Source organism: Tamandua tetradactyla, chromosome 1 (assembly GCF_023851605.1).
Source record: "Tamandua tetradactyla isolate mTamTet1 chromosome 1, mTamTet1.pri, whole genome shotgun sequence".
Taxonomy (NCBI): domain Eukaryota; kingdom Metazoa; phylum Chordata; class Mammalia; order Pilosa; family Myrmecophagidae; genus Tamandua; species Tamandua tetradactyla.
In genome coordinates this window covers 89,893,713-89,961,203 of record NC_135327.1, presented here as the reverse complement: position 1 = coordinate 89,961,203, position 67,491 = coordinate 89,893,713, and the positions used below count along the sequence as shown (strand labels likewise).

At 38.3% G+C, this 67,491-nt stretch overlaps 1 protein-coding gene and 1 pseudogene across 3 annotated transcripts; both read right to left on the bottom strand.

Moving 5' to 3' along the window:
- Nucleotides 1–2,541: 2,541 nt before the first annotated feature.
- LOC143681019 (ubiquitin carboxyl-terminal hydrolase 10 pseudogene) lies at nt 2,542–8,439 on the bottom strand (annotated as a pseudogene).
- Nucleotides 8,440–25,940: 17,501 nt separating this feature from the next.
- On the bottom strand, nt 25,941–56,625 carry KBTBD2 (kelch repeat and BTB domain containing 2). Of its 3 annotated transcripts, XR_013159318.1 has the most exons (5): nt 56,331–56,625; nt 42,954–43,457; nt 37,616–37,781; nt 31,406–35,334; nt 25,941–26,579 (listed from the first exon to the last, which is right to left on the bottom strand). XR_013159318.1 is itself a non-coding variant. In XM_077120240.1 (4 exons), the coding sequence occupies exons 3-4, from the start codon at nt 37,775–37,777 to the stop codon at nt 33,799–33,801; spliced, it is 1,698 nt and encodes a 565-aa protein (XP_076976355.1). In that variant the 5' UTR covers nt 37,778–37,781; nt 40,022–40,152; nt 42,954–43,066; the 3' UTR covers nt 28,219–33,798. The 3 variants fall into 3 exon arrangements, 2 of the variants coding, with proteins under 2 accessions (XP_076976355.1, XP_076976340.1); XM_077120240.1 differs by lacking the exons at nt 25,941–26,579; nt 56,331–56,625 and adding an exon at nt 40,022–40,152 and having other exon boundaries at nt 28,219–35,334; nt 42,954–43,066; XM_077120225.1 differs by lacking the exon at nt 25,941–26,579 and having other exon boundaries at nt 28,222–35,334.
- Nucleotides 56,626–67,491: the final 10,866 nt, after the last annotated feature.

The window sequence follows — 67,491 nt, the reverse complement described above, 5'->3', positions numbered from 1 at the left end:
TAAGACTATGTGTAGATTTCTCAGCAGAAACCATGGAAGCTAGAAGACAGTGGGATGATATATTTAAATTACTAAAAGAGAAAACCTGCCAACCAAGACTCCTATATCCAGCAAAATTGTCCTTCAAAAATGAAGGAGAAATTAAAACATTTATAGACAAAAAGTCACTGAGAGAATTTGTGACCAAGAGACCAGCTCTGCAAGAAATACTAAAGGGAGCACTAGAGTCAGATACGAAAAGACAGAAGAGAGAGGTATGGAGTAAAGTGTAGAAAGAAGGAAAATCAGATATGATATATATAATACAAAAGCCAAAATGGTAGAGGAAGATATTATCCAAACAGTAATAATACTAAAAGTTAATGGACTGAATTTCCCAATCAAAAGACATAGAATGGCAGAATGGATTACGACCCAGCAATACCACTGCTAGGTATCTACTCAAGGGACTTAAGAGCAAAGACATAGACGGACATTTGCACACCAGTGTTTATAGCAGCATTATCTACAATTGCAAAGAGATGGAAACAGCCAAAATGTTCATCAACAGACGAGTGGCTAAACTGTGGCGTATACCTATGATGGAATATTATGCAGCTTTAAGACAGACTAAACTTATGAAGCATGTAATAACATGGATGGACCTAGAGAACATTATGCTGAGTGAGTCTAGCCCAAAACTAAAGAACAAATACTGTAAGGTCCCACTGATGTGAACCGACATTCGAGAATCAGCTTGGAATATATCATTGGTAACAGAGACCAGCAGGAGTTAGAAACAGGGTAAGATAATGGGTAATTGGAGCTGAAGGGATACAGACTGTGCAACAGGACTAGATACAAAAACTCAAAAATGGACAGCACAATAATACCTAAGTGTAATGTAACTAGGTTGGAACACTGAATGAAGCTGCACCTGAAATATGGTCTTTTGTTTGTTTGTTTGTGTGTTTGTATCTTTTGTTTTTGTTTTTTTCTTTTTCCTTTATATATATATATATATTATTAGTATTATTATTTTAATTCTCTTCTCTATATTAACATTCTATATCTTTTTCTGCTGTTTTGCTAGTTCTTTTCCTAAATCGATGCAAATGTACTAAGAAATGATGATCATACATCTATGTGATGATACTAAGAATTACTGAGTGCATTTGTAGAATGGAATGATTTCTAAATGTTGTGTTAATTTCTTTTCTTTTTTCTGATTAATAAAAAAATTAAAAAAAAAAGTTTATTCCTTTTTTTTACAACCAAATAATGAAAGATTGTATGTATATACCACATTTCGTTTATCATTCAGCCATTGATGAACATTTGAATCACATCCACCTTTTAGCTATTGTGAATACTGCTGCTAAGAACATTGTTATACAAATATCTCAAATATGTTTGGGTCCCTGCATGCAATTCTTTTGGGCATATATCAAGAAGTAGAATTGCTGGATCACATGGTAATTCTATATGCAACTTTCTGGGCACACGCCAAACTGATTCCCACAATAGCTGCACACTTTAACAATTCCACTAACAAAGTTTAAGGGTTCCAATATCTCTGCATCCTCATCAATACTTGTTATTTTCTGCTTTTTGATAATAGCCATTCTAGTGGTCGTGAAGTGATGGCTCACTGTAGCTTGTATTTACTTTTCCCTAATGGCTAATGATGTTAATTAAGCTGCTTATTGGACATTTATATATCTTATTTGGAGAGATGTTTATTCAGGTCCTTGGCCTAATTTTTAATTAGACAGTTGTCCTTTTGTCATTGCATTATAAAAATTCCATGCATATTCTGGCTATTAAACCCACATGAGATGTATGGTTAGCAGTTATTTTCACCCATTCTGTAGGTTGTATTTTCACTTTCTAGATAATGTCTTCTTTTTTTTTAATCCAACGTTATGTTTTTATTGTGAATTGGTCATATTTTAGAGCCTTATCACTTTAAGATAAAATATTAATTTAGGTGGAACACTTCCATAATTTTTCTTTTTCTGTCAGGAGTTGAACTCAGGGTGCTAAAACTCTAAATAAAGTTTATCTACTCGATCCAAAACAGGCATTAAAAAGTAAAAACCTATGTCATTCACAGAATTCTTTCCTATATCTTAAGAAAAGAAAGAAAGGAACAGTACAAAGCGACCACAAATCAGGGATTACCACTCCAAAAGTATGAAACAGCTGTAGCACAGAGGGGACAAATTCATTACACATTCACACGATCAAAAGCAAGTCAAGGAAATATAAGCTGTTCATAGAAAAGGACTGGTAAGACACATGGCCTTTTCACTTAACATCAAAGGGATGCCCCCCTTCCCAGCTCCCTCCCACTTTTTGCTTATTGTTTTAGGTAATATTAAAGACAAAAGCATTCTTCAGAAATTTCCATCAAAAAGTAGCTTTGTGTTGTGGATAACAATATGTCAATACAATTAATAATCCCAGACTCTGCTGAAATTCTCATTCAATAGTAGATGGATTTTTACTTATCTTCACTGTACCTCTATATCTTTTTAACTATATCTACAGTCTTTATGACTACTTTGGAACAAGTCCTTCTTTGACTTCACCCTGCTTTTCAAAGACTAGGGGAGATGTGGCAGAAGGGAAATACTTAGCTTCCGCCTAAGTCACAGATGAGGAAAAAGAAGGCTTGGAATCATGAAAAAGACTAGCCTATGACTTAGCAGCTGGCTGAGAGGTCATGGGGTCAGCAGGTGGTGAAGCACTCTTCTGTTTAGCTGGGCCTGAGTCCATGCTCTCCAGTAAATGCAGTTCCACTCATCCAAGGATTCAAGTATTTGTCCATTAGTAATGTCAAGGGTTTCAATAGTATCAGTACCAACACAAAGCTGAACCACAGCTGTCCTTACAGGCTATCTCTGCCATCCTCTGCAGGGAGGCATGACTGCTTGAAGTCACTCAGGTGGCAAGCCTTGGGCAGCCCTGCAGTGCTGACATTGCTGTCAAGTGCTCTGGGAAAAGAGTAATCAAGCACAGTGTTATTGATGAAGTCCATGGAGCTCTTAGGGCTGCTACAAGTCTTGGGTGTGGCCGATGGTGATATGAGTACCCATATACCCATAAATTCAGCATCCTTTGGGCTTGTGCTGTTCAGTACTGCTGACCCGGCATGCCCATTGACCAGGGCTTCTGTGGGGATACCTCCATCACTGCCATCCTTCAAGTAACTGTAATAGCCAGGTGACTATTGTCCAGACCACCTGGGATGCCATCACTTTCCAAAACTTTAGCTTCCTTATGAGAACAGCTATCCAAGGCAAGGATAGAGTCTAGATACTAGCATTTAGTGGAGCTGTAGTTTGCTTCTTTATGTATGTCATCAGGGGTCTTCTTGGAGAGTGTTCAACCAAGAATAAATTCAGGGAACTGAGGACTCAGTGTGTCTGAAATATTGTAGTTGAGCGTTTTTGACAGCATGTCATTGGACTCTATTACTTGATAACGCCAAACTCAATTCTCAGATATTCTCTTTCAACCTATGTTTATCTTTAGGTCTAAGATGCGTTTCCTGTAGACAGCATATAGATGGGTCCTGTTTTTAATCCATTCTGCCAGTCTATGTCTTTTGATTGGGGAGTTTAATCCATTAACATTTAGTGTTATTACTGTATGTGTAGTACTTTCTTCTACCATTTTGCCTTTTGGATTTTAAATGTCATATCTAATTTTCCTTCTTTTTACCTTTACTTATAGTCTTCCTTTCTACACTCTTCTCCACACCTCTCTCTTCTGTCTTTTCATATCTGTCTCTAGTGCTCCCTTTAGTATTTCTTGCAGAGCTGGTCTCTTGGTCACAAATTCTCTCAGTGATATTTTTGTCTGAAAACGTTTTAATTTCTCCCTCATTTTTGAAGGACAGTTTTGCTGGATATAGAATTCTTGGTTGGCAGTTTTTCTCTTTTAGTAATTTAAATATATCATCCCACTGTCTTCTCGCCGCCATGGTTTCTGCTGAGAAATCTACGCATAGTCTTATTGGGTTTCCCTTGTATGTGATGGATTGCTTTTTTCTTGCTGCTTTCAAGAGTCTCTCTTTCTCTCTGACATCTGATATTCTGATTAGGAAGTGTCTTGGAGTATGTCTATTTGGATCTATTCTCTTTGGGGTATGCTGCACTTCTTCTATCTATAATTTTAAGTCTTTCATAAGAGTTGGGAAATTTTCAGTGATAATTTCCTTCATTAGTTTTTCTCCTTCTTTTCCCTTTTCTTCTTCTTCTGGGACACCCACAACACGTATATTCGTGCACTTCATGTTGTCATTCAATTCCCTGAGTCCCTGCTCATATTTTTCCATTCTTTTCCTTGCATTTTCTTTTGCTTGTCAGATTTCAGATTTCTGTCCTCCAGTTCACTGATCCTATCTTCTGCCTCTCGAAATCTACCATTGTAGGTTTCCATTGTTTTTTTTATCTCTTCTACTGTGCCTTTCATTCCCATAAGTACTGTGATTTGTTTTTTCAGACTTTCGATTTCTTCTTTTTATTCATTCCTTGCCTTCTTCATATCCTCCCTCAATTCATTGATTTGATTTTTGATGAGGTTCTCCATGTCTGTTCATATATTCTGAATTAATTGTTTCAGCTCCTGTATCTCATTTGAATTGTTGGTTTGTTCCTTTGACTGGGCCATATCTTCAGTTTTCCTGGTGTGATTTGTTATTTTTTGCTGGTATCTAGACATTTAATTACCTTAATTAGTTTATTCTGGAGAGTGCTTTCACTTCTTTTACCTAGGGTATTCTTGCTGGATGAATTTGTTGTCTATGTGTTCTTTGACATTCAGTTCAGTTTTATCTGGACCTCTAGCTTAAGTCTTGTTTAACAGAGAATTTTTCAGTTCTTGTTTTCTTGTTTATTGCCCTGCTTGTATGGTGCCTTTTCTGCCCCACCCCCCACCCCCCACTCCCCTGCTCCCCCACTGTTAGGAGGGTCTATTTAGGCATTATAGACCCCGGCCGGATTTTCCCAGACCAAACTGGTCTCCTATCAGGGGGAAAGAGTCACCTGCGTCAGTTTCCCCTGAGGGTGAGACCCAACAGGTTGAAAGACTTTCCCATGAAGTCTCTGGACTCTGTTTTTCTTATCCTGCCCTGTGTGTGGTGCTTGTCTGCCTGTGGGTCCCACCAGCATAAGATGATACTGTACCTCTAACTTTGGCAGACTCTCCCTGCTGGGGGCATGGTAGAGATGGAGGAGAGGTTGTAGGCTGGTTTTAATGACTTCAAATTACCAAGCCCTGGTGTCTGAATTCCTTGAGGGAGGGATTCCACCTGAGTTGGGCTTCACCCCTTCCCTGGGGAAGGCACAGGCTCCAGACAAGCCCTCAAAAGGGCTTGTTTCTGCCTATGCCTGGGGCAGTTGCAGCCTGAGAAGCCTTGCCGTTGTATCCAAAGGCAGTCAAGCCTTTCTAGAAACACAGCCAAAAAAACCTCTGTTTCTTTGCTTTTTTTCTTTTTCTGTCAGCTCAATGAGCGACCTCCATTTTTACCAGGTTCACCTGAGCTGGGGGCCTATTTTTAGTAGTCAAAATTTGTGAATTAATTCCACAATTGGTGTTTGGTTGGGCTCAGCCCCTGCTGCTGTTAAAGTCTCTTTCCTTTCCCCTCTGGGAAACAGCCTGTGGGGGAGGGGCGGCAGCCGCCGCAGCTTGGGGAACTCACAGTTCTGGGGAGGCTTGCAGCTGGTCCAGCTTGTCCAAACTGGGGTATGCTGTGTGTCTGGTCACTGATGTGGCCCCAGGAGCTGTTCTGTACTGTTTCTGATTATTTAGTAGTTGTTCTGGAGGACGAACTAAAATGCACACATTGCTAAGCCACCATCTTGGCCCCTCCTTTCGAGAATATCAATTCTTAGATATTCTTATCCATCAAGTAGTTCATCTGTAGCTTGTATACCACCCAAAACTGTTCCATTGTATGGAGGAAGCTCAACTCAGGAGCAAGGAGTCACAAAGAACTGATTGAGCTCATCAGGGCTAAAATCCAATTTGGATGCCTTTATTTCTTCTTTTCTTGCCTAATTGTTCTAGCTAGAATTTCCAGTACAATGTTGAATAGCAGTGGTGAATACCAGTGAATGTTCCTGATTTCAGAAGGAAAGTTTTCAGTCTTTTGCCATTGAGTATAATGTTAGCTGTGGATTTTTCATATATACTTTGTTTCATATTGAGGGAGTACCTCTCTATTCTTATTTTTTTTGAAATATTATCATGAAAGTATGCTAGATTTTGTCAAATGCCTTTTCTCCATTAATTGAGTTGATCATGTGATTTTCCTCCTTCATTTGTTAATGTGGTATATTAATTACATTGATTGATTTTATGTTGGCTCACTCTCACATTCCTGGGATAAATCCCATTTGGTCATGGTATTTAATCCTTCTAATATACTGTGGGATTTGACTTTCTAGCAATTTACTGAAAATTTCTGCACCTATATTTATAGAGGCAATTGGTCTATAGTTTTATTTTATTGTGATATCTTTAACTGGTTTTGACATCAGAGAATGACTAAGTTTGTAAGCAAAATTATCTTTTACTTTATTGCTTCTAGAATATGAATCATAGTTAGGAAAGTTTCCCCACTTCTAGGCTATAGAGGAATTCACTGTGTTTCTTCCTGTACTTCTGTGCGTGTGTGGACATGCATAGATAGAGTTGTTCCAACACCATTGAATTACCTTGGCATTTTCCAAAAATCGAAGTTATATATGTGAGGATCAGTTTTTGGACTCTATTCCATTGAACTATATGTCTTTCACCAGTCCTGCACTGTTTCTTGATTTTATCAAAGTTTTGAAATTGTTTGATGTCAGTCCTCCAACTTTGAACTTTAAAAACAAATGTTTTGGGCTATTCTGTATCTTTTGCTTTTCCATATAAATTTTGCATTCAGCTCATCAGTTTCCACAAAGTAGCCTGCTGCTTTTGTGATAGGGATTGCATTGAATCTATAGCTCATTTTGGAGAAAATTTCTATCTTAACAATATTGAGTCTCTAAAATGCACACATGGTATATCTCTTAATTTCTTTAGCTCTTTAGTCTCTCAACAGTGTTGTATAGTTATCAGTGTATCTTTTAATTTATTCCCAAGTGTCTTAAAAATGTTATTGTTAATGAGTTTTAATTTCATTTTTGAATGGTTCATTGACGCAGTTGTTTATCTTTAAGCAGTTTTACTGAGATATACTCGTACACCATATAATTCATCCAAAGTGTACAGTCAATGGCTCTTAGAGTGGTACATTTATCACTACAATCAATTTTAGAATATTTTCATTACTCCAAAAAGATAAAAAAACATAACCTTATAGTCCCATTATTTTTTTATTAATTAAAAAATTTTTTTAAATACCAAAAACACCAAACTCAAACATTCATAGCTTTTTTCCCCACTTCTTTTTTTAATTTTTTTATTTATTAATTAAAAAGTTAACAACAAACAAAAATATTAACATATCATTCCATTCTACATATACAATCAGCAATTCTCAATATCATTACATAGTTGCATATTCATCATTTCTTAGAACATTTGCATCGATTTAGAAAAACATTCATAACTTTTGATCATTCCGTTCTACATATATAATCAGTAATTCACAATATCATCACACAGTGATGCAGTTGTTTTTTAATGTAATTTTATTGAGATATATTCACATACCATATAATTATCCAAAGTATACAATGAAGACTCACAGTATCATCAAATAGTTGTGCATTTATCACCACAATTAATTTTAGAATATTTTCATTACTTTGAAAAAATAAAATTAGAATTAAAAAGAGACTTCCTAGAAGATAGTGGAATAGAATAGATCGGGTTCACCCATGCTCCAGAGAACAGCTAGAGAAGGGACAGAAAGAAAAACAGGGAGAGTGATTCCAGGGTATAAGTGACTTGGGGTGGGGTGGGGGGGTCTTCTACACCACATAGGGAGGCCCTAGCTGAAAAAGCAGAAGAACTGTGACGCAGAGAACTGGAGACAGGACAGCTGGTGCAGCCTAGAACATCCATATTCAGATGGAGGCCCTGAGCTGTTAGGAGTGCATGGATGGGAGACTGGGACAGGGACATAAGCCAAGCTGCGTTCCTTGAATGTCCTACCCTTACATGCACCGCCCCTGCCCCGTGACTCCCCCCACACCCCAGGCACCTGAACCCCCATCACCCCACCCATTGCACTCCAAGCACCCCCACCCCAAGCCCTCTCCCCTATGCATCCCTGCCCCACCTATATGCACAAGGCTATTCCAGCCGGACCATCTCACCTACTCAAGTGCATAGCCTCACCTGACCATTTCTGAGACCCACGTACCCATGGCCAGCCCCTCGACCCCCATCTTTCCCTCCCTGCCCTCTGTAGGCAGTCACCTGCATATCCAGGCTGCAGGTGCTCACCTTCATACCCAGGCTACACCTGCACCCAGTCCATACAGTAGCTCAACCCTGCTCGGCCTGCCCTGAGCTCTGCACACACTCACATCAATATCTGGCCCCCAAGATGCAAGCACACCAGGGCCCTTCCCCCCCAAACCCGCACACACTAGGGCTCTGCCCCAAGATCTACACACTGGCACAGCCACATCCTCCCTGCTGGGTATGCACATATCCGTCCATGGAACTCTTGACCCCTGCACTCCACATCCCCTGCCCTGCACATGTGCACACCCTTCACCACCCCATGGCACAAATGGGCACCCTTTTCCCACACCTGGCAGGTACACTCAGGCACATCTGTGCCACATAGCCTGTGCCCTGCACAAGCGGGCACCCCTATCCCACCCTACTCCTGTACCTGCGGACCTGCGCCAGGACCCTGCCCACCCATCATCACCCTAACACACATCCCACAATCTCTGTGACCTGTGCCCTACACACTCACGCATCCACATCCCATCCCTTCTGGGCCCCTCCCTGTGAGTAAGGACACACCCACACCCCAACCTCCCTGTGCCCCGATTACTCTGCCCTGTACCCCACACCCTGTCCCCACAACCCACAAAGGTTTATGTGCCCACCCATATTCTGCTCATATACCAGCCACCGCACAGCTGCTCAGCACCTCCATCTGCCTCCTGCTGTGGTCTACCTCTGTGTCCCCCACACAGCACCCTGCTCCTGCATTCCAAGACCTGCCTGAACTGCACCTCACCCTCACAGTCCCTGCCCTGCACCTCCACAGCCCCGTGACCCCCACCCCACACTCACGGGCACCAGTATAGAGTCCCCAATTCATGCATATACCTGTACCACAACCCATCACCACACTGTTGTGACCCTCCCTACACCCCACATCCTACTCCATACCCGTCCTTCAAATACAAAGCTTTAGGAAGCTACTGAAGGAAATCAACATCGAAAATAACCGTATCAAGATAGTTACATGCCATGAAGACAACAGAATATCACTAACCATATGAAGATGCACACAGATACAGTCCAGTCTAATGACCAAATTAAAACACCAGAGAAGAAACAGACTTTGGAACAACTAACCAAACATGTTCACATAAAATCAGTGGGATGGTTAATGACATAAAGGAGATCAAAAGACACTAGAAGAAGAAGTAGACTGGTAAACGCTGGTATATACATATGTTTGAATACCATGCTGCTACAAAAAGGAATGAAGCTTTGAGTCATGCTATTGTGAATGAACCTGTGGGACATTTGGTGAGGCAAAATAAGTCAGAATCAAAGGAGCAATTATTTATGATCTCCTTTAGAAAATGTCTATAAGAAAACAAGGGCTTATGTTGTAAACTCTTATAGCAGTCACATTTAGTCCAGAGTGGTAATTATTATTTCTGGATTTTGAGAGGCTTTTTAATATATGTTTAACCGGGTATATAGAGATAAGAATGAAGTGATCAGGTAGGGATTAAGGTAATTCAGAGCACAGAAGTAAGGAAGACATTGTCTATATTTTAAAACCTAACTTTCCCTTTAAGACCAAAGGAAGAAAAGTTTATTTTGTCTAGAAACTAAATTTCTTGTAGCGCATAATCTAACTCAACCTGTCTGGATAGCTCATTAAATAATTGAAACAGGAGCCCAAAATAAGAATGAGGTTCTTTAATATTGTATAGCTCAATATAATCCCTGGATACATCCTAGAATATATTAAGCAGGTAATCAGAAAGTACTGGTAAAGTCCCTTGAGGGATGGGAGAAAAAATATGGAACTATTAAACCTTACCACTGGTGAAACCCCTGATACTGAGTCAAACATTAGGGACACCCAAATCAATAGGCCAAGCCCTAGATCTTCAGGTTTGCTCTTGTAAAGTTTATTTATGTAGAGGAGAAGCATAGTCTACCTAGAGGTATGCATAAGAGCTACTTCTGGAGGACCTCTTTGGTTGTTTAGATGAGGCTTCACTATCTCTAAGCTCAAATCTTCAAGTAAAACCATTGCCCTCCCCCTGCATGGGACATGACATCTGGGATGAATATCTCCCTGGCAGTGTAGGAGATGACCACCAGGGATGAGTCTGGCCCTGGCACTATGGGATCAACAATTCCATCCTGACTAAAAGGAGGAAAACAAGTGTAACTAATAAGGTATCAGTGGCTGAGAGGTTCAAGTAAAGTCGAGAGGCTACTCTGGAGGTCACTCTTACACAAGCTTCCGTTAGACATTGCTACCTATCTTACTTGACAAACCCCAACCAAAACCACTCCAGCCAATTTTAAAGAACACCTGGGGCAATATATAAGATTCTGCAAAGTTTCCATGCACTAGGGTAACTTTCCAGAAACCTACAACCTCCATATGGATCCCTGGACAAGGCAAATACTGAAACTTGGAGGGGCCAGCCTCTTCAGAACATCAGCTAGGTCTATCTCCCTCCCCCATATTACTGGCAGCCCCTTCCAACATGAAAAAGTTAGAATGGGCATAGCCCAATTATCCCTAAAGAGTGGGAGAAAGATCAAAGATGATGATGGAGTTATACAAAGAAAATAGGGTTTAACAAATGAACATGATTGCTGAATCATTAAATTGATATTTCTTTTGGTTCCCAGTATCTTAGAGCAGCTAGAAGTAAAAACCTAAAATTGTGGAATTGTAACCCATACTAAACTCTGAAATCTGTTCTACAACTAATTCTTGCAATGTACTTTGAAATTTATTGCTTTTTTGTATATATGTTATTTCTACAAAAGGGAAAAAAAAGTTGATTGTGATGGTAAAAATATATATATATATTTATTTATTTATTCCTTCTAGCCTCCAGTGTTCTGGAGCAGCTAAAAGGAAAAATCTATGATGATGGTATGGTAGCCCATGACAGACTCTGGGATCTGTCCTATAACTACTTGTTGAAGAGTGCTTTCAAAAAGTGTTTTATTTATTTATTTATTTATTTTGCTTTATATATCTGTTATATTATACAACAAAAAAGTTTAAAAAGACGACAATAGAGCATAAAGAGGAATTTGAAAGAATAAATAGAAAAATAGCAGATATCACAGAGATTAAAGATGCTGTACTCCAAATAAAAAATATACTAGAGGGTGCACAGGTGGTTCAGGGGTAGAATGCTCACCTTCCATGTGGGAGACCTGGGTTCAATTTCTGGACCATGCACCCAAAAAAATAGAATTAAAAATATATATGCTAGAGACACACAACAGCAGATTTGAAGAGGCAGAAGAAAGAATAAGTGAATTAGGGAACAGGACAGCTAATTTTGAATGGACAAGAGAGCAAATGGCAAAAAAGATGGAAAAATTTTAATTGGATCTCAGGGAAATGATGGGCAAAACAAAGTGCACAAATATAAGAATCATTGGTTTCCCAGAGAGAAAAGAGAAGAGTAAAGGACTAGGAAGATTAGTGGAGGAAATAATGTGGGAAAACATCCCAACCTTTCTAAAAAACATAAATATGCAAATCAAAGAATCCCAACAAACTCCAAATAGAATAAATCCAAATAGGACTACCTCAAGACACATACTAATCAGTCTGTCAAATGTTGAAGAGAAGCAGAAAATCCTGAAAGCAGCAAGAGAAAAACAATCTACTATATGCAAGGGAAACCATATAAGACTATTCAGCTAGCACTATGGAGGTGAGGAGGCAGTGGTATGATATATTTAAGATCCTGAAAGACAAAGATTTCCAGCCAAGAATTCTGTACCTAGTGAAACTGTCTTTGAAAATTTGAGGCAGGGATTAAAATTTTCACAGACAAACAAAGGTTGAGGGAATACATCAACAAGAGACCAGTTCTACAAGAAATACTAATGGTAGTTCTGCTCCCTGAAAAAAAAAAAAGACAGGGAGGGAGGTCTGGAGAAGGGCACAGAATTGAAGAGTACCAGTAAGGGTAACAGAAAGGATAAAAAGAGAAAGAGGAAAAGAACATATAGATCTGACAAATAAAATCCAAAGGACAAGATGATGGATTCAAGAAATTCCTTTGCAGTAATAAATTTGAATGTTAATGGAATAAACTTAACAATTAAAAGATACAGATTGCCAGAATGGATTAAGAAATATAATCCAGATATATGCTGCTTACAAGAGATCATCTTAGACACAGGGATACAAATAATTGAAAGTAAAAGGATAGAAAAAGATGTTCCATTCAAGCTGTACTCAAAAGATAGCAGGAATAGCTATACTAACACCAGACAGATAGACTCTGAATATAAAAACATCATAAGAGGCAAAAAAGGACACCATATATATTAGTAAAAGGGACAATTAACCAAAGCAGAAATAACAATCATACATGTCTGTGCTCCCAATCAAGGAGCTCCAGAGTACATGAGATAGACATTGGCAAAACTGAAGGGAGTGATAGATGTTTCAACAATAAGTAGGAGACTTCAATACACCACTTTCCTCTATAGACAGAACAACAAGACAGAGGCTCAACAAAGAAATAGAGAACTTAAAAAATTTGATAAGTGAATTAGACCTAACAGATATATATAGGTTATCACACCCCAAAACACCAGGATATACATTCTTCTCTGGTGCTCATGGAGCATTCTCCAGGATAGATCATATGCTGAGGTACAAAATAGGTCTTTATACATTTAAAAACATTGAAATTATTCAAAGCACTTTCTCTGATCACAATGGTGTGAAGCTGGAAATCAATAACCACCAAAGAACAAGAACTTCACAAATACATGGAGGTTAAATAACACACTCTTATACAATAGTGGTTCAAATAAGAAACTGCTAGAGAGATCAGTAGCTCTCTGTACACTAATGAAAACAAGAATACAATATATCAGAGCTTATGGGATATGGCAAAGGCTGTTTTAGAGGGAGAATTATTGCCCTAAATACCTATTTTTCAAAAGAAGAAAGAGCAAAAATTAAGGGCTTAACTGCTCAGCTGAAGGAACTTGAGAAAGAACCAAAACTAACCCCAAAGCAAATAGAAGAAGAGAAATAAAGATTAAAGCAGAGTTAAATGAATGGGAAAACAAAAAAGCAATAGAAAGAATTAATAAAACCAGAAGTTGCTTCTTTGAGAAAATCAATAAAATTGATGGGCTGCTAGCAAGGCTGGCAAAGAAAAAAAGAGGAGGATGAAAATAAATAAGATCAGAATGAGAGGGGGCTCATTACCACAGACCCTGATGAAAAAAAATCATAAGAGGATACTATGAACAACTATATGCCAAGAAACTGAATAACTTGGATGAAATGGACAATTTCCTGGAAACACACAAACAAGTTACTTAAGAAGAAATAGAAGGTCTCAACAAACCAATCACAAATAAAGAGATTTAAACAGTCTTCAAAAATCTTCCTACATGAAGGGATACAGACTGTGCAACAGGACTGGATACAAAAACTCAAAAATGGACAGCACAATACTACCTAATTGTAATGTAATTATGTTAAAACACTGAATGAAGCTGCATCTGAGCTATAAAAAAAAAAATCTTCCTACAGGGCAGTGCAATGGCAGCTCAGTGGCAGAATTATTTGCATGCTGGAGACTTGGGTTCAATTCTCAGTGCCTGCCAATGCAAAAAAACAACAACAACTTAATACAAAGAAAAGCCCAGGGCCAGATGACTTCACAGGGAATTCTATCAAACATTCCAAATGGAACTAATATCAATCCTGCTCAACTTTTTCTAAAAAATGAGGAAAAAGGAATATTGCCTAACTCATTTTGTGAAGCTATCACGTTGATACCATAACCAGATTAAGAGGCTACAAGAAAGGCAAACTACAGGCCAATCTCTCTCAGGTGTCCCAGAGAGAAAAGAGAAGAGTAAAGGACTAGGAAGATTAGTGGAGGAAATAATGTGGGAAAACATCCCAACCTTTCTAAAAAACATAAATGAACAGTCTTATATGGTTTCCCTTGCATATAGTAGATTGTTTTTCTCTTGCTGCTTTCAGGATTTTCTGCTTCTCTTCAACATTTGACAGACTGATTAGTATGTGTCTTGAGGTAGTCCTATTTGGATTTATTCTATTGGGAGTTTGTTGCCCAGATGTGGACTTTCTGTCTCTAAGCCCAACTCTGCAAGTGAAACCATTGCCCTCCCCACTATGTGGGACATGACATCCAGGGGTGAAAGTCTCCCTAGCATCATAGGAGACAATCCCAAGGGATGATCCTGGTCCTGGCACTGTGGGATCAACAGTGCCATTCTGATCAAAACTGGGAAAAGAAGTGTAACTAATAAAGCATCAGTAGCAGAGAGAGTTCAAATAGAGTCAAGAGGCTACACTGGAGGTCACTCTTACACATGCCTCAGTTAGAAATTGCTCCCTATCAAAACTTGTCAAACCTCAACCAAAACCATCCCTGCCAATCCTAAAGAATATTATATAAGAATCTACTAAGGTTCCAAGCACTAGGATAAGTCTCCAACACCTACAAACTCCAGATGTTTCCTGGACTAGATAAGTCCTGAAATGCAGAGGGACCAGCCTTTCCAGGACATCAATTAGTTCTATCCCCCATCCCATATTATCAACAGCCCCTTCCAACATGAAAAAGTTAAAATGGGAAAAACCCAAATACCCCTAAAGAGTGGGAGAAAGATTAAAGGTAATGGTAGATTATACAGAGTCAGTTAGGTTTAATAAATGAGTACGAATGCTGAGTCATTATACTAATATCCCTTTTAGCCTCCAGTAACTTAGAGTAGCTAGAAATAAAAACCTAAAATTGTGGAATTGTAACCCATACCAAACTCTGAAATCTGTTCTACAGCTAATTGTTGTGATATACTTTGAAATTCAATGCTTTTATGTATATATGTTATTTAAAGAGAAGGAGGAATATAACTGAGAAGACAGGATTTAACAAATATCATTATGGTGATATTTCTGTTGGTCTCCAGTGTCTTGAAGCAGCTAGGAGAAAAAACAAAAAGTCATGGAATCTATAACCCATAACAAACTTTAAAGTCTTTTCTATAACTACTTGTTAAAATGTACTTGGAAATTTATTGCTTTTTTGTATATATGTTATATTTCACAATAAAAAGGTAATAAAAAAAGCTAGCAAAAAAACAATAGCTTTCCTATGATTAAATAAAAACCAGATTAAAAAAATAAAAAAGAACACCCCAAACATCCCAAATCCCTTATCCCCCCCATTATTTATTTATTTATTTGTGTCTTTATTTTCTTACTCATCTGCCCATATGCTGGATAGTGTCAGTCACAAGGTTTTCACAATCACACAGTCACACTGTACATAAAAGCTATATAGTTATACAACCATCATCGGAATGAAGGTTTATACAACCATCATCGGAATGACGGCTACTGGATTACAGTTGAACAGTTTCAGGTATTTTCTTCTAGGTATTCTAACATACTAGAAACTCTTTGCAGAGCTTGACTGTATTTGAAATCTCTTAGCCACTGAAACTGTATTTTGTTTCATTTCTTTCCCCCCTTTTTGGTCAAGAAATCTTTCTCAATCCCATAATGCCAGGGCCAGGTTCATCCCTGGGAGTCATGTCCCACATAGGAGGAAGGATAGTGAGTTTATTTGGAGAGTTGACTTAGAGAGAGATGCCACATCTGACAACAGAAGGGATTCTCTGGGGGTGCTTTTAGGTGTCATTATTAAGTAGGCTTAGCTTCTTCTTTGCAGGAATAAGTTTCTTAAGGGCAAGCCCTGAGATCAGGGGCTTGGCTTATTAAATTGGGATTCTCTAATGCTTCAGAGAATATCAGAAATTCTCCAGGTGGGGAAGTTTAATATTTCAGCGTTTTTTTCCCAGCCCCTTAAGGGGACTTTGTAAATACTTTTTCATTTTCTACCCAAATTTTCCTGGAATGTATTGGGTTATATTATCCTGTACAAAATAACAAGATTACATTCTCTACTCAAGGTTCCATTTAATTATGTCATTTAAATAAACTGACCATACAGATTAAATTAGATAGTGTGCTACAGAAAATAAATTTTGTACCAAATAAATATCTCTTCCTTTGGTCCCACACAGAAGTTGAAGTTTTAAAATAGTCAATATCATCCTTTATCATGTATTCTGATTTACCTTAATCCTAACCAGTTCAACTTCATTCATATCTCTAATTGAAGTCTGATCTCTTTTCCATCTTCTTTAACAGTTGCTATATGAGGTAATGCTGACATACAGAGTGGGAGAATTCTTAACTCTGAGTCTCAGGTGTCACCCAGATACCCAAAGTTCCAGGGAACTACCAGGTTATACACAAAGAGCCAAGCATCTCAGAATTTAGAAATAACAGTTAAAACTCAGGAATAGATGTGACTGCTATAAGAGATTACAATCTATGGTAAGCCTTATTGAATATTCTGTACTCTGTAATAATCGATTGTCCAATCTCCAGCCTCCTTCTATCTCCTGATAGCCTGTATTCTCAGTTTTAACTCTCGGAGTTTACACATTATAGTTAGTTTATATTAGTGAGGCCTTACAATATTTCTTTTCATTTCTGGCTTATTTCACTCAATGTCCTCAAGGTTCATTCACCTAGTTGCATGCCTCACAACTTCATTCCTTATTGCAACCACTCAATATTCCATTGTTCTGTGCAAACTACAGTTTACCCCCCCATTCATCCTTCAGTGTGCCCTTAGTACACCTCCATACATTGCAAATTATGAATACTGCCACCAGTGTGCAAATGTTTGTTTACACATAAACACCAGTGTGCAAATGTCTGTTCATGTCCCTGCTTTCTATTCTTCCAAGTATATACCAAATAACAGGGTTGCAGAATTATATGGCAACCCTATACTTAGCCTCCTGGGAAGCCACCACACTGCCCTCCAGAGGGCTGCTCTGTTCTACTTCCCTATCAACAGTGAGTTACTATCTCTCTCTCTCTCTCCCCCCACATCTTCTCCAACACTTGTATCTTTCCATTTATTTTATTATTATTATTATTTGCATGGGCAAGCACTGGGAATCAAATCTGGGTCTCTGGCATCGCAAGTGAGAACTCTTCCACTGGGCCACCATGGCCCACCCTCAATTTATTTTTAAACAGTTTTATTCACATACCATACAATCCACCCTGAATGAACAATCAATGGCTCCCAGTATAATCACATAATTATGCATTCATCACCACAATCTATATGAGAATATTTCCATATCTTATGCAAAGAAAAGGAAAATAATAAAAAATTAATTTTAAAAAATTAAAAAAGAAGAAACAATAACAAGAATCCCTCATACTCCACCCTTACATCCCCCTCTTATTGACATTTAGTTTTGGTATATTGCCTTTCTTATAATTAATGGAAGAATATTACAGTGTTACTGTTAACTATAGATCCTAATTTACATTGACCTTTTTTTCCATTACATTTCAACAACATGCAACAGTGACATGCATTTTTTCTCCTTTATGTAAAAACTTTCTCGTATTTGTACATTTTACTACCAAAATCGTTCACTCTAGGCATTGCTAAGTTACAGCATCAGTTTTTATCCTCTGTCTTTCCTTCTGGTGTCATACATGCCACTAACCTTCCTCTTTCAGTTGTGTTCATTACACTTAAAGTATTGTGCTACCATCAGATACTATTGAGCTCCCAATTTCTGGATCTTTATGATCAATCCTGTTGAATATTATGTACTTCTTTAGCATTAAATGCCCAATCTCTACTCTCTTTTATCTCCTGATAACCTGTGTCCTTAACGTATAGTTAGTTCATATCAGTGAGCCCATAAAATATTTGTCCTTTTGTTTCTGACTAACTTCACTCAACATAATGTCCTGAAACTTCATCCACATGATTACATGCATCATTACTTTATTCTGTCTTACAGTTGTATAATATTCCATCATATGTGTATTTCACAGTTTGTTTAGCCACGCATCTGTGATGGACATTTGAACTTTTTTAATCTCTTGGCAATCGTGAATAATGCTGTGAAATAAACATCAGTGTACAAATGTCCATTTGTGTCCTTCAGTTCCTCTGAATATATACTTAGTAATGGGATTGTTGAAGCATATGGCAATTCTAGACTTAGGGTCCTGAGAAATGGCCAAAATTCCAGCATGTGGCACAATTCTATATTTCCACCAACATGAGTAAGTGTGCCTCTTTATCCATTTTTTCTATCCTCTCCAGCACTTGTAGTTTTCTGTTGTTTTAATCATGTCCATTGTGAGGTATCTCATTGTGGTTTTGATTTTCATTTCCCTAATAGCTACTGAAGTTGAGCATCTTTTTGAGCCATTTGTATTTCCTCTTGGGAAAAGTGTCTTTCCATGATTTTTGCCCATTTTAAAATTGTGTTGTTTTTTTTTGTGTTGAGTTGTAGTATCTCTTTATATATTCTGGATGTTAAACCATTATCTGATATGTAGTGTGCTGGTTTGAAAGACTGTATGTCCCCTAGAAAAGCCAAGTTTTAATCTAAATCCCATTTCATAAAGGCAGAATAATCCCTACTCAATACTGTATATTTGAAACTGTAATCAGATCATCTCTCTGGAGAAGTGATTTAATCAAGAGTGGTTGTTAAGATGGATTAGGTGACAACACATCTCCACCCATTTGGGTGGATCTTGATAAGTTTCTGGAGTCCTATAAAAGAGGAAACATTTTGGAGAATGAGAGATATTCAGAGAGAGCAGAGCAGAATGACATAGACACAAGCAGAGTCCACCAGCAGCGAACTTTGGAGATGAAGAAGGAACATGCCTCCCAGGGAGCTTCATGAAACAGGAAGCCAGGAGAGTAAGCTAGCAGATGATGCCATGTTCACCATGTGCCCTTCCAGATGAGACAGAAGCTCTGACTATGTTTGCCATGTGCCCTTCCACTTGAGCGAGAAACCCTGAACTTCACTGGCCTTCTTGAACCACGGTATTTTTCCCTGGATGCCTTAGATTGGACATTTCTATAGACTTGCTTTAATTGGGACAATTTCTTGGCCTTAGAACTATAAACTAGCAACTTATTAAATTCCCCTTTTTAAAAGCCATTCCATTTCTGGTATATTGCATTCCAGCAGCTAGCAAACTAGAACATGTAGTTTCCAAATATTGTCTCCCACTGTGTAGGCTGCCTTTTCACTTTCCTGACAAAGTCCTTTGATGCACAAACATGTTCAATTTGGGGGGGGATCCCATTTATCTATTTCTTCTTTCATTGCTCACACTTTGGGTGTAAAGTCTAGGAAACCACATTCTATCACAAGATGTTTAAGATACATTCCCAAATTTTATTCTAAAAGTTTTATGGTTTTAGCACTAATGTTTAGAGTCTTTGATATATTTTTAGATAATTTTTGTATAAGATGTTAGAAATGCTCCTCTTCCATCTTTTGAGTTTGGATATCCAGTTATCCAAGCACCATTTGATGAAGAGGCTGCTTTATCCCAACTAAGTTGACTTGATCACCTTAGCAAAAATCAGTTGTCCATAGATGAGATGTGGTCTATTTATGAAGACTCAGTTAGATTCCAATGTCAGTTTAACTTACCTTGTGCCTATATCATGTTGTTTTAACCATTGTAGGTTTGTAATAGCCTTTAAGGTCAGGAAGTGTGAGACATCCCATTTCATTTTTATTTCTTAAGATATTTTTTAGCTATTTGGGGCATTCTCCCCTTCCAAAACTCTTTGATTATTGGTTTTTCTATTACTGTAAAGTAAGTTGTTGGGATTTTAATTGGTATTGCATTGAATCAATACATCAATTTGGGTAGAATTGGCATCTTAACTATATTTAGTCTTCCAATCTATGAACACGGTATGTCCTTCCATTTCTTTAGGACTTCCTAGATTTATTTTATTTTTAACTTGATTTGTTTTAGCATTTTTTGACATTTTCTGTGTATAAGTCTTTTATGTCCTTGGTTAAATTTATTCCTAAATATCTGATTCTTTTGATTGCTATTGTAAATAGAGTTTTTTCCTTGATTTCTTCCTCAGATTCCTTATTACTGTTCTATAGAAACAGTGCCGATTTGGGAGATTGATCTTGTACCCTGCCGTTTTGCTGTCCTCATTTATTAGCACTAGTAGCTTTGATGTTGAATTTTTGGGATTTTCCACATTTAGGACCATGTTATCTGTAAACAGTGAGAGTTCTACTACTTTCTTTCCAATTTGAGTGCCTTTTATTTCTTTTTCTTTTCTAATTGCTCTGGCTGGAACTTTCAGCAAAATGTTGAATAATAATGGTGACAGAGGGTATTCTTTTCTTGTTCCTGATCTTAGAGGGAGAGCTTTCAGTCTTTCCCCATTTATGTTAGCTGTGGGGTTTTCATATATTCCCTTTATCATGTTGAAGAAGTTTCCCTCTGTTCCTATCCTTTGAAGTGTTTTCATCAAGAAAGGATTTGAATTTTGTCAGATGCCTTTAATGCATCAGTCGAGATGATCATGTGGTTTTCACCCTTTGATTTAATGATTTGGTATATTACATTAACTGATTCTTATATTGAATCAGCCTTGCACAGCTGGAATAAAATCCACTGGGTCATGATGTATAATTCTTTTAATGTGGTGCTGGATTCAGTTTACAAGTTATATTGCTGGGGATTTTTGCATCTATAGCCATTAAAGATATTGGTCTGTAATTTTCTTTTCATGTAGTGTCTTTGTCTGGCTTTCATATCAAGGTGATGATGGCTTCACAGAATGAGTTAGGTAGCTTTCCCTCCTATTCCATTTTTTTTAAGAGTTAGAGTGGGATTGGTACTAATTCTTTCTTGAATCCTTGGTAGAATTCACATGAGAAGCCATCTGGTCCTGGGCTTTTATTTGTTGGGAGTTTTTTTTTTGTTGTTGTTGCTGTTGGTGGTGGTGGGTTTTTTGGCTTTTAAAAAGGGGAATTTAATAAGTTACAAGTTTACAGTTCTAAGGCCATGAAAATGTCCCAATTAAAACAAGCCTATAGAAATGTTCAATCTAAGGCATCCAGGGAAAGATATCATAATTTAAGAAGGCCGATGAAATTCAGGGTTTCTTTCTTAAGTGGAAAGGTACATGGCAAACACAGTCAGGGTTTCTCTCTCATCTGAAAGGGCACATGGCGAACCTGGTGGCATCTACTGGCTTTTTCTCCAGGCCCCTTGTTTCATGAGGCTCCCCGGGAGGCATTTTCCTTCTTCATTTCCAAAGGTCACTGGCTGGTGGACTCTGCTTCTTGTGGCTATATTGTTCTGTCATCATTCTCCATTCCTCATAATCTCAAGTCTTTTCCAAAAATGTTTCCTCTTTTAAAGGATTCCAGTAAACTAATCAAGATCCACCTGGAATGGGTGGAGACATATCTCCACCTAGTCAAGTTTAATATCCACACTTGATTGAGCCACATCTCCATGGAGATAATCTAAAGTTTCCAGCATACAGTATTGAAAAGGAATTAGAAGAAACAGCTGTCTTTACAAAATGGGATTAGGATTAAAACATGGCTTTTCTAGGGTACATAAATCCTTTCAAACAAGCACATTCCACCTTCTAGACCCTAAAAATAACATGTCTTTCCCATATACAAAATACACTCATGCCATCACAATATCAGAAATCCTTAAACCATTTCAGTTAGAATACAAATACAACACAAAGTTAAAACCCGTAAAAAGTCTCATCAAAGCCAGTTACAGGCATGGTCTGTTCTGAGACAAAATTCTCCTCTGGCTGGACCTGTGAAACTCAAACAAGTTATTTGCTGCCAACATACAAAGGAGAAACAGTCATAGGATACATATTCCCATTTCCACAGGGAGAAAGTGGAAGGAAAACAGGGGTCACTGGACACAAGAAGTTTAAAAAACCTGCAGGGCAAACGCCATTATATTTCGAAGTCTGAAAGTCACTTATCCTTAGGGCTTTAGAAAGTGGCAGTCCCACCCTTTTCCAAGGGCCTACACAGCAGTTTGCCTCTCTCCAAACACAACCTTGGGGGACACTGGAGAGACCATCTTTTTCTCAGCTCCACCCTCTCCAAGGACTGGGGCTGGCCCTGGGCTCTCTGCCATCTCTGGGGCACACACTGAACCCCAACAAGTGGTGGCAACCAGGCTCTCCCCAAACCTCAGAGGATGTGCTTCACCTTCTCCAAGACCTAAGGCAGCATGGCTCTTCCACTGCAATGAGGTGGAAGGCCCATCCTCTGCCTGTGGGCAAACTCACCCCTCTCCACATTCTTGAGTAAGTCTACTCTCCTGGCCTGAGAATTCTTTCTTTAATTTAAAAATTTTTTTTTATTTTTTTAAATACCATAAAAACACCAAACAGATGCAAACATTCCTATTTTGATCATTCCGTTCCACATATATAATCAGTAGTTCACAATATCATCACATAGTTGCATATTCATTATCATGATCATTTCTTGGAACATTTGCATCTATTCAGAAAAAGAAATAAAATGAAAACAGAAAAAAAAATTTATACATACCATACCCCTTACCCTTCCCTTTCATTGATCACTAGCATTTCAAACTAAATTTATTTTACATTTGTTCCCCCTATTATTTATTTTTATTCCATGTGTTCTACTCATCTGTTGACAAGGTAGATAAAAGGAGCATCAGACACAAGGTTTTCACAATCACACAGTCACACTGTGAAAGCTATATCACTATACAATCATCTTCAAGAAACATGGCTACTGGAACACAGCTCTACAATTTTCAGGCAGTTCCCTCCAGCCTCTCCATTACATCTTGAATAACAAGGTGATATTTACTTAAGCGTAAGACTAACCTCTCGACTCTGGAATCTCTCAGCCATTGACACTTTGTCTCATTTCACTCTTCCCCCTTTTGGTTGAGAAGGTTTTCTCAATCCCTTGATGCTGAATCTCAGCTCATTCTAGGGTTTTCTCAATCCCTTGATGCTGAGTCTCAGCTCATTCCAGGATTTCTGTCCCACGTTGCCAGGAAGGTCCACACTCCAGGAAGTCATGTCCCACGTAGACAGGGGGAGTGTGGTGAATTTGCTTGTTGTGTTGGCTGGAGAGAGATGGCCTGAGAATTCTTGACCTCAGACCTAAACCTCCATGGTTCTACCTCTGAAGTTATTTTTCCTCGGTTCCTCTCAGTCCTGACTGGCAGTGGTTCTCTTTATACAGATCCCACAACACTCTCATTGGCTTTCTATACAGTAGCCTTAGATCATGCCCATCAGACATAAGGAGTTTCCACAAATCCTTCCTGGATAATTCCATGTCCAATCCTGGCTTTCTCTGAAATGGGTGACTGGTTCCACAATGGCTAAATCCTCATGTGGGTCACCACTCTGGGTGAAGCCCAGAATTTTCCAGAACATCAATTACTGGATTCTTTGTACCCAGGAGGTTTTTAATGACTGATTCAATCATATTACTTGTGATTGGTTTGTTGAGGTCATCTATTTCTTCTCAAGTCCAGGCTAGTTGTAAATGCTTACAAGATGTCCATTTCATCTGGTTGTCTAGTTTGTTAGTATATAGTTGCTCATAGTATCCTCTCATCTCCTTTATTTCTGCAGGGTCAATAGTTATGTCCCTTGTGGTAGTTAGATTCAGTTGTCAACTTGGCCAGGTGAAGGCACCTAGTTCTGTTGCTGTGGACATGAGCCAGCGGTACATAAACCTCATCTGTTGCTGATTTACATCTGCAGTCGGCTAAGAGGCGTGCCTGCTTCAATGACTGATGTTTGAGTTAACTGGCTGATGCTTAAATGAGAGCGCTCAATGTAGCACAGCCCAAGCAGCTCAGCATACCTCATCTCAGCACTTGCAGCTCAGCCCAGGCCTTTGGAGATGCAGAAAGGAATCGCCCCGGGGAAAGTTGTTGGAACCTAGAGGCCTGGAGAGAAGGCCAGCAGAGATCACCCTGTGCCTTCTCACGTAAGAACCTCAGTTGAAAGTTAGCTGCCTTTCCTCTAAAGAACTAATGAAATAAATCCCCTTTTATTAAAAGCCAATCCGTCTCTGGTGTGTTGCATTCTGGCAGATAGCAAACTAGAACATCCCCCCTCCTATTTTTTATTTGCATTCTCTCTCTCTCTCTCTCTCTCTCTCCCCCCCCCCCTCCCTCCCTCCCTGCTCTCTCTCTGTCAGCCTAGCTAAGGGCCCATCAACTTTATTGACTTTTTTTTTTTCAAAGAACCAACTTCTAGTTTGTTGATTTTGTTTTCATTTTCTCAATTTCATCTATTTTTGTTCTAATCTTTGTTACTTCTTTCCTTCTGTTTGATTTGGGGTTAGTTTTCTGTTCTTTCTGTTTCTTCCAGGTGAGCAGTTAATTCCTCTATTTTTAAAACAATTTTTATTATGAAATATAACATCTATCCAGAAAAGCAATAAATGTCAAAGTACATTGTTACAAGTAATTGTAGAGGTCAAGAGTAGCAGGGGAAGATGACAGAATAGGATAGGCTATGATCACCCTTGCTCCAAGGAACAGCTAGAGGAGTGACAGAAAAAATGACCGAGACAGTAGTTCCAGGGTGCAAGTGACCTGAGAGGGTCTTCTATGCAATGTAGGGAGGTCCTGGATGAAAAAGCTGAGAAATTGAGATTCAGAGAACTCAGTGAATGGGCTCCATCAGGAATCCATGGGAACAAGAGGCCACATCCAGGAAAGTGCCTGCCACCACAGCTAGCTTGGGATATCAGCTCTCTTAGCTCTGCAACCCAGAGCTCCTGGAACCCAGGAACCCAGAAGCCAGTAAACACGCTTTCCCTGCTCATAGAGAGCATCCAGCTAGTGCACAGAGCCTACCATGCACTTTTCCGTATGGAGGCCTGGAGCCCTGGGAGTGCATGGACAGGGAGGCAGGGATGAGGAATCAAGCCAAGCCATGCCCCTTGACCACCCCATGCTCATGTGCCAATGCATGCTGCCCCCACAGCGACCTACCCCAACAAACCTGACCCTCATACCCTACACACCTGAGCTAAGCTCCCTACACCCCAGGCACCTGTGTCCTACCCTCCCTGTTCTCCAAGCACCCACACACTGCCCCCCTGACCCTCACCACCATGACCCACCCACCCCCACTCCTGTACCCCACCCCATGCATGCAAATGCACCACACCCTGCCCTCTGTGCACACCTACGCTCGACCCAGGCACATACCCAAGATACTCTCACACATACCCATGTGCCACACCTACCCTCAGCCTGTGCACTGCCCTCTCTGCCCCACACCTGCCCCCTTGACCCCAGTGACCCTGTGCCCCACACCCCCAGCCCGAGCCCAGAACCCCAACCCCACCACACTCCATACATCCGCACCCCATGACCTGCACACCCCCAAACTGTGCCCTGTGCAGCACACACCTGTAACTACTTGTGACAATTTACTTTGAAATGTATTGCTTATATATATATATATATATATATATATATATATATTTTACAACTTAAAAATGTAAAAAAGTAATCATAGAACAAGACTTCAGAGTTTGGTATGGGTATGTTCCACAATTGTAGGTTTTCTTCTAGCTGCGTCAAGACTCTGGAGGCTAAAAAAAACATCAGTATAATGATTCGGCAGTCATACGGATTTGTTAAGTTCTACTTTCTCCTTCTTCTCCTTGGATCCTTCCTCCAATCTTCAGGGGTATTTAGCTCTACGCTTTCTAAGTTTTTCATGTTGGAAAGGGATGTTGATAATATGAGATAGGGGAATGGCACTCGTGGATGTTTTGGGAGAGGTTGGCCCCTCTGGTTCCAACACTTATCTGGCCTAGGAACCCATCTGGAAGTTGTAGGGTTTGGGAAAGGAATCTTAGTATATGAAATTTTGTAAAAACTCAGATAAAGTGCAGGTATTCTTTAGCGTTAACAGGAATGATTTTGGTTAGGGTTTGGCAAAGCATGGTAGTCAGCAACATCTAGCTGAAGCTTGCTTGCATAAGAGCAGCCTCTTGACTCTCTGAACTCTCATAGCCACTGATACCTTATTTTGTTACATTTCTTTTCTCCATTTTGGCCAGGAAGGCATTATTGATCTCATAATGCCAGGGCCAGGCTTGCCCCTTGGAGTCATGTCCCACGATGCCAGGGAAACTTTCACCCCTGGATGTCATGCCCAGTGGAGCGGGGAGAGTAATGATTTTCCTCTGGAGTTGGGCTGAGAGAGAGAGAGAAGCCATGTCTGAACAACAAAAGAGTATTTCTGGAAGTAACTCTTAGGCATAATGATAGGTAGACTTGGGTTTTTGCTACAGAAATAAACTTCACAGAAGCAAGCCTCAGGATCAAGGGTTTGGCCTATTGACTCGGGAGTCCCTAATATTTAAGACAGTATCAGAAATCTCCCCAGGGATAAAGCTTAATAGCTCCATATTTTTTCTCCCATCCCTCAAGGGACTTTGCCAACACTTTTAAATTAACTCATATGCTGGCATGTATCTGGTACCTTATGCTATACAGTAATTCCTTGATTTTTGTTTTCTTTTTTAATACAGACATTTAAGAAAATAAATTTCCCTTCAGTACTGCCTTTGCTAAGTCTTATAAGTTTGATATATTGTGTTCTCATTTTCATTTGACTCAAGATACTCATTTCTTTTGTAATTTCTTCCTTGACCCACTGGTGAAGAGTGTGTTTAGTCTCCACGTGTTTAAGAAAGTTTCAGACTTCCACCTGTTATTGATTTCCAACTTCATTCCTTTATGATCTGAGAATGTTTTATATAATTTTATGTTTTTAAATTTATTGAGACTTGCTATGTGACCCAACCTGTGGTGTATCCTGGAAAATGAGAAAACGTGTATCCTGCTGTTGTGCAGTATAAGGTTTTGTAAATGTCTGTGAAGTCTAGTTCATTCTTCATACTATTCAAAATCTGTTTCTTTATTGATTCTCTATCTAGATATTTTATCTTATAATGAGTGGCATATCAAAGTCTCCAACTATTATTGTAGAGGTGTCTACCTCTCTTCAGTATTGTATTTCCCTCATGTAATTTGGGACACTCTGATTCAGCACATATTTATGATTATGTCTTATTGACAAGCTGTTCCTTTTATTACTATATAGTGCCCTTCTTTGTCTCTTTTAATTATTTTACATTTGAAGTCTAATTGTCTGACATTAGTATAACTACCCCCATTCTTTTCTGGTTGTTGTTTGTGTAAAATATCTTTTTCCAGTCTTTCACTTTCAACCTGTTTTTGTCCCTGGCTCTAAAGTGAGTCTCTTGTAGACAGCATATAGATGGGTCCTGTTTTTTAAATTCATTCTGCCAGTCTTTCTTTTGATTGGAGAATTAATCCATTAACATTTAATGTTATTACTATAAAAGCACTACTTCCTTCTACCATTTTGTCTTTAGGGTTTTATATGTCCTAACCTTCTTCTTTCTACCCTCCCTGATAATCTTCATTTCTACACCCTTCTCCAAACCTCTCTCCCCTGTCTTTTCCTATTTGCCTGTAGCACTCCATTCAGTGTTTCTTGCAGAGCAAGTCTCTTGTTCACAAACTCTCATGCTGTCTGTCTTAAAGTATTTTAAACTCTCTTTTTTTTTTTTTTTTTTTTTTTTTAAAGGAAAGACAGAGAGAAGGAAGGAAGGATAGAAGGAAGGAAGGAAGGAAGAAAGGGAAACATCTTTAAACATTTTCTTGTTTTATTGTATTCTGTTTCTCCATTTTTGTTACATGGGCTGGGGCCGGGAATCGAACCGAGGTCCTCCGGCATAGCAGGCAAGCACTTTGCCCGCTGAGCCACCGCGGCCCGCCCTCTCCCTCATTTTTGAAAGACAGTTTTGCTGGATACAGAATTCTTGGTTGGCTGTTTTTCTTTCAGTATCTTAAATATATCATATCACAGACTTCTTGCTTCCATGGTTTTTGCTTAGAAATCCAATTTCTATTGAGCTTCCTTTTGTGTGATGGATTGCTTTATTCTTTTTTTTTTCATATGGGCAGGCACTGGGAATCGAACCCGGGTCCTCGGGCATGGCAGGCAGGCAAGCACTCTTACCTGCTGAGCCACCATGGCCCGCCCGGATTGCTTTATTCTTGATGCTTTTAGAATTTTCTTGTCTTTGACATATGACAATCTGATTCATAAGTATCTTGGAGTATGTCTATTTGGACCTGTGCCAGTTTGAAAGGATGTATGTACCCTAGAAAAGCCATGTTTTAATCCTAATCCCATTTTGTAAAGGCAGCCATTTCTTCTAATCCCTTTTCAGCACTGTTATGTTTGAAACTTTAATTAGATCATCTCCCTGGAGATGTGACTCAATCAAGAGAGGTTGTTAAACTGGATTAGGTGGAGACGTGTCCCCACCCATTCCATGTGGGTCTTGATTAGTTTACTGGAATCCTATAAAAGAGGAAACATTTTGGAGAAAGTGAGAGATTCTGAGACAGCAGAGAATGACATAGCCATAAGAAGCAGAGTTCACCAGTTAGCAACCTTTGGAAATGAAAAAGGAAAATGCTTCATGAAAGGAAGCCAGGAGAGAAAGCTAGCAGATGATACCATGTTCGCCACATGCCTTCCCAGATGCGAGAGAAACCCTGATTGTGTTCACCATTTGCCTTCTCACTTGAAAGAGAAACCCTGAACTTCATTGGCCTTCTTCAACCAAGGTATCTTTTCCCAGATGACTTAGATTGGACATTTCTACAGACTTGTTTAAATTGGGACATTTTCTCAGTCTTAGAGCTATAAATTTACAACTTATTAAATTCCCATTTTTAAAAGCCATTCCATTTCTGGTATACTGCATTCTGGCAGCTAGCAAACTAGAACAGGACCTATTCTGTTTGGGGTCGCAATGCTTCTTGTATCTGTAAACTTACATCTTTCGTAAGAGTTGGGAAATTTTCAGTAATGCTTTCCTCCATTATTCTTTCCCTATTTCCTTGACTTCTCCTTCTGGGACATCCATAATATGCAGGTTCATGTACTTCATGTTGTCATTCAATCTGAGTTTGAATGACATTCATATTTTCCCCATTCTTTTGTTATTATTGTGTAGGGTTTCAGATGTCCTGTCTTCTAGTTCAAGAATTCTTCCTTCTGCCTCTTCAGTTCTTCTGTTGTGTCTCCATTTTGTTTTTCTTCTCTTCTATTTTGCCTTTCATTCCCATAAGTTGTTCCATTTTTTCTTTCAAGCTTTTGAGTTCTTCTGTATAGTCACAGTGTCATCTTTATAGCCTTCATCTCTTTTGCCTTATTTTCCTTCACCTTGATTTTTTTATTTGTTTGGACATCTTTAGTTGTTTCAACCCCTGTATCTCATTTGAAATGTTTGTCCCTTTGGGCCCCATCTTTGTTCTTCCTAGTATGAGTCATGATTTTTTGCTGATGTCTAGGCACCTGATTTCCTTGGTTTATTCTGAAGGTTGTTTTCTTTTACTTAGAATTTTCTTGTTGGTTGACTTTGTTCTCTATCTGTTCTTTGACATTCTGTTCAACTGATTCTAGACCTCTAGCATAGTTTAATTGATCATTATTTCACAGCTCTTGTTTTTCTGATTATTGCCTGTTCTGCACTGTGATCTCGGTCCTTCCACCTGTTCCACACAGTTCCTGGCTATTTACTAGCTGTCTCAGATAGAGGAATAACTAAATTTCACACCTCCCCACACTGCCATCTTCCGAAGCTCCCAGATACAATTGATTTTTGTTTGATGTTGTATCCTGTGCCCTTGCTGTTTATCTAGTAGTAGTTTTTTTTGTTTGTTTCTAAGATTCCCTACAATCTAAGCCATATGGGTCTCTTACCTTATTGCATTGGCTTGGACACGAGGAAAGCTTTCAGTCTTTTACCATGTTAGCTGTAGGTTTTTTCAGATGTCCTTTATCGGGATTTAGTAAATCTACTCGTATTTCTAGTTTGCTGAGTTTTTATCATAGGTGGGTATTGAATTTTGTCAAATACTTTTTCTGCATCTGAGGTGATCACATGGTTTTTCTCCTTTATTCTGTTGTTACAGTATGTTATGTGATTTTCAGATGTTAACCAACTTTCATTCCTGGAATAAGCCCTACTTGCTCATGGTGTGCTATCCTTTTTACATGTTGTGCTATCCTTTTTACATGTTGTTGCAAAGCTTGTCTTAATGTCAACTTAATTTTTTTCAAAAATCCTTTTTCCATAGTATCAGAGGCACTTTTCAATACTAATTACTTCAGTTCAAAATAATGGTCTCAATGAACAAGTTTACTGTAGTTAAAATTCCCCTTGTTAAAAAAAAATTCCCCTTGTGACCTATACAGTCTTTTATTATAGGTTTCATTCAGTACTGTGCCTATTAGATGCCAGGTATTTTTATGTGTTGATGAAACAGAAATGAACAGGATAGATACAAGCCTTTGTCCTCAAAGTAATGAGGAAAATCAAAATAAGTAATTATAATACAGTTTGATGAGGATTAGGCAATATGGAGTGCAATTGATTTAAAGAAACTCAAGGTAGCAGAGAGAACTTTTTAAAGTGTCTTCTGGAGGAAGTATCTAAAGGGTAAACTTAACCAGTTACCTTACCAGATAATTCACCATTCTTTTTAATACTGAAAGGGAAAACGCACATAAACTAGGATGTATGGTAATCACAGATCTAGCCAAAGGGGAACAGTGTTTAAGGCAGAAAAAATTGTTATGTGAAAGAGAGGAATCTGTATTTAAGTTTCTGACATGACTCTAGTGCACAAGCAAGTCTGGGAGCCAGTGGAGTCACAGAGCAAAGTTTCTAAGGTTGGAAAACACAAAATCTTATAATGCAGACTTTAATACTCCTATTTTCTTTCTGAATAGGAGAGGACAAACCAAACAATGGGTACTGATAGATTTGGTAATGGAGAGTTGAGGGAGTTTTTTATCTCTTATTTTTCCAGTACAGAGGAAGTATTCTGCCAATAGAGGGAGAGTTGGAGAAGGTGAAGATTTAATGAGTTTGGAGGTTTCAAATTGTGAAAAATAAAGGACAAGCTTACTAGTATTGAGGACCTGGTTGATGTGGTGACCATGATTTTTTTAGTGGCACCAATCTATGCCTTCATCTTGTTTCTGCAACACATTCAGTAGGCCAGCTGCAAACAGAAATAAGGCAAATATAGTTGAAACTGTCCAAGATTCAGGTTTTGTCAGTTATGGAAGAATGACTTTAGGGCAAGGAAATGGCAGAGGTATTAAGATGACAAAGAGCTAAGCTGGATAGAGATAAGAAAAAAAGGTGGTTAATGAAACTTTTGGTGAGAATAAAGAGTTTAGAATATTGGATTTGATTTCCCAACTGCTCTAAGGTCCTTTTTACATACCTGCTTTCATTTAATTTTAATCACCAAACTATATGCCACACTGCAGGAGAATAGAGACATAAATAAGAAAGTTCCTACCCTCAAAAAAATTGACCATTTGGTAGAAGAGCATCATGTAAGCACGCTCAGTAGAATTAACAAGATCAAGATACAAGGTCCTAAGAATATGAGAAGGGACTTTTTCAAACACAGGATAAGTGGTTATCCAGGAAGCTTTCATCAAAACCTGCATTAAATAGATCTTGACTAATACGGCAAGACAGCCACAGGCAGAGTTGGAAGAAAAAGACCATTCTGAGTAGAGTAAGTAGCATAAGCAAAGGCTGAAAGTTGCAAAAGCCTGATTAGAAGTAAAGGTTTGTGAGAAAACAATGCAAAATAAGGGTAGAAGGTAATTTAAAGCCAAGTTAGAGGGCTTTAAATGTGCTAAGACATCTGAACTTCATTCAGTATGCAGAAGAGAGACAAAACCTATTACCATAAAGATGGACTCTCAGAAAACTGACCTAGAATCAAATTTTCCTTATAGTTAAGGCCTAAACCAATGGTTCTCAACTGGGACTGCACAAGAGAATTACCTCTTGGGTTTTGAAAGATACTGTTACTGGGTATACCTAACAAAGATTCTGGCTCAGGCATCATTCCAAATGTATAAAGTGTCCAGGTGAGTCTATTTGAAAGTCCCTGGCCTAAACTAGCAGATTGATCACAGTTTTTGTTGCTTCTGTATGTTCAAATTAGACAATAAATAAAAAAGAAAGTCAAATATACACATGGCCCATAAAATTCTGAGGAAATACTTAGAATAAGCCAAGCAGACTCAGTAAAATCAAAACTAAAGTCAACTGTACCTACCCATCACAAAAGAAAAACGGATACTGAATATATACAATTTATTTAATAAATTAATGTCATTCAAAATACAGTGCCAGAACATTATGCAGTTGAACATGCTAGTATTGTTTATCATGAAGCACCTGTGCTCACGTTAGATTGGCGGCGCCCAGCTACTGCTAGTGGTTCCTGGGATTAATGCCAGAGCAGCACTAGTTATCTGCTCTTCTGCACAGCTGTGCAGAGAATTCCTGAACAGTTCACCTTCCTAATCCTAACACTTCCCCCCTCCCCAAAACACACAATCACAGGTTAAAAAAAAACACACCCTGACAGCTAACGGATATCTAAACACAATCACTCTACAGTAAGGCTTATTATTAAATTAACAAAGATGTAATGACCTGGTTAACCCACTCTAAATCTTTAAGATGGAGAAACACATCAGCAGCAGGTAATTATATGCATGAGCCAATGTTAATGTAATACAGAAAGTGGAGTCATTTACTGATTAAAGCTCCACACAGACCCGCACAATGAGAGGCTAGCAATTCTTATTGCAAGCCCAGCAACTTAAATCCACACCTGGTAAAGGACCAGCTGACTGGAAGACTTTATTCTAGATAGACAAGTATAAGTTAGTGAAGAGAATACATGCACCTAATAGTATAGACTGATCCTGCAGTCATAGCTTTCCTGTGTTAATACCATAAAATGGAAGATCTTCCTCAACTATAGTATAGGATTTAGACAGCATTTCTATACCATCATGGACATTAGTGTTAAGTGCAGCTGAATTAGTTACACCGAAAAAAAACTGTATTCCAGGACTTCAGAACAGAAGCACAGGAATAAAATACACATACTGAAATAAACGCAGCACAATTTGCAATATACCACACTAGGAACAGGAAACTACCTTTATAAGTGAACCTTCTGAGCTGTACATACACAGGGCTAACAATCTGTTAGATAATCTGATTCTTAAGCTCTCATGATACACATAAATTTCTCAATTATTGGATAATCTATTTCATATTATGGAAGCATATCTTTCTGTAAGACTCACTGATATATATTATACTGATGCAAATATTTTTTAAGTAGGGCATAAAAATAAAATTTATCAAAGATAGACTTTTTAAGTACTCATATTTAGTCTTTTCATAGCCTCTCATTTAGCAAAGAAAATGACAAAGCACATAAACAAGGCGTGCACTCCCTGAACTCCCCAACTATACAGGCGGTAGTGCAACCATTTCTCCATCCAGTTCAAACTCCTCTGTCCCATCTGGTGAAAAAAGGTAAGTTGGTGGTTTCCATGGAGATTCTTCAAGGCAGGATGGATAAAGTTTCCCCACTGTACATCGAAAATCTCTCCCTAAGTCCCACAGTACACGTTCGGATATATGCTGTCGCAGAGACCATCGGTCCAGTTCCAAATCATACTGATAGGTGACATACTTAGCTCTCTCATTTAAGTGGGTTTCTCGCATAAACACACACAGAGAATTGGAGATTACAACAGCTCTAACACAGGGGTCAGAGTACCTCTTAGCAGGGATGTTGGCTGCCATCTTCCACTCATTTTTATTCACATCATAAATTTCCACAGTTACTGAAGACCCATCTACAGTGCCAGAGGGGAGTCTTATGCCAGAATTGGTAGCAATATGCAGCCCTCCAATATAGAAAATTTTATCACCAAAAGCTGCAGCTGAAGCAAAGGACCTGCTAGTCTGTCTCATGGCCATCTCCACCCACGAATCAGACCTTGGAAAATAACAGTACATGAGGTTCAGTGTCATCACATAAATGCAGTCATGAACCACAACTGCTGCACTCCACTGCCAAGCACAAGGTAAGGGGCTTACCATCGTCCATTCATCCTTTTCAGTGTCATATCTTTCTACGGTCCTCCGATTAAGTTCTCCACCTACACTATCTCCTCCGATTGCATAGATAAAGCCTTCACAGCAAACCAAAGATGGCTTTATGCGAACAAAAAGCATCGGAGTCTTTGGAAACCAGGTATTTTGCTGTGCATCAAACCAATAAAAGCAATTCACAGTTCTAAAAGCAGTCTGAAGTTTGCTTGTTTTACTGTGATTTGTTTTTGTGTTTTTCAAAGGAACCTGACCTCCTGCTATATAGATATCATTATCCGGAGTTACAACGGTTCCAACCTTATGCAGATCAGCTGGAGGACTGCAGAGCTTGTAAACTTTTTCTGCCTGGGGACTGTAACAGACAGAAGAATAAAGACTACAAGGATTTTCTGATGATGCTTCAATGAAAATCATCATCTCCTCTTTAGTCATGCCAAGTCTTGGTTTGAAAAACTTGGGCATGGACTTATATAAACCTTGAACCACCACAGACTTATCGTTGGGTGGCAAACCTTGAAACCAAGCTCTCTGTGTTACTTCTGAAAGTGCATCAATTCTAATTTGGCTAAGAACTGAAGACAAATACTGTGATCGTGACTCTGTGTTGTACTCTAGCCACAGCATAGCAGCTTCACGAACAGTCTCTTCCTTTTCTACGTTTAAATTGTCACTACTGAGGATGTCTACCAGTAGGTCATGGGACAGCTGCATGAAAGCTTCCTGGTGATACACAGCAGTGAACTTGTGCTCCACCATTCTTTTAGCACTTTGTTTTAATTCCTCACAACTGAAGAGATCAGCAAAACTCAGCAATCGCACACAATTCTCTGCATTTATTTTTTTAATTAAATATTCTCGACAACGTTGTAACACATCTTCCACCTAAAATGAAAAAAAAAACAATAATAAGGGCACGATTAACAAATTTTATTTCCAAGTACAGCATAGGTATATTAATCAGATCCCTATACTGTACATTTTCAGATACAGAGCATGTCTTCCAGTAATAGAATTAAAATTATAAGGCTGTATTTTAATAAATAAAATAAAAAACAAAAAAATATATATATTTAACTATGCACAAGTTTGCACTTCCTCTTCCTACCCAGTTACCTGCACTTCAATGTCCCATTTAGGAGCTGGTCAAAAAAAGCATTTAACTGAGGGAAAGAAAAAACTTCAAGCATGAATTATACTTTTCTAAGCTTTAAAAAATACAAGTGAAAGAAACAAATGAAAATGTTGAATAATAGTACAATAAGTGATTATTGGTATTAACTGAAATCTGTTTTTCTTAAACTGGATGAGCGACATAAAACCAGGAAATCATGCATAATATCTAAGTTATTATTTGCCTTCCTTATCTATAGAGGTAAGACAACCAATTGAAAAAACAATAAAAACATTTACTTGCAGTTATACAACACCCACATTTAAATGACTCATCTTGGCCTCTCACTCCAAGTTTCCTGGATTGATTTTTTTTTTAAGAAAGAACTCAGCTGAATCAGAATTGCTACCCACTCTACTTATTCAACATCATAGTGCTTACTAGAAGCAGTGTATAGGGAGGAGTCAGGTTGCTTAGACTTCGGACTGGCTAGCGAGTCAGTACCTATATATACTATTAGGGAAATAGCTTCACCTCTCTAAGCCTCAGTTTTCTTAAATAAAGCTGGAGAAATAATAGTTGTTTACTTCAAATGATTACTGTGAGGATAAGAATCTATATAATACAGAGCATTATATAGTATCTAGCATATAAAAAAACTGTATTTCACGTGGTTCATAGTAAAGAATCATGTTAATAATGAATACATATGCCATCCCAGGCAACCCAGACCAAGAGGCAGAGTTCTGTTTCACATCTGGATGAGCATATGCACATGCATACAAACAATTCATTAACATGGCAGAAACAAATTATAATGAACAGTGTCAATATTAATCAATAGCAAATTGTTTCGAACCCAAATTTCTTTAAATTTCTCAATTTCTTAAGCAATCCTGATTTAAAAAAAGCAATGAAAACTTGCAAACTACTGGAAGGCAGTACTTATAGTAAGCATTTTCCACATTCAAGTTTGGCTTTAGGACGTGAATGCCTTTGATTCTAAACCACCAAGGAAGTTAAAACAGCCCCAGTTTTCCCAGAGTTGTAGATAACACTAGGACTCTGAACATTTTATAGGGAAAAAGAGTACAGGACTTGGAGAAGCCTTATGAAATGAGAAGAGAAAGCTAGCAGATGCTGCCATGTGCCTTCCCAGCTGAGAGAAAAATCTCAAACTTCATCAGCCCTTTCTTTGGAGTTAAGGTATCTTTCTCTGGATGCCTTAGTTTGGATATTTTAATGTCCTTAGAAATATAAACTTACAATTTAATATAATTCTTTTTAAAAGCAGTTGCGAAAAAAAAAGAAAGTACAAAACAAAAAATGGAGGCTACTTAAGGTGCTGGTTAAGTACTGGATCCTTGCTAATACCCAGGTATTAGCATTTGGCCAGTGCCATTCATTCATTCCACGCAAATTTACTAGTATGTAGTAGGTATCGTGGCTGTACTCCTAAAATTTAATCTTTGGTCTAAAGGTTCTTCCACTCAGAGAATCTTTCTATTTCTGAAATATAAACTGTTATTCCAAAACAGAAAAAATGCACAAAATACTTTTATATTCCTCAAGAATAAATATAGTAAAATAGTTTATCATATCAATCATCACTTTTTGTTTTAGTTTAGTTTTACTACTTCTTAATAGCTCAATATGGTCACATGGCCATTATAAATACTTACATTCTATAAATTCCCTAAAAATCTTAAAATTTTCTGTGAAAAGTAACAGTAGAAATTAGTACATCTAGGCTTTTAACACACAAAAATGAAGCACTTAAATTCAATAAATACTGTGTAAAAATTACTACTTGAAATCAAAATTCTTGGGTAAATTAGGCCCAATATGGAATTTCCCATCAGGAAAGTTAACTAGTTTAGTGGCTGATTAAATCCTGTTTTTACTTATGTGTTTTAAAAAGAGAAGAAAACTCTGACCTTCTAAAATCTGCAATAAAAAAAATTAAATAGATATAGGACATCACTAATGAATCAATGTCCCTAAAAAAAATAAATTATAATACATGTACATAATAGGAAAAAGACTGCTTACCTGCAGGAAGCAAGCTGTTTCATAAAGTTGTTCTACAGTGCTGTCATTTATTGCCAAGTTGCCCGTGTATGCATAAGTTATTATTATCTGCAAGGTGGCAGCATCAACATTCCTCAAGTGTACATGGGTTTGTTTGCTTTCACTCAGACCACTCATGAACATGGCCCTACAACAGAAAGGGGGAAAACAAAACTTTAGAATTTAGTGTAAAAAAAATGCAGCATTAAAAAGAAAAACTAGACATCATGGGATACTTATTTAAAAAGGCATTTGTTGATGGACAACTTATAAGCAAGACTTTTGAGGGAGAAAACAAAAAAGTGCAATTCAGTGCTAAAGATATAACATACTACTCTACAACACCATTCTCAGTGAACTCAAAATTCATTTACTCCTCATATCCATACAACGGAATAACCTTTCAGCAATAAAAAGGAACTAAGTATTGACACATCTACAATACAAATGAACCTCAAAAATATTATGCTCAGTTAAAGAAGCCAAAAATGATCACATATTTTCAGGTTCCATTTGTATGAAATGTCCAAAAGGGCAAATACAGAGACAGATAATCTATGGATACGGAGGGTTGTAGGAAGAGAATGAGGAGTGCTGTAAATGGCCACAAGGTGATGGAAATCCTCTAAATTTAGTGAAGAAAGGTGTACAACACGATAAATACAATAAAATTCATTTAATAGTACACTTAAAATGGATGAATTCTATGGTATTAAATTATATCTCAATAAGAGCTTAAAAAATCATTCACTCAAGATGATTTCCTAAAAAAAAATATGCAGGACATTTTCTTAAAAACTTATTGTGAAGAAATAGATACCTATGCTGGGAAAGGCAGTAGGCACTGTAGAGAATACAAAGTAGAATGCCAATATAAAGGCGAAAAAGGAAAAAGCAATGAAAAGAATATTACTGCATGGCCAGGAAAGAAAAGACTCTAGCTTCTGCCTGTAGTTAGTATCCCAGCAATGACTAGATTGTGCATACAAGGCCAAGGAAATGCAGAAGGCATTCAAATCTGATAAAATAGTGAGTCAGAGGAGAACATTGTAACTGCTTGTTCAAGGGGCATAAAGTTTGATACAGAATACAGGAAAACGATGTAGCAAAGGTGAGTGGCAGATCACAAAGAACCTTTAAGATGAGATGAAGAAGTCTGAGCTTTTTCCTATACAAAGTAGAGAATACTGAATGGATTTAGTATGAAAAACATGTACCTTAGGATGAATACTCTGCACTGTTAAGACCTCAAAAGCAAAGGTAAAAGATAGGAAAACTGGTTATGAAGCTACTGCAATAATCTAGACTGGGGTAAGATGAATCTGAGCTAGGGTGGCAAAAATGAATATAAAAAATATTACAAAGAACCAATAAAGCCTGGTTATTTTCTGACCTCAGAGAATGGGTTAGATTAGGAAGTAGACAGGGGAAGAATCAAAGCTGCCTGTTCATTTTCATTCTAAGTTCCTGAAAAAAATATTCTTAACCATTCGGAGAAAATCACAAGGTCAAGAAGAAAAGTCAATCCTAGAAGAGATGACTTAAATTCTGGACATATATGAGGTAAGGGCAGCTGAGTCAAATGAAATAATCAGTTAAATAATATTACTAGAACTCTGGAGGGAGCTCAAGCATTGATACGATGGGCTGTGAATCATCTGCAAACTGACTGATATTAAAAACTGGATAAATTATCTGAGGGAAATTAAAAAATCAAAAGAAAGCCCACCTCAAATACCAATGACCAAAATGAAATAAAGTTCAATTACAATAAAAAACAAAGACACACGGTTGAAAAAAGATTTGTCAGAGAAATTTGAACCACCAGAACAGTACAATGCTACTCAGGCAAGGGGAGGGGTGTGAAAAATTGGCAAGTCAAGAGGAATAAACACTGCAAAAACAATTAGTCAGACACTGGTAAACTCCAGCATAGCTCACTAGAGGGCAGAGCTAGATTTCAGGCACTTAGGGAGTGGAAGAATGGCACAATGTCAATCAGAATGTAAATGACTTCCTTCTGAAGGAAATAAGGACAACCATAAAATAAACACAATCAGATAATGGAGAACTAGGAAGTGTCCTTGAAAAACATAATGCAAGAAACCATATGAAACTTTAAAAATAGCTATTACTACAGTTTTCATCTAACATGGGAAAATGGAGGAAATCAAGAGATATGTGAAAAAGAACTATAAAAGCTCTGAGTAAAAATTTTAAGTCTATTATCTGCTGAAGGTGGTGACTGGAAAATGGAGGAGGGCAAGGGAACAGCTGACAATACAGATGGTATAAAACAAGATTGGGCCCCAGTCACTGAGCCACCGAGGACTCAGCAGCCTCCCCTTCAGCCCCCTCGCTTCCCGATGTTCCATACCCCCTGCCCACCTTCTCCTGCTGCTGCCTTCCGCAGGCCGTTTCCACTGAGAAAAAGGAATTGTATCGTATGTCCGCTATCCAGAACCTTCACTCTTTCGACCCCTTTGCTGATGCAAGTAAGGGTGACGGTCCTGCTGGGGCTGAGGATTATATCCATATAAGAATTCAATATAGAAACAGCAGGAAGACCCTTACCACTGTCCAGGGGCTCACTGATGATTACGATAAAAAGAAACTAGTGAAGGTATTTAAGATGAAATTTTCCTGCAATGGTACTGTAATTGAGAATCCAGAATATTGAGAAGTAATTCAGCTAGGACCAGCCGAAGGTTCATGGGTTTTAAGTGCTCGTGGCTCACTGAAGCTTAAATGAGGATTCTTTGCAATAAGGAGAAAATTTCCCTTCTGTCTCTTGTCACAAGTTTAAAAACCTCACAGCTTGTATAATGCAACCATTTGGGGTCTGCTTTTAACTTGGACTAGTGTTAACTCCCTCATGCAATAAACTGAAAAGAGCCATAAAAATAAAAAGATTGGTTTTTCTAGACTATGGTTTATGACACCTTTTGTAAAGGAACTGTACTTCCTGACGATCAAAAGAAGCCTAGCCAACTTGGTCACAAAAGTTTTAAACTGGCATTTTTAAGAAAAAGCAAATTCTGAATTACATAATATTTTAACAGTGAGTACTCAAGTACCACAGAGGAAGAGCAGCCGAGTAATTCTCAATTCTCTCAGGTTGGGGGTGAACAAATTGTAAATACTATCAAGAAATAATAATTACTATTTCAGAGGTATCTATTGATTCTTAGGATGGAACCAGAACTCAGACTACAAAGAATCTATCTAGTTCAAAAGGCAAAAAATCCAATAGTAAAGACCTATAGTAGCATTCCACGTAAAGATACTGAAATCTACAAGGTTGAAAATGGAATGTTAGTTGAAACAGCTGGGAAAAGATAAAATTATTCTTGTGAGAGTATACTGTAATCTACCCAGACCAGAGGAAAAATTATATACAGTTGTTTCCTTCTTGTGGATTATGATACTGGCTCAGAAACAGGATTCTAATAATGGAGGACTTTAACCCCAAAATATATTATTCTTTCTATTTAATAAATACACAATTTATTTCAGGGAGAATATATTTTCTCAGAAGACCACAGAAGTTAAAGCATGGAACTAAGCTAGTAATAAGGAAATAAAGGCAACCTTAAGAGAAAAAGATTGTAATGTCTTCAAACAGAATATAAAAATAATGAAAAATTAGGTTCCCTGGACTTCAGAAAAAAAATTAACCCAAAACCAGTTAAAGAAAAATAGTCATCTCACAGATAGGGAATTTACATGACTATACAATTGCAAATAAACTTAATGAGGAAGAAGGATAGGAAGACATCGAAATAAACCTATGTGTTACTTCCTGACAACTGAAAGGCTTTTCTCTTATCTCTAAGAGTACAAAGAGGGACAATTCAGACAATACTGTAACAAAATTTCAGTACAGGTTTAAAAGTTAGATCAGATGATTGCTACGGTTACTGTCATGTAAGATTCTACTCTTGACTACAAATGTCAATCTGAAAATCTACAACTAAGGTATAAAGCTCTTTCCAATAACGAGTGATCAATTTACAATTACTGGCCACTAAAAAAGGAGAAGTTAGGGCCCAGAAAATGACTGAAATGTGTAACCTTGAATTTCTAACACCATCTGCTAAGCTTGTAATGGATCTGAAAACAAATACTGACCATCAAAATCATTTGGGAAGCTTTTAAATATAAAGATACTGATTCCCTTGCCCAGATCTGCTGAATCAGAATTTCTGGGTTTGAAATCCAAGAATCTTCATTTGTAAAAGCATACAAGAGGAGTCTGATGATCAACCAGCTGTTGGAATCAGTGTTTGCAAATAAGCAAGAACATCAGTGTTTGAAGCTGCATAAAATATCCACTGTTTAACCTCAAATAAAAATTGAAGCACAGTAAAGGAAAATGCCATTAGTTTTTGTAATCATCATGAGATGTATACACTGAGGAATGTGAAGATTCTATGCCCAAAATGTCAGATAAAACCTTCCCTATCTACAGCTGCCATTAAAGAGCCACAGAAACTAACCACCATTTACTGGCTTAGGCTTAAAGCTACTGATATCTGTAGTAGGAATATACTGATACACATCAAATTCATCTTATTTATCCTCCCCATTCCAAATATTATGTAAAAATTCAACATAAGGACAGAACAAATAAAGGAATTTCTATGCTTTGGAAATAGCATGCAACTTAAATGGACACTTACTTTAAAAAGATAAAAACAAGTTGCAAAAGACTATAGAAATGTAAAGTTGAACTATACTTATCAGTAATTAGCAAACAATAAATACCTAAATCAAATTCTATGTTCTAAAGCATTGAGAACAACACTACTAATTATTAAATATCTATAGCTAGTAGAGGCTGACAACTCTAAAAAGATATCACAAACAACATTAACCAAGAGGTAGGAAAAAAAGGAAATACATCTTTGAAAAAGAAAAGTCCTCAACAGATCTAAATATCACCAATTACTCTCTAAAAATTAATACTCAAGTTTATAAATAAGGACCCTTGCTTTCTAAATGTAGCATTTTAAAACCTCAAGAGTAAATTTTTCTTTCCTTTTCAATGGGAAAACAGTATTCTCAATCTTTCTGCCTTCCTAACATTAAGATGTTATCTGCATTAATTTCAATGAATTTCTTGTATTTAAATCTCTGTAATAAACTTCATTCATCTCTTCCTAATAGACGCAAGGAAATGATGTGGCAAGCACTATATTATCTGAATAGAAAATTTAAGCAAAACATTAGAGATTTAATTTAAATATACATTTCTGAAGACTCCTATTAAAGCATTGATATTTTACACTTACAAACTAATCAAGATTAAAGCACTTACCTGAAATAAGAGCTACATGTTGCAAGGACCATCTTATGACAAGGGAATTCAGTGCCCTCAACAATTAACACTATGTCAGTAAACAACTGCTGTTCATAAAACAGTTTTAACTGTTCTAACAAGGACACAGCATATTCAGTATTGATCTGCCTCTCGTCTTGAGTGGACATGACTGCATTCCATTAATATCTTTTGGAACAGATTTAAAAAGTCAGTCGTACTGATTGAAGGTCAAGTGAATGCTTCAGAAATAAAGGAGAAACTCTAGGTCCTGTTATCATTCATAAGCAAGATTGACACATTCATACTAATGAAAAGTATCTTGTTACAGACTTAGAAGCAATCCTAGGTCATGCCACGTTAATTAGGTTCTTCAGAGTTTTTCAACACAGTCTGCAGACATCTTGCTCAAATTTGCAATAGTGCAGCTCATGAGTGAAATAGAGTAAGACTCGAGGTAGATTGTGTAGCAACATCGTATGTTCAGTGGATCCTCCGAAATAACTAAAAAGGAAAAAAGTTCTGTTAAAATCTCTAGGTTGGTACATTTTCAGAAAAGTCTTAACTGTAACATATATCTATTTGAAGTTCAACTTTCGACATTACCATAAAAATCAAACTTGAAAAAATAAATATTATCAAAGTCTCCTACGTTAAAAACAAAAATTAAAAAAACTGCACAAAGTTAACATTTGTAATTTTAAGGTAACTGCTTTCTATAAAAAATAAAAACATCCAAGAAAATAATGAACACAAGCATACATTTAAAAAGCTCTTTAAAAGTAAGAGTTTGGGCAGGCAACGGTGGTTCAGTGGTAGAATTCTCGCCTGCCATGCAGAAGACCCACCCAGTTTGATTCCCAGAGCCTGCCCATGCCACCCCAGCCCCCCCCCCCAAAAAGTTTGTAACCAACAAAGCCATATCTCCTAAGCTATTTGTTTAGTAGCAACACATGACCACAACTTAAGGGGAAAAAATCCTTCTCTCATGTAGGGTCTCATTTTTTTTTATATTCCAAATATATTCAGTCTTCATATTTAGCAATATTACTTAACCTTTAGCTTAAATACATTCAAGTTATTTATTTCCAAAATATAAGCTCTATTTTGTTTAATTTGCAGTTCAACCCTATAAAGTACCTATCTCTTTTTACAGTAGTTCCATCCTAGAAATCTTTATAAATAAAAAGTTTTATTGAAAAAACATAAAACGTAGAAGGAAAAACACGTGATCCCATATGAGAAAACTCCAAACTAAGCAAATGTTCTCCAAATTAATATAGAAACCAAATGCAAATCCTATCAAATCCCATTTGCAGGAATTCATCCAGATGAATGCAGAAAAGTTGCAAAGACATTTGGAGGGATGGGGCATTTTCCTGATGACTATCAAATATTAAAATATATTACACAGCTACAATAAACCCAAGTATACCTAAGATATTGATATAAGATAAACATGGCATTCACAGGAAGAAAGGCTTATTCCAACAAATAATGTTGGAACTGACTGACCACAAGGAAAAAAATCTAAGTTTTAGTCATTTTAGATGTACTGCATAAATTCAAAAGAAATGCCAAATTTTGGAAAAGAAATTCCAAATTAAAGTTTAACTTTAAACTGCTATTTGGAAATCAGGATTTAAAACATATGGCACAGAAAAATATATATATGGAAAAGGAATTACAAATTAGGAAAAGAGAGGGGAAAACCCAAATAAAATGTTATAAATATACTAGCTATGTTAATTATTACCTCTTAACTAATTACGCAATTCTTAGTTTTTACAATCAGAAAATCAAGTGCTCTGAACATGAAACCTATCAATATGACCATCATGGAATCAATATTTTTCCTCACAAAATATCACCCACTACTGTCAAGGAGAAGCTCACACTGTACTTCCTGCCAAACTATACTATTACATAAACTGCTAATTTAATATAGACTTCAACTGTCCAGCCAAGTTAACTATAGAGAAGTAACTAAAACAGGTGCAAAGACAAAGTGAGACTTTGGGTCAGTTAAGGTAATGATTTTGCTCTTCCACCAAGAAAGAAATCTAAGTTCTAGTACTGCAATCTCTAAGGCTAATAATACCTAAGGATACTAAAATCACTGGCTACGTTTACGTAACGCAGTAAAGCCCAGTGTTACTAAGAGTGTGGGAAAACAAGCATTCTTAACAGGTTTTAAGCTTAAACATGCCCACGATGCCTCATTTCAAACTCTCGGGACAAGTTATATTCTAGAATTTAGAACTTTTCAGATTTTACAGAGGTTATGTGGTGCATGTACAGTATATTACAAAACAATCAAGGGCTCTGGGGCAGCACTCCATAATGGAATTCCTTATTATCTTTGCTGTGGGAACTATGAATAGTGTGAAAATAGACTATTAGCCTCATATAGCTTCCGGTCAGGTTTTGCTGACAATGACTTTTCCAAAAGTCAAATTTTCCAAACAAACATATTTTTAGGGTTTTTTTAAATTTCAGAATTACAAATAGGGTATCACAGAAAACATAAAATTTAATACTGTAAATGTTCACTACCCTTTAAGTGCTCAATTTTACTTCTAGAAATTTCTCTTACAGAAATGTGTGCACTGTCAGAATGAAGTGTCCGTCATCAGATTCTTTTTACAAAATGTCTTCAAAGTTCTACTTTCACACCTACAAAAGGACTCATTTTCCCAATTCAAGCCAATTAAATATTCTGGGTGAAATAGGTCACTCATTTGCCTATGATTTTTTTAGAAAAGTTCTCATTTTATTAAATGCTATGCTTAATCCCCTATGCTTAATCTAAATTTGCACTGATTGTTTTAGTGTATCTGTAAGTGATGAATTCAGTTTCTGAAATTAAACTTTTTATTTGCAATTTTCTAAAAAAAAGAAAAAGAGAAAAAAAAGAAAAGAAATGCACGCACTGGATTCCTGTTCCTGCCTGAACCAGGATGGCCAGAGAAGCTTCATAGCTCCATCGCTCCCCAAGATTTGAATAACCAAAAAGAACTCACAGAAATATCTTTCTGAAAGCTCCAGAAATCAGTTAAAGGCTCGCAAAAAAACAGGGAGAGTGCTGAATCAACAAAAGCGAACTTAAAAGCCACAGGATCTCATTGTTCTCTGGTGGCCTCTCCCTCATCCCCTCACCAGCATGGTCCAGAGACAGCTAATGCTCCTAGCACCAGTTCCCTAGTCCCAGTTTCAAATCAAACAGGGTAACCCTCGTACACATTATTGAGAGCATGTATGTCTGGGCCCACTCTCTCCAGTGGTGGTTTAAGGAACTGAACCAGGTGCTTGTCTTGTCACAGGTTCACCATTCCAAACCTTGCCCTTCATGTATAAGGCAACTCAACAGATTTCCTTCAGAATTCTGGGGGACAGCAGCCAAGCCATAGCAGCCTAAAGGACTGCTGTTCTGGGACATACAATGCAGTGGCTGGGACCACAAGAAAACAGTTTCCTAGAGAAGACAGGTATTTGAACAGGGAAATTATCAGAGCGCCACACACATGACCAAAACAAGACACAAAACCAGAAAGGATCAGGGAGGCCCCTAAACCGTGGTCACCTGGAGCTATTCTCTAAACTCATTGTTTGGAAAAGTCCTGAGGGAGAGCACTTGAAGTGGGTCTATCTTCAAAGACTGGGAAAGGTGTTTCCTTTTCTTCCTCCTTTTTTTTTTTTGTTAGCTCCTGGAATTCAAGGGAAGTTTTATCATAATATTAGCTGGATACAAGGTTAAGGAACAGATGACTCAGAGTCTAAATTCCAGGGATATCACAATAAAATATCAAAATGTCCAAATTTCAACAAAAGATTATAAAACATACAAACAAACAGGAAGCAATGGCCCAGGCAATGGAGAATATTACAGCATCAGAAATCATCAACAAGGAGGACCAGACCTGGGACATACCAGACACAAAGACTTTTCAAAAATGGGCCTAAACATGAGCTAAAGACAAACACAGACAAGGAACTAAAAGAAATCAGGAAAATGACAGATGAATACAAAGAGTTTACCAACAGAGAGATGGAAATTATGAACAAGAACCAAATAGTGCTGAAAACGACAGTAACAGAACTTAAAAATTACAGCAGATTGGAGCGGACAAATAATCAGTGAACCCTGAAGGTAAGATGATTGAAATTATCAGTCTGAGGAACCTGTGGAATACCATCACACGCTGTAGGAGTTCCAGAAGGAGAAGAAAGTAAAAAACGGGCAAGGATATAATGGCTAAAGCCTCCCAAATTTAACAAAACACATGAATATACACATTCAATATGCTCAACAAACTCCAAAAAGGATCAACCCAAACAGACCCATACTGTGACATGTTATAATCAAAGACAGAGAATTCTGAAAGCTACAAGAGAGAAGCAAACTGTCAAGTATAAAGGAGCCTTATGAGTAAATGCTGATTCTTATAAAAAACCAAGGCAAGAAGACAATTGGAAGACATTGTTTAAGGGACTAAAAGCAAAAATCTGCCTACCAGAATTCTATACCCAAAAGAATTACTTTTCAAAAATTAGGGAGAGTCTGAGAAATTCTCAAAAAAACAAAAGCTCAGTTTATCTCCATTAGACCTGCCCCACAAGAGATGCTAGATAAGAGTTCTGAAGGTTGAAAGGAAAGGACAACAGAAAATAGACTTCATGAAGCCACATGAAGAAATAAAGATCTCTGGAAAGAGTAACAGCAAGGGTAATTATAAATGCCAGCAGTACTGTATTTTTTGTTTGTAATTCCACTTTTACTTCCTATAGGATCTAAAAAGCAAATGCATGATACAGCTATGGTTTTGGACTCCATGTATAAACAAGTAGTTTGTGATAAAAACTATATAAAGATGGGAGACAGAAAAGAATAGGTTCATAGTTTGTATACACTATTGAAGTTAAGTTGATATCAAAGTAAACAAGATTGATACAGATGGGATGTGGGTAGAAGAAATGGGGAATGAATGTATAATTGAGAACAGGGTTTTGGGAGAGATGGAAAACTTTTACTAATAGAAAGTGGTAAGCGTACTGCAACATTGTGAATGTGATCAATCCTATTGAATGGTATGCTTGGGAGTGGTTGAGATGGGAAAGTTTAAACTATATATAAGTTCTCACACACACAAAAAAAAGATCAACTGAGACACAAAGACAATTAAATGCAATATGTAATCTTGGACAGGATCTAAAAGAGGAAAAATTCTCGAACTGACATTATTGGGACATATGGAAAATCTGGAATATAGACTGTAAGCCTTATATCAATGTTCAATTTTTTAAAGTGGATAACTACATTTTGATGATGACTTGATTTGGAGTTCTCCTAGCCTTGAAACATAGGCTAATAAATTTCAGTTCTTTAAGCCAGCCTATTGCAAGGCATTTGCTTTAGCAATGCGAAAATAAAAAAACCACCTACAATCAGTGTTCAGAAGACAGGTAAGTAAATAGGTAGGTAGGTAAGGACGGGAGGGACGGAGGAAGGAAATAACAAATATGGCAAAACGTTAAAATTCATGGATATGGGTATCTGAGAGAGTAGGGGTATGTTGGGAGTTCTCCGTATGAGCTTTGTATTATTTATAAGTTTGAAAGTATTTCAAAATAAAAAAGTGAAAGAAAGAAATGCATTAGTAAACAGGTCCCAAAAACACCAGTGCATTTACTCTTAATTAAGATTCTCAACCAAAACTATGACTATCATTTAAAAATACCCTAATGGGGCGGGCCGCGGTGGCTCAGCGGGCAAGAGTGCTTGCCTGCCGTGCCGGAGGACCCCGGTTCGATTCCCGGCCCCAGCCCATGTAAAGAACAAACAAACAAACAAAATATAATAAAACAAGAAAATGTTTAAAAAAATGTTTCCCTTTCTTCCTCCCTTCCATCCTTCCTTCCTTCTCTGTCTTTCCTTCCTTTCCTCCCTCTCTCTTAAAAAAAAAAAAAAAAAAAAAAAAAAAAATACCCTAATGGTGTTTCCTTGCTTTGTTTCCCTAATGGTATTTTTAAAACAAATAATTGCACACAAGCTCAAAAGCCAAACGAGATCAGAAAAAAAGGAGAAGCAAGCTGGGCATAAAATGAGCAATTTTCTTGAAATTTAGCCATCTTGATCATTTGTTTCCAAACTTTTCACAGAGACTTGGGTTCAAGAAATTTTAATCTTTGTCATATTAATATGGATCAAAAGGCAGAGAGTCTCACTACTAACACTGATTCACACTGGAGAGTTAAGAAAAACTTACTGAAGATGTATTTAAACCTTCTGAGTTTTATTAAAATATGCAATGATCACCTGTTTTTTAAAAAATAAACTTTATAACTCTCTCTTCTGACTACACAGACAATTTCTCATGTTTCCCATGACCACCCTAAATCAGAGGTCAGCAAACTTTTTCCATAAAGAATCCGATAGTAAATATTTTAGGCTTTGGAGATCAAAAGGTCAATGTCCCAATTACTCAATTTTGTTGCTGTAGCCTAAAAGCAGCCATAGATGATACATAAATACATATGACTGTGTTCCAATAAAACCTTATTTACAAAAACAGGCGGCAGGCAGCATATAATCTCCCCTGCTTTAGAGACTGCTTCTTGACCAAATATTAAGAATCAGTGATTGAAACATATACCTCAAGTTGTTTTTGCTAGAAGAATAATGCTTTTCCTTCAGGCCATACTCAGAAGCAATGAAAAAGAACCTTAGGTTCTTGATAGTTGGATTAAATATAATTTTTGTTACTCTAACCTGTATACATACCCCTTATCTTCTCACCTGAAATACTTTAATATTTCTTCCCTAATCATACAACTGTTTTTCTCAACTACTGCTGGTTCAGTGGACTTGTCAAACATTTTTATTTTTAATGAAACATTTGGTTAACATGTAGTTTAGATCTTTTATCTAAAGATTGGGTAACATGTAGTTTGGTATAAAAATATGTAGGTTTATAAGCACATGGAGCCTGAGTAGGACATGAGATTTTGTGGGTTTGTCCAGAGTGATGCCCCGATAAATCCCAGAGTGATTTGAACAGTGAATAAAAAAGTAATTGCAAAGTCCCCTTCAGGGAATGGTGAGAAAGGGAGAAAATTCAACTTCCCCACATTGAATTCTTGATATTCTCATAAGCAGTGTGGACAACCAAAGCTAAAGGCTGAGCCCCCAGTCTTGGGGTTTGTTCATATGAAACTTAACCCCACAAAGGATAGGTCAAGCCTACTTAAAATTAGGCCTAAGAGTCACCCCCAAGAGAACCTCTTTTGTTGCTCAGATGTGGCTTCTCTCTCCAGCCAACACAACAAGCAATCTCAACGCCCTCCCCCTGTCAATGTGGGACATGACTCCTGGCAATGTGGGACAGAAATCCTAGAATGAGCTGAGACTCAGCATCAAGGGATTGAGAAAACCCTAGAATGAGCTGAGACTTAGCATCAAGGGATTGAGAAAACCTTCTCAACCAAAAGTGGGAAGAGTGAAATGAGACAAAATAAATTGTCAATGACTGAGAGATTCCAAACAGAGTCAAGAGTTTATCATGGAGGTTATTCTTACGCATTAAGCAGATACCACCTTGTTAGTCAACATGTAATGGAGAGGCTGGAGGGAACTGCCTAAAAATGCAGAACTGTGTTCCAATAGCCTTGTTTCTTGATGATGACTGTATAATGATATAGCTTTCACAATGTGACTGTGTGATTGTGAAAACCTTGTGTCTGATGCTCCTTTTATCTACCTTGTCAACAGATGAGTAGAACACATGGAATAAAAATAAATAATAGGGGGAACAAATGGAAAATAAATTTAGTTTGAAATGCTAGTGATCAATGAAAGGGAGGGGGAAGGGGTATGGTATGTATAATTTTTTTCTGTTTTCTTTTTATTTCTTTTTCTGAATTGATGTCAATGTTCCAAGAAATGATCATGATGATGAATATGCGACTATGTGATATTGTGAATTACTGATTATATATGTAGAATGGAGTGATCAAAAGTTAAGAATGTTTGCATTTGGTGTTTTTTGGTATTTAAAAAAAAAAAAAAAAAAAAAAAACCCCATGTAGGTTTTACCTAAAGATTAGGGAGCATTTAGTTTAGATACCCATGTGAGTACCCTTTATTAAAATAAAATAAAATAAAAAACCCCAAGATATCTATTGAAAAGATCCATAATCAGAAAAAGATAGTACAGACTCAAAACCACATATTTTCTATTTTATCAACTATAATATCTACATATATTTGAAAAATGGAAGATGTATACAAGACAATGTTTATATAAAGACATAATAATGGACGCATTAATTCATTAGATGGATCAAAAGCTAGAGTTTGGGAAATCACTGCTATATGCCACAGTTCCTAGTACCAGGCGCTCAAGATTAACAGGAAAGTCCAATATTTTAAAGGTGGTCATGAGAACATATTAAACAGTGAAAAAGGCCAACTAATATAAGAATGAAATGGAGGTCATGCAAACATGACATAACGGAATTCAGAACCACATAGAATGTAGTGTTCTCAACATAAAAATTTTAGATATTTTTAATCCTTAGAACTTTTTCTAAATTCTGAGCTCAATTCAAAGTTTTTGATTGGTCTGCTTCATGACACAGCAAACGAGTAACAGCAAAGGTTAGAACGCTACACATAAATGAATAAGGTATTAAGAATGCTGTCTTCTACTCTCTAATGAGTGACTTTCTGCAGATTAAAGGTCAAAATCAAAAGCTGTAAAGGTAGAAATGTATAAATTAACTGCAATGAATTAGGAAAAAAGAAGAGAAAAATTGTGTTTCTAAAACATTTTTCTCTAGCACACCCAAGCCTCCAATGTTCTACTGAGTTAATTTCACAGAAAAAGTTTGAAACATTGTTATTAAATGATCATCAGGATTAAAGCATTCAGTAATCCATAGGAACACATATAATTCTACTTAAAATTCTGAAACATCTTATAGAAAATTATTTCAACAGGTTTCCTCTTTTAAATGATCAGTGTGACTATAAAGTTGCCTAACTTTATTTTTTCTATTTTATCCTGAAATAAGAAATGCAGAAAGTCCAACTTCCAAATTATTTGTATTCCAGAGATTTAAATTAGTCTGAAATCCTCAATTCACTTTCCTATGAAATAGTACAAAAAGTATTTACTTCAGGCTGCAAAAGTAAAAACACGCCTGAAAGGACATATGCAAAGAAACTTACAGAAAGTAAATAGTACTGAAGTATTCACAGTTAAAGAATGAATTTTGGTTTGTTTTATAGATTCTGAATATTGTTAGTGAAAGGATTAGGAGACAAGATTAATTAGAGAAAGGTATAAAATAGGTGGAAATTCTCATTGTGATCTTAAAAAATAATTCCCAAAACTTTTAAAGGTTTCAAAGGTTGATGGCAGTGTATGTTTGTTTGTGGGGGGGAGGGGGAAATATCTAATTTTACTTCAAAACTTTGTTTCCATTCTCAAAGGTGTGTCATTTGCAGTGCCTCTCCACCCAGTAGCTATAGAAACAGACAGAAGCAAAGCAAACTTTCCCAACCTGAACCTACAAGATTTGGAGGATCAAGGAAAGAATAAAGGATTAAGTAACTTTTGAAAGGAAAATGAAACTGGTAACCAATTAAGTGAGCTGTGTATGGAAAATGAAGGAAAAAAAAAAAAAAAAAAAACAGAATGGGGAAGAAGTTTCAAAAAGCCTGCAGAGACATTACATGTTAGGGAGGAAACAGTGATAAGTCTTTATCAAGGAAAGGCAGTGGGTTACAGGTAATTCATCTGTAGGAAACACTTTCAAGTATGTTTTACAAATTTAAGACGTGCTACATCTTACAATGCTAAAAATGTTAATACCGAAGATTGAAAACTTCTGTCGGAAAGGATTCAAAGCATTTTGGAAGTCAAGTATTGCCAAAAAATTTAAGAGCATGGACTGCGGAACTAAACTGGTTGGGTTCGGAGCCTATATGATTCTCTGTGCCTCAGGTTCCTCATCTGTAAAATGAGGATAAAAAAGAACTCTTGGTGCAAGGGTGGCTCAGTGACAGAATTCTTACCTGCCATGGCAGAGACCCGGGTTCAATTCCCAGAGCCTGCCCAGGCCAAAATAAAAGAACTCTTCTCAACAGATTAAAGATTAAATGAGTTTCAAAAAAGGCTTAGAACAGTGTCTAACGCAAACATTTGCAATTATTTTTATTAATGCACTCAAGGTCAAGTTTTTGTAGTACCTTCCCATACCTATACGAGGTCTAGGGGTACCAATTACATGGTCTCAGCACTCCAAACACAGATCTCTTTTTATTCTGGGTGAATGTTGTTTTAGATAGAGAAATTCATTCAAAGTTCTTGGATAATAGTTTGGTGATACAAATCATGTAACAAACTAGCTCAACAGAGACTAATCTTGAGAAGGCTGATGTAAGTGCAGAAAAACGAAATGAGAGCCAGGAAGGCACTACTTATAAAATAAGCCTTTCTTCATTTCTAATGAGGAGACAGCACTCTCCTCAGGAAGAACAAAATATTACGGCCAGAAAGAGTTTGCTTCCTAGTTATCAAAACAACCCTAACAGTCGGGATGTTTAGAAAAGAATATATTTGGTTTTTAGATTGTTTGTGAAATGCTATTACTCAAGCAGAATTGTGACAAACAGCAATTAAAAAAACACAAACATCTTCTCTTTTGAGGATATCAAGTTTGATAAATTTTAGTAAAGTGCCCCTACTCTAATCATATTCAGGGCTTTGGTCTATTCCCCCATGTTCCTTTTTCTAAATTGTACTTGGAAAGACTATGTGGCTCCATCAGAAGCATGCTCCGTATTCAAAGTAAATTCAAGTTACAAGCATAACCTTCTGTACATTGATTAATACATTATCTCACTTTTAAAAATTTAAACAAGACCATAAAGGAGACATCATCTGTGACAGAATAATCATATCACTGTAGTATATCCTTTTAACTTGGGTAACACTTTTTTTTCCTTCAGCTCTGCACACTAATTTAAAGCTGAAGAAAGGCCGGGTAATGCAAAATTCACCCTAACTTTATTTTCCTGGGACTTCATTTCTTACCAAGTCAACGATTTGTTGTTCTATTACTACCGTAGTTAAAATAGTAATAGAAAACATTCCCAGATTCTCAAACATACTCATAAGATTATCAAGGGCATAGTCACTTAGTAATAATTATGACTACGGGAGTTTCTAAAAAAAAGATATATATATATATACATATATAAAATAAGATAAACTAAGGAATACATCTTAGAATCCCCTGCCTATTCTTCAAAGCTACTACATGCTATTATTGGTCAAAGGTATGGGAGTGGGGTAGGGGAAAAAGGTGAAGAATTAATAGTCTAATAGTCTGAGCTATTTTAATATTACCTGGTCTATTCAAACACCACAAAATAAGTTTCAGATGTAATGAAGGCGTCTAAAATTTTTATTAATATATTTTGCGGGAGCAGGAACAATCCTCCCTCCCACTTGTCTTAGGACGTGGGCAAACAAAACAAAACAAAGCACGTATCTAAATAAATTTGTAGTCCCCGAAAAACCAAGGTTACTTTTGGCTACTAAAGCTGCAATTTAGGTTTCTACCAAATTTATCACCCACCATAAGCATTTAATGTTCAAGGTTTGGATTTATGAAATAGCTCTTTATTTCCATCGGTCAGGAGAAAGAAAATCATGGAGGAAGAAGTGTGGACTTAATTACTATGTCACCTCTATTCCCTCCCCATCTCCTTACAGGCCCTGTGTAGTTAAGAATTTTTTTGGTAACGCCTTCTATGGGAGCAAAAAAGAAGAGTTATAACACTTATAAGCTCTTCCTAAAAAACTGTGTAGAGAAAATACCACTGCGGAAACACGTGCACTATAAAGCATGCTCAACCCTAAATGTCATAGCCTTCCAGCACTACTGACAGACAACTTCTTGAGAATTTCAGGGCAAAATCTCAAAGAGTTTCAATAAACACTGGAACAACAAACGATCAAAGGGAAGAAGTAAGTTTAATATCAGAGCAAGATGCAAAGAAAAGCAAAATTATACATCATGATGACTGGAAAACAACCGACTGGTTTGGCTTTTCAATTTACTTTAGGTCAGGAAGAAAGTTCTTCCTGAAAAAATTCTGGGGGAACAAAAAGTCCCTACCAAAGACTAAATAAAAGAAGTCACACATAATCGCAAGAGATTTAAAATCCATACTACTCGAGTTCACCCAAATAAATATTCACAACTCAAAGGGAGAAAATCACCCCCCCACCCCCCCCACACACTTAGTAGCCTCGATGTTAGAAAACATAATTTTGGTCAGACCACATTGCTGACACGGTTTTGTTTTTCAATGCCTAATGAGCCAGACGCACAGATTCATGTATAAAAACACGTGACCAGTCCTGTCCCCTACGATTTTATTTGGCTAATTGATACAGAAGAGAGAGAATTCACACGAACACATCCTTTTAAAGTTAATTTTATATTTCGGATTCTTTTCTATTTTCACTTAAAGGTGCCATCCTAGTAGTTGACAAGTCTTAAAGACCGGATCTCGCAGAAATCTGTAGCCCACGGAATGGGTACTCCTCTCCCTTTGGTTGAGGTGGCTATAAGAAGAGATTTTAGATTACTAAACCAAAAAAAAAAAAGTTAACAAAATAAGTGTCCCACAAGAAACCAAAAGACATGCTTCTACTCCACGGTTTCTCAATTCATAGGTGGTCGAATTCCATAAGTTAACGATTTCGCAGTCTAAAATAAACACGCACACAATTTTCGTTTCAAAGGGCAGCTCTGCTTTCTTTTTTAAATCGTTGTTAGAGCATAATGTAGCCTCTGCTTTATAGGAACCTCTTGGTTACTCCGGATGCACAGGAAAAATAAATAAAGGAAGGGCTTGCCCTCCTCTGGTCCACCACGTCGCTAATCGATAGATAATCAGCTATATTTTCGCAAGGGCGGAGACGACAGCACGAGGGGGCCGATCCCGAAACTCCAGGCCCCGAAGGTATCCCCAGGGCTGGGGCCGGAAACGCCCCGCGAGCGGCGCCCTCCGGCGCTCCCGCCTCGCGCACCGGCCCGAAACCCGGTTGCAGAGAGGCCGCCGCGGACTGCGGAGGGCGGCGCCGGCCGCCCGCGCCCCTCCCCCGCCGGCAGCGGAAGCGTCTCGGGTTTGAAAGATGCCGCGGCCGCCGCCCCCCGCGGTCGAGCCACAAAGGGCCGAGCTTCCGCCTGCAGCAACCCCCCTCTCCCAACTCCTCCACAGGTCTCCGCGTATCCCCCCACCCCCGCTCCGAACCCCCGCTCCCTTCTCCCGGCTCGGCGCGGACAACTCCTACTCACCAGCGACCCGCAGTCCCGAAGGGTGAGATACGGTCCGGCCCGCGACCCTTCAGACACTGGGAACCTCGGGCGCGGCGGCGGGGGCGTGGCCCACCGCCGCGGCCAGAGCCGGGGTCTCTTCTCCGCCTCCCGCCGAGGAAAGCTGACGCCGCCACTCCTCTTCCTTCCGGTTTCCCCTCGCGCCCTCCCACTGTAGACGGTCCGTCCGGCGCGGAAAGCAGCGTCCTCTGCGGGAGGCGCCGCACTCTGCTCAGGGCCGAACCACCGCCAGACTCCTCCTCCGGGAGCTGCGCCGCCCACCTACGCCGCCCCGTCAGCCCCCGGGCCTCCAGACGCCCAGCTTGCCGCCCCCGCCCCGTCCGCGCCGCGCGCTCTCGCCCCCTTGGCGGCCCCCTCGGCGGGCCTGGGAACGCGCGACCAGCAGACCGCTGCCCAGCTCGGAGGCACGCCAGCCTCTCGCCAGGCCTCGCTGTCTTCTGTTCCCGCGCGCCTCTCCGCACCAGAGACAGTTTTGCACTTTCCCGGGTTCATGAGACACCCCCCCTCGCTGCCCTCCCTCTAACGTCCCCCGCCCTTTTCCTTTGCTGGATCCCACCTGAAAACCAAAACAATTGGGAACGCGCAGGCGCGAAAAAGGAAGCAGGAAGGGAGGGGGCGGCACGAGGTAACCGAGAAGCTTGAATGTGCGGGGTTCCCGGGGAAGGTCACCGGAGCCCGCGGAGGGCGCGCGCGCGGCAGGGGCAGGCGCGGGCGGCCGATCTTTCCGGCCGAGTTGGCGGAAGGAGCGGACAGTGAAATTCCGGTCTAGGAAATCCAGAAGGCAGAGACTCAGATTTTACGCCTTAGGCTGTTTTTCCATTTCGATACCTACACTTTTCTCACAGCAGATGTTTTGCAGCCGGGGTCGGGAAATGGGAATGAGTAGGGCAAGGCAACACCCGCCCCGGGAAGGAGAAGGTTGGGAGGCATTGGGCGGATTGCTCGAGTGGGCTTTGTCTCAACTCCTTTTTTCCAAAACACTCCCGCCACCTTTTAGAGTACGTTCGATTTTACCGAGCCCAAGACGGGCCAAGGAAAAACTCAAAAGCACCTGAAAGAGCCTGAAGTTCTGGGGACGGACCCGTTGGGATACGGAAAAGAGCTCTGTATGTGGACCTTAAGATGATTTTATGCTGCAATGCGGTGGATACAGGCGGCCGCCAGCAAGTTCCAAAGGAGCGCCTTCAGTTTTGTTACCCAAAGTCAAGTGTTTGTAGCCACTAATGGCTGTGGCTGATACTAGTTAGCTTGGCACAGCTTGCTAAAGGTTGTAGGTTTGCAGAGCAGAAGGTTGTGGGTTTGCGCTTTCTTTTGATAGGAGTTATTCATAGATCAAAAATTGTTAGGAATGCCCACACAGACTCCGCACTTCCTAACTTCCACTTTTGGCACAAGTCCAACCTGGAGAATATAGGTGACTAATTATAAATTAAAAGTATATATTTTACGGACGGGAGCTTCTTTCTTGGAAGAGGGGATGCCTTGCTAGGCTAGATCAACTGAATGCACAGCAAGATGTATCTAGGACGACTGCTAAAGGATTGTTTTACAGAATTTAGAAACAATTCATACAACAGATCTTCCTTGAGTGCCCAATATGCTGTCACTGAGCTTAGTCTGATCAAATGTTTACGTGGTTATCACGTAAATATATCAGTAATATATTTTAAATAATGTATCAAATAATAAGCCATGCAAAGATTCAGTCATTTAATGAACATTTGAGTACTTATTGTATGCCAGATGGGATAGAAGGGATACAGCACTTAGTCTAAACAAGAAGGCAGAAACAACAAAGAATACTATGGTAACAAATCTGTGTTTCATCTTATAAGCAATAGGGGGCAATTTAAGATTTTTAAGCAAGAGAATATCTTGATAAGACGTTTAAAAAGTACCTGAACCGTGGTGGATATTGGACTGTAAAGATGGGATCATAAAACAAGGAGGCTAGTTAGGAGGTTATTAAAATAGTTCAGACAGGAGCTGGAGAGAGAGCTCAAACTAAATTAGTGTCAGTGAGGATGATGAAGCAGGCATGGATTTGAAAACTAGCTAGCAATAATAAATTAAACTTGGTTGCTAAGACAATGAAGGAAAGTAAGAAGGCAAGGAAGATGATATTCTCATTTGGGCAATTGGTAATACCAATAACTAGAAGAAGTAGCTAATTGTGAGGATGAAACGGAGGACTAAAAAGGTGTCATTTTAATGGTTTTGACTGCAAGTAACACAAGATTCCACTGCAAGGGATTAAATAAATAAGGCTCTATTTCATTACATAGTAAATATGCAGGCAGGCAGTCACACTTATTGGCTCAAAAGCTCAAGAACAGCAGGACCAGCATTTCTGCAATCCTCTATACATTTCCCTCATGGTTGCAAGATGACTGCAGCAGCTCTAGCTTTCACACCCTTGTCCAAGGCAGGAAGAAGGGAAATAAGGTGGCTCCTGCCACCCATGTTAATTTTTTGAGGAAAGCAAAAGCTTTCTAGGACAGTACCTCATTCCCCAAACTCAGCAGAGTTCCACATATACTACAATATCTTGAATTGTCATTTGGCCACCTGAAGCTGTGCACATTTAGTTTTTCCAAACTCTAGTGGAAGGTTACAAGGGATTAACACATTGGGAATGGATGTTGGTTGGGTCAGCAGTCTGCTGTTAGCTAATACTTTACTGTGTTCTCACACTTGAAATACTGGGGGCTGAAAAGCTGAATTGAAATTTCTGGGGTTTCAAATAAGCTGATTTATTTATTTATTTGGTGGACTATTGTCTTAAATTGGGAAAAGTACAGGTTGAACATTCATTCTCAAATATTTGTATGTGTTTGCCATCCTTTCCCTCAAAGTTCACACTGCCCTTTAAAGGAAGTTGCAGAGGGGAGTGGCATGATTAGGAAGATGGGGGCTGATGTAGACAGAAGAAGTTGTCTCCTTGCTCAGCTTTCCTTCTGTAACTGCCTTCAAAGAACTATAGGGTGCTTGGCAATACTAATTTAAGAGACCACCTAAATCATCACCTTAATTCCCTTACAGATCTCGCCTTTCAGCTTAAAAGGCCCTGAACAATCAGCTTGTTACAGCATCCAGTTTAGGGAGATCATAAATCCGTATTTTCCAGCAATTACACAAACTTTTTTGGAATGAACAGCATCTCCATTGTGATCCAGATCCAAAAACAGGCACATGACATTGTTTCAAGCATTCCTTTTTGGTTAACAAGGCATCTTTTCTTTTAATTAAGTGCCAATGGCCATGAAACAGTATCCTCCTAAGACTGCATTTTAAACATTGTCATGATACTAGAAAAGAAAGAAGACAGGAATGATTCCTGGAAAAATTAAGATGCAACTACAAATATTCTCAATTTGACCATTTTCTTTGCTTAGCCATTTCTGAATGTTTAAATCATAATTCTTAAATTTAATATTTTAACCTACTTTAAAATTTTAAGTTTGAGGGAGGAAGTGAGCAGGGCCATCTTTGAGTGGGGGAGGGGGTGGGGGTGGGCAGCACATTCCAGAGCTAATATGCAATATCTCCTCTCCATCTGTCTTCCCCATAAATAATACAGAAAAAGTCTAGTTGAAATAGACATCATTCTTAAGAGGTAGACCAAAGGAGTTCCTCCGAATAGACATCATTCTTAAGGAGTTCCTTCATCATGAAAGAACAGTTATGTATCATCACTGTAGTGACTAAACAAATCTATATGTATGATAAATTAATAGAATTACGTGTTCATGTAACCAAGAACAAATACAATTATAGCTTACAGAACTTTACTTACATGTTTATTAACTTTCTGATATATTATAATGTAGCCCAAAGGCAAATACTTGTAACTGTTATAACTCACTGAATTGTAGTCCAGATACCTTGATGCTTTGCTTTGTAACTGTAACTGAGTAGCCTCATAATAATCTAATGTCCCTGTACTTATCTTATTTTGTAACTTAAAAGCCGTGCGGTTCTATTAACAACCTTTAATGTTTATTAACGAAGAAATCTGAGCCAACTCAACCCAATTACTACCTTATCTCTCTAGAAAAGGCCAGTCCTAACCAGAGTTGGCCCACCTGACATGTGCAGTAGCACAAAACTTGAACCTATAGTTAACCTATACCTCATTGTAATATTAAAAATCATGCCCATAATCATATTAAGCCACCATTTGCTTTCATACATGTTATAACCAAGTATGTAAATTGTTTGTGCATGTTCCATAATTAGATTATCTCTAACCTCGTCATCTCAAATATTGCACTCATTATCATAAACTCATTTTTGCCAAGTTCTCAGAAACTCTAGTTCAGGGAGACATATCTAAGACTCACAAACCTCCTGTTCTCATTGTATTGTGCTTTACGATAAAAACTTTTTTTTTAAACTCTGGTGTCATAGATTGACTGTTAAACGTATTGGGCAACAAATCCGCGTTTTATCCAGCATCATACACACATACAAAAAAGTCAGTGCATACAAAAAGTGACAAAATCTGAGTGAGGTCTGTAGTATAGAATATTGTCAAAGTCAATTTCCTGATTTGATACTTTATTATAGTTATGTAAGATACTAGCACTGGGTGCTGGGTACACAAAAAACTCTCTTTACTAGTTTTACAACTTATGATGCTATAATTTTTTTCAAGATAAATGTTCTAAAAACAGACATCATTCATTTAACAAGTATTTATCTTAATACCCTCAGATACAGAGATAAAAGACTCATAGAGGCTGCCAGCCCAGTACAAGATGGTAGACTGAGATGCTTCAGGGCTCTGTCCCCCACAGAAGCTTTGAACAACCAGCAAGAACTGTCAGAAACATCTTCCTCAAAGGTCCAAAAGAAATTTAAAGGATTGCGATGTCAGGGCAAGGCCCATATCAAGAAAAAGCCACCTTAGAAGCAGTAGGATCGTCTGGACCTTGTGTAGCCACTTCCTCACCCCTCACCTGCTTGGTGAAGAACAAGCTGTACTCACAGTGTGGACATTTGGTCCTGGTTCCAGAGGGAGCAGGGAAACCCCCCTGCAAAAACTGGGGGCATGTATATTTGGCCCAATCTGTCTGATGGTGGCCTGAAGGACTTGCCATCCCAAAGTTTGTCCTCCTTGTAGAAGGCAGTTCATGGAACTCTCCCACAAAACACTGGGGGATGGCAGTCAACTCTCTGGGGCAATGATTTGCTAGCTATAGAACATACAGTACAGTGCCTGAGATTGTGAGAAACTGTTTCCTAGGGAAGAGGAACATTCGGAACCATATAATGGGAGTATGTCTAAGGCAACACAAACATACCCAAGATAGGACACATGCACAGAAAGGATCAAGGAGGCCCCTGTGCTCTGGCTTGAAGCTATTATCCAACGTCATTGACTGGATAAGTTCTGAAGGAGAGCATTGTCACTGGTTAATCTGCATAGGAAAAGTGTTTTATTTTTTCTTCCTTTATTTTATTTTATTTTTTTTGCTCCTGGCAATCAAAGAAAACTCTGTTATAACACTAGCTGAATACAGTGATAAAGAACAGATGCCTCAGAGTCTAAACTTCAGCAATAAAACATTAGAATATCAAAATGTCCAGGTTTCAACAAAAGATCACAAAACACACAAAGAAACAGGAAGCAATGGTCCAGGCAAAGAAGAAGCTTAAAGCATTACAAACCATCAATAAGGAGGAACAGACCTGAGACATATCAAAGACTTTTTAAAAATGGTCCTAAATATACTCAAAGAACTAAAGACAATCATGAGCAGAGAACTAAAGGAAATCAGGAAAATGATAGATGAGAACAAAAAGATTATCAATAGAGATATGGAAATTATGAACAGGAACCAAACAGAGCTGAAGACCACAGTAACAGAAATTAAAAATTCCCTAGAGGCACTCAATATAAGATTAGAACTGGCAGAAGAAAGAATCGATGAACTTGAAGGTAAGACAGTTGAAATCAACCAATCTGTGGAGCAGAAAGAAGAAACGATGAAGAAAAGTGAGCAGAACCTCACGAACATCTGGGACACCATCAAGCATACCAGTTGTGGAGTCCATTCAGAGAGTCCCAGAAGGAGAAGAGAGAGAGAGTATTCAAATAAATAATGGCTGGAAACTTCCCAAATTTAATGAAAGACATGAATACACACATCCAAGATACTCAACAAACTCCAAACAGGAAAAACACAAAGAGATTCCTGCCATGGCATATTATAATCAAACTGTTGTATGCCAAAGATAAAGAAAGAATTCTGAAAGCCACAAGGGGGAAGCAACATGCCACATATAAAGAAATCTCAATAAGATTAAATGCAATTTCACATAGAAAACCTTGGAGGCAAGAAGTCAGTAGGAATACATATTTAAAGCATTGACAGCAAAAAACAGCCAACCAAGAATTACTATATCTAACAAAATTGTCTTTCAAAAATGAGGGAAATGTGTCCCTCATTTTGTCCCACGTAAACAAAAGCTGAAGTTTTTCACCAGAAATACAAGAAATGCAAAAGAGAATTCTGCAGTTTGAAAGGAAAGGACAATAGATAGTAGATCAAAGCTGCATGAAGAAATAAAGATCTCCAGTAAGGGTATGACATAAGAGTCAATATAAATGCCAGTACTATTGTATTTTTGGTTTGTAACTCCACTTTTTACTTCCTACAGGATCTAAAAGGCAAATGCATAAAATGTAATCATAAATCAGTGCTTCTGGATTCACAATATATAAACATGTCATTTGTGACAAGAGCTATATAAAAGTGGGGTGATGGAAAAAGATAGGAACATAGTTGCTGTATACTATTTTTTAAACATTTTTATTATGAAATAGAGCATACATACAAAAAAGCAATAAATTTCAAAGTACATTATAAGAGTTGTAGAACAAATTTCAGAGTTTGGCATGAGTTACAGTTCCACAATTTTAGGTTTTTCCTTTTAGCTGCTCTAAGACACTGGAGACTGAAAGAAATATCAATATAATGATTCAGCAGTCATACTCATTTGTAAATCCTATCTTCTCTAACTCCTCCTTCTCCTTTGCTCCTTCTCCCAATCTTTAGCGGTATTTAGGCTATGCCTATTCTAACTTTTTCATGTTGGTAATATGGGATAGAGGGGGATGGAACTAGTTAATGTTCTGGAGAGGCTGGCCCCTCTGGGTTTCAGGACTTATATACCCTAGGAATTGTCTGGAGGCTTTAGGTTTCTGGAATGTAGTCTTAGAAGGTGAAAAATTGTAGAATCTCAGAACCCTAGGTGTTCTTTAGGGTTAATAGGAATGGTTTTGTTTAGAGTTTGGCAAACTGTGGTAATTAGCACTATCTAGCTAAAGCTCATGTAAGAGTAGCCTCCAGTTTAGCTTCTTGGCTCCATTTGAACCCTCTTAGTCACTAATACCTTATTTTGCTACATTTCATCTTCCCCTTTTAGTCAGGAAGGCATTGTTAATTCCCTGGTGCTAGGGCCAGGCTCGTCCCTGGGAGTCATATCCCACATTACCAGGGCGACTTTCACCCCTGGACATCATGTCACATGTAGGGGAGAGGCTTATGATTTTACTTTCAGAGTTGGGCTTAGAGAGAGAGAGGCCACATCTGAGAAACAAAAGAGGTTTTCTGAAAGGAACTTTTAGGCATAACTGTAGGTAGGTTTAAGTTTTCCACTACAGAAATGAGCTTCACAAAAGCAAGCCTCGAGATCAAGGGTTTGCCCTACTGACTTGGGAGTCCCTAATATTTGAGATTAGTATCAGGGGTTTCCCTGGTGGTAAAGCTTAATAGTTTCATATTTCTTCTCCCACCCCTTAAGGGACTTTGCCAATACTTTTAAATTAACTCCCCAACATGCTTCAGGGATGTATTCAAGTACTACCTTAAACTATACCGAATTACAAGCCCTCATTCCCATTCTGGGCTCCATATGTTTATATTGTTTAAATGAGCTATCCAGGCAGGTTAAGTTAGATAATGTGCTACAGAAAATTTAGGTTTTGGACAAAATAAACATCTCTTCCTTTTGTGGCATACAGTAGGTTAAGTTCTAAAATACAGACAATGTCATCCTTACCCCTGTATTCTGATTCACCTAAGTCATGAGCCAATTGGCTTAATTCTTATTTCTAATTGAAGCCTGACCTCTTTTTCAGTTTGTTTAAACAGCTGTTTATGCAGCAGTGCTGACTTTCAGAGCTACAGAACTGCAACTCTGAGTCTTCATTGTCACACAGGTAACCAAAGTTCCAGGGAGTACCAAGTTATACATATATAGCACAAGATCTTAAATCCAGAAATAACATTAACAGCTCTGCAGTAATATGACTGCCATAAAAGCTTACAATCTAGACCCCAATTTTCTTATACGTATTTTCTTAAAAAGACTATATAATATTTGTTATTTTGTTTCTGGCTTATTTTGCACCACATAATGTCCCCAAGGTTCATTCACCTTGTTGCATGCCACATGACTTCATTCTTTCTGTAGTCACAATATTCCATCATATGCATACACTATAGTTAGCCATTATACTTCTCAGTCAATGTATCCTTCAGCCACTTCCATCCATTGGGCATCATGTATAATGTCCAAAGTCAACAATGCACAACTCACATTATCCTCACTTTGTACAAACATCAACACACTCATTCTTAGACAATTTTCATTGCTCCAAAGAGAAAAATAACTGATAAACACACCCTCACCAAACAGGAAGTCCAAACCTCTCCTTAACACTTGTCCTTCCCCCCACCCCAGTTATTTACCGTGGTATTGCTGTTATATTGATATCTTCCTGTTAAATATAGATCATAGCATTCAATAATAGTTTTTTCCCTATACCTCTCTATTATTGACTCTTTGTACAAGATTCATAATTCTGAAGTAGTTTACGCAAGAACTTATTTATATTTGTAGTGTTAATTGGTGGGATACATGGCTCTACACAACCCCTTTAAGTCATATTTACCTTCAATATGGCAATATTAATCATAGATCCACTAAAGAAGTGCCTTCACTTCATTCCATTCCCTCACATTTAAGTTCAAACTCATTAGTTTGTGTGAATCTCTAGGTCCCCTATATTCTATATTATAAGCCTCTGAGATTATGACCTTTTAGGTCATAATAGCTAAATCACACAGTATCTATCCTTTTGTGTCTGGCTTATTTCATTCATCATTATGTCCTCAAGGTTCATCCATGTTATCATATGCTTCAGGACCTCATTTCTTCTTAGTGTTACATAATATTCCATTGTATGTATATAATACATTATGTTCCTCCACTTGCATGTTGATGGGCACTTGGGTTGTTTCCATCTTTTGGCAATTGTCAATAATGCTGCTCTGAACATCAGTATGCAAATCTCTGTGTCACTGCTTTCAGCTCTTCTGGGTATGTACTGAGTAGTGGTATTGCTGAGTCATAGCACAACTCAATATTTCGTTTTCAAAGGAACCTCCAAACTGTCTTCCATAGATGCTGTACCATGATACATTCCCACCAGTAGTGCATAAGTATTCCAATTTCTCCACATCCTCTCCAACATTTGTAGTTTCCTGTTTGTTTAATAGCAGCCATTCTTATAGGGGTGAGGTGGTATCTTATTGTAGTCTTGATCTGCATTTCCCTTATAACTAATGAAAACGAGTATCTCTTCATGTGCTTTTGAGCATCTGTATTTGTGCTTCAGAAAAATGCTTATTCATATCTGTAGCCCATTTTATAATTGGGTTATTTGTTCTTTTGTTGTTGAGTTGTATGGTTTCTTTATGTATACAGGATTTCAAACCTTTATCCAATACGTGAATTCCAAATGTTTTCTCCCATTGAGCTGGATGCCTCTTCACCATTTGGCAAAGTCTTTTGAGGCACAGAAGCATTTGATTTTGAGGAGTTCCAATTTATCTATTTTTTCTCCCATTGCTTGTGCTTTGGGTGTAAAGTTTCGGAAACTACTTCCTATTACTAGGTCTTAAAGATATTTCCCGATATTTTCTTCTAAGAATTTTATGGTACTGGCTCTTATATTTCAGTCTTTGATCCATTTTGAATTAATTTTTATATAGGGCATAAAGTAAAGGTCCTCTTTCATTCTTTTTGCTATTGATACCCAGTTCTCCCATGCCCATTTATTGAAAACACTATTCAATCTCAGTTCAGTGAATTTGGGGATCTTGTTGAAGATCAGTGTACCATAGATTTGGTGGTCTATCTCTGCACTCTCAATTCAATTCCACCTGTCAATACTTCCTTGTGCCAGTATAATGCTGTTTTGACCACTTTGGCTTTATAATAGGCCTTAAAGCTAGGAAGTATTAATCCTCCCACTTCATTTTTCTTTCTTAGGATATTTTTAGCTATTTGAGGTCTCCTTTCCTTCAAATAAAATTGATAACTTGTGACATTGAAGATGGCGGCTTAGTAAGGTGCACGGGTCTTAGTTCCTCCTCCAGAACAACTAATAAAGAACTAGAAACAGTACAGAACAGCTCCCGGAGCCATGACAGAGACCAGACACACAGCATGCCCCATTCTGGACCGGCTGGACCAGCTAAGAGAATCCGCTGCGGTGAGGTCCACAAGAGGTGCACACTTCCCTGGGCCATGGCGGCTGCTGGCCGGAGCCCCTTCCACACACACGGCTTACCGGGCTGGCTGGGAGCCTTAGATCGGCGGTTCCCCAAGCCACGGTGGCCCTGCCACACGCGGCTTCCCGGGCTGGCTGGGAGCCTCAGAACAGCGGTTCCCCAAGCCACAGCGGCTGGCCACTGGAGCCCCTCCCCCTATGCGCAGCTTTCCGGGCCAGCTGGGAGCCTCAGAATGGCGGTTCCCCAAGCCACAGTGGTCAGCGACCGCAGCCCCTCCCACACACACGGCTTCCCGGGCCGGCTGGGAGCCTCGGAACAGCGGTTCCCAAAGCCGCGGCGCCAGGCGCCCCTCCCCCTCAACTTCCTGGAGGGAAAGGAAAGAGTCTCCAACAGTAGTAGAGACCGAGCCCAACCTAACACCAATAGTGGCATTAATGAATGACTTCTGACTACTAAAAACAGGCCCTCAGCTCAGGAGAAACTGATCAAGGCAGAAGTCGCCTATTGGGCTAACTGAAAAAGAGGAAAGGGGG

Bases quoted from the DNA above. Each gene is read 5' to 3' on its own strand.
- KBTBD2 (XM_077120225.1), bottom strand. From the start codon at position 43,123: ATGTCCACTCAAGACGAGAGGCAGATCAATACTGAATATGCTGTGTCC. The intron at 37,782-42,953 runs GTAAGTGCTTTA...TTTCTGTTGTAG, and splicing joins ACATGTAGCTCTTATTTCAG to GGCCATGTTCATGAGTGGTC. The intron at 35,335-37,615 runs GTAAGCAGTCTT...TTTTCATTTTAG, and splicing joins AAACAGCTTGCTTCCTGCAG to GTGGAAGATGTGTTACAACG.